Source organism: Salvelinus namaycush, chromosome 31 (assembly GCF_016432855.1).
Source record: "Salvelinus namaycush isolate Seneca chromosome 31, SaNama_1.0, whole genome shotgun sequence".
Lineage (NCBI taxonomy): Eukaryota > Metazoa > Chordata > Actinopteri > Salmoniformes > Salmonidae > Salvelinus > Salvelinus namaycush.
Genome location: NC_052337.1, coordinates 28,369,885 through 28,430,832, shown reverse-complemented (window position 1 = coordinate 28,430,832; position 60,948 = coordinate 28,369,885). Strand labels below are relative to the sequence as shown.

The 60,948-nt window shown below is 42.2% G+C and overlaps 2 protein-coding genes across 4 annotated transcripts; both read right to left on the bottom strand.

Annotated features, from left to right (window-relative positions):
* Positions 1-655: 655 nt before the first annotated feature.
* On the bottom strand, positions 656-41,711 carry LOC120025493 (nucleus accumbens-associated protein 2-like). 3 transcript variants are annotated; one of them, XM_038970057.1, is made up of 7 exons: positions 41,476-41,711; positions 41,072-41,313; positions 9,911-10,841; positions 6,102-6,278; positions 5,170-5,275; positions 4,739-4,836; positions 656-4,078 (listed from the first exon to the last, which is right to left on the bottom strand). In XM_038970057.1, the coding sequence occupies exons 3-7, from the start codon at positions 10,767-10,769 to the stop codon at positions 3,558-3,560; spliced, it is 1,761 nt and encodes a 586-aa protein (XP_038825985.1). In that variant the 5' UTR covers positions 10,770-10,841; positions 41,072-41,313; positions 41,476-41,711; the 3' UTR covers positions 656-3,557. The 3 variants fall into 3 exon arrangements, with proteins under 3 accessions (XP_038825985.1, XP_038825987.1, XP_038825986.1); XM_038970059.1 differs by lacking the exon at positions 41,072-41,313; XM_038970058.1 differs by lacking the exons at positions 41,072-41,313; positions 41,476-41,711 and adding an exon at positions 12,339-12,778.
* Positions 41,712-47,288: 5,577 nt separating this feature from the next.
* Positions 47,289-47,708, bottom strand: LOC120026284 (transmembrane protein 250-like). Its single transcript, XM_038971111.1, has one exon. It carries the CDS (start codon positions 47,706-47,708, stop codon positions 47,289-47,291), a length of 420 nt encoding a protein of 139 aa, XP_038827039.1.
* Between the last annotated feature and the right edge of the window lie 13,240 nt (positions 47,709-60,948).

Sequence of the window (60,948 nt, the reverse complement as noted above, 5' to 3'; positions counted from 1 at the left end):
CTTACAGAAGCACACAGTAAAGGGGTAATTTTCTAAGAAAAAGCAAGTCCCCTCCCACATTCTAACCTCGCCTGCCAATGTATTCTGTGAAAACAAAGCCTATTTATCGTCAGCACTTATTTTACCTTAGCATTCAGAACTGTACATAAAAAACAATACCTGGCTCTCCATTCTGTCATCATGACTCTAATAAAGCTAGTTTAATTATTTGTCGAAGTCCCAAAACAAACAGATGATTAAGCACAATACACTCTTCCCTGCAGTCTCGATTAAGGCACTGATCCCCGCCCCTTCTTCAGAACGGGACACGTATCAACACTTCCCATCACAGGGAAACCCCCTACCTGATGACAGTATTGCACTGGAACGCCATTTCACTTCCCCTTAGAGCCAGTAGTGGTTGCACATGCAAATTGACCAAAGGAGAAAGCAGTTATTACCTATATTACAGGCTTGGTATTCAGACCGTCTATCTGTCCTATCTTATTAATGAGTTGCAACAAGCAGGTTTAATTATAGATGAGATAAAGAACAAGGAACATAATTGGTTTCTTGTTGGGGATGTAGATAGAATAAGTGAATAACCTATCAATAGGCCAACAAACATGGCAAGTTTGACTGTATATTTGGGTATTCACCGACATCGGCAGACATCTTCACAATCCTTCTTTATTGAAATCACACAGCAGCTCCAGTGCACTTAAGACGGAAAGTCAGTCACCCTTTCTTTCAAATAACTTCATGTTATTCCATTCTCCGGCCCACTTTATATGAGCAGATACAACACTGTACAAGCTGCTAGAAAATAATTGTATCTTGTGGCACCAAGATCCTGTACTTTAATGTACAGTACTGTTCCTATGCTCTACCAAGGCTAGAAACCAGCTGAAGCAGTGCTACAGTTTACATTCACCCACACTCTCAAACAACCATTCACTCATCCCCCTTCCTTGCAGGTCACATTTCTCCAACAATACTCTTGTAAACGTATTTTTTCCTCATTTCCTAGCTAGTGCAATTATACATCTGGGCTCCTTATTACAGAAACAGCACCACACTAAAGCTTACCCAAAATAACCATACGACAGGATCATATATATATATTAAACACAACACAATTGGCCCAATCTTGAAAATGGCACATATAGTAAAGCATTGGAAAGAGGAAATGTGATCTTGTTTGTTCTCTCTTGTTTCATTGTTATGTTATCCCAAGCATGCCAGCGTTTTGAAAGTTGGCCCAGTGTAAGCTGAAGTCGAATGACATTGGGGACAAAAATAGATTTGTTTCTGAAACCAGATCAATCTTGTTTTTTAGTAAATATAGATGTTTCCAGAACAATAATATCTAACAAACATGATGTGCTTTCCCATCATGCAATTATAAAACAACAAAAAAAGGCTGTTCATTCAAATTACTGTTTTGGGAGTTGATGAAACCTCATGTTTTTAACCAGGTTTCAGATTAAGTACACATTCATAAACTATAACATATATACAGTGTGGGTGTCTGATAGGCCTATCAATATGTTACCCCAAGCAACCCTTCCATTTAGAATCCCTACTTGTGGCAAAAATGAACAGCTAGAACAGACTAAATATATAAAAATAAAAAGTGCGACAAAACAAGTAAATGCCGCTGTGCAACATTTTGTCTCTCATCTCCCTAACTGTCGTCGTCAGCATGACCGGCCGTCCAAGTCCACTAACCTCAAACCTTCCAAGATAAGGGGGCAAATGTCAGTTACTTCTTTAGAACAGTCATATCTCAGCAGCTCCATAAGTTTACCATCAATCCCTCCCTATAACCTCTTCAAATAAGCCAGCAGAAATGTCTCATATTAGTTTCATTCAATAATTTACAACAACAAAAATTGTCGGAGGATGAAAGGAAGCTGTAGGCTGGGTGCTGTAGTCTTGTTGCCAATCCTTTCTTTCCAGCATGTCTCTAGCATGCCTCCACCCCAGGCCAAGGCCAAACCCAGGTTACACTAATCTGAGTCAAACGTAGGCCAAATGTAGGCCAAACGCATGACTCCGAAGAGAAACACGTATACTAGTCTCTCCTATTAATGATCTATCTTCAGGCAACTGCTGATTGTTTTCTGTATGCAGATTCATAAATGGCTCTGTTTTTGTTGTTGTTGCTGAGTCTCTGTATTCATTTTGCATGCAAGCTTTGTGTTAGTGCATGTTTGTGTCTCTGGCATTGTGATATTGTGTGTTTCTTTGTAAAGGTATGCTAAATGATGCAAACACTGTTAAGCTGGTTGGTCAGTGTCTCAGATGCATCTGTACTGTATCAGATGTTAAAATCACAAGGTGTGTGGGAACAGTGTGTGTATATACGTGAGTTTATCCGCCAAAAGTCACAGGCATTGCATTGACTGGCTAATAGAAGAAATCATCTTGTATAAGGATGATCCATAGACAAAAAAGCCCTTCATATTTCCAGATCACTTGTTCAATCAGTTGGAAAACCACAACCCTTAAGCAACAGGATGAGAGGTTAAAAGTTTCTCTTCTCTGTCACAAAATCACATGCTTGGTTTTTCCCCACATGCAATTGTTCAACTGATTTGTTGCTCTGTATGTTGAGATGATATGATTTCTTCCAAGAATTTGTGTGGCACTTAAAGAAGGAATATGGTCATTTGTATTAAATACACTGATCCATGTTGTTCCTGTAGAGAACTGTATGTTCAGTCTCTCACACAGCCAGTGCAGTGTCTGCTGCGTCAGCGTTACTGAGGTTATTTTCAGAACCCATTCTGCTTTCCTTTGAAAAACGCAATACAGGTTAAATAATAATGTATTAATTATTATTATATCTGTAACCCAAGTATGCCTAGTAGTTTAGGTCTACTGTTTACCCTAGGATTACTATGTTTATGTTTTAACCATTTATTTAAGATAATCACAATGGAGATATGTTTTCAAACTTTTTTGTGTCAAACTTGATGATTTTAAATGCATTATCCACATGTGTGGTTGTATTGTGTTTTAAATGATCAAATACATCTATCTATCTATTCCAAGAAAGATGGCTATAATTTTACAGTCTTATCTGATCCATTCCATAGATGTACAGTAAACTGTTACGTAGCAAGTTCTACTACTATGCAGGAATGATAACACAACAGCGTTACTTTGTTGAGTTTTCTACAATGGGGTCTTGAAGATGAACCAGAACACAAAAAATAATCTGGAGAAATAGTAAAGTAATGTTTTTCCATGTTTAAATGAGAGATTTCTTATATTCGCTAAGTCATTCTGCTTGTTCCCCAGCAATGCCTGTGTCTGTTCAGCATAAAAAATCTTGTACTTCTTGTACTCCCTGCCCTGCTAAAGAATACACTGCAGTGTGTGTGTGTTTGTTCATTGCACAGTACTGTAAGTTCTGCAAGCGTGGCTTCTCGTGCTGAGAGGTTCCCTTTGGAGAGCGTGGAGGAGGACAAGAGATGGAGGAGAAAAGAAATAGCAAGCGATAGACAAAGTGTGGCGGATCGGAGACAGTAGTCAGGGGATGTTCACTGCCCGTTCACTATCAGGCCCTCTCAAAACTCCTCCCCTTCCTGTCCCGGGGCCATGTCACCCCGCTCTCCGGCCTCGCCTCCCGGCATCATCGTTCCCTCCACACCATCCAACCCCATCTCCTCATCCTCCTCCTGCTGCTCATCCCCCCCTGCCTGGGAACCAACGATCTCCGCGTCCACGTCCTCCCCTATAGCCACCCCCGATCCCGGGCTGCCCCTGTCCAACAGGGCGTGAGTCCTGAGCGGGTCCTTGAGTTCCGGGTACAGCCTCTGGTCCAGGGAAAGGCTAGAGGGGGTCAGGGATTTGAAGTCGGTTTCGAAGGGGAGCACCACCCCGGGTCCGGCGGCTCCCAGGGCCAGGCCCAGACCAACGCCAGCGGCCACCCCCACACCGGCCCGGTAGACCTCCATGCCGTCGGGTAGCATGGACTTGATCTTGGGCAGCCAGCGTTTGCGGACGCGCCTGGCATTGGTGCACATGTCGGCGGCAATCACGTTCATCTCACTCTCCTTGAAGTTGGGCGCAAAGTTCTGACAGTAGACTAGAGAGAGAGAGAGATAGAGAGAGGGGGGGGGGGGTTGGAAGACATTCAGGTTTGAAAATCAGTAGCCGTTTTGCCTGTAGCTCAGTCAACAGTACCAGTCAAAAGTTTGTACACACCTACTCATTCAAGGGTTTTTCTTTATTTTTTATTTTTATCTCTTGGCTGGGAGAATGCCAAGAGTGTGCAAAGCTGTCATCAAGGCAACGGGTGGCTACTTTGAAGAATCTAAAATATAGCATATATTTTGATTTGTTTAAAACGTTTTTGGTTACTACATCATTTCCATATGTGTTATTTCATAGTTTTGATGTCCACTATTATTCTACAATTAGAAAATATATATATTTTTTAAACCTTCAATGAGCAGTTGTGCTTAAACTTTTGACTGGAACTGTATATGCATATATGCATGTATATGATTGTTGTTTTATTATAATAAAACAAATATTACACTTAAACAAGTGATGTTAAAATGTACTTGAACTTCCATGAATTCACACCTCTTCAGTCATAATCTCATAAACCATCTACAATAGTGTGACTCTTAAACAATAATCATTCAACAGAGGCTGCCATCCCCATGAACCATTATCCTCCATTCTAAACAAACAGATATTTCACAATGTAAGATCAATATTTGACCAGCGCCAGACTCACGTTTGACAGCATTTAGCACACGGCTGTCCAGAGGTTTCCTACTGGGGTCACTGGTAGAGGAACGGATGCCAGTTCCACAGCTGTTAGCCAGGGTGTTCCTGCAGGCACACAGAGCCAACACCAGAGGGTAGCGGTAACACCAAACCCATAGGATTACATGTCTCAACACGACTGACTGTGCTGCACTCCAAACCATAGATTTATGCTGACTTGAGAATATACATTCATACATATATATTACACTTTGAAAGCAAGGAATGTAAATGTAAGTTGGATATGTGGATGGATTTTGAGTATGAATATGACCCCACATGAAACAGATCATTATAAATCTATACTGATAAGGTTAACATCTTCTGAATCTGAGTCACACCTAAAACATGTATATAATGTCATTATTAATCAATACCTTTAGACTAGCTTTGACTTACCTGTCGAAGAAGGTGGCGAGCAGGCGACGCAGTAGGACTTTGTGTTTGATGCCAGCACACAGGTGACAGTTCATCAGCTGGCCCCGTGTCATGAACACAGATGTACCTTGGGTGGTATGATAGAGAGCTCCCTGAGTGAAATAGGTTTCCCTATCACTACTCCATTACCCTGTGTTTCTATCACTACTCCATTACCCTGTGTTTCTATCACTACTCCATTACCCTGTGTTTCTATCACTACTCCATTACCCTGTGTTTCTATCACTACTCCATTACCCTGTGTTTCTATCACTACTCCATTACCCTGTGTTTCTGTCACTACTCCATTACCCTGTGTTTCTATCACTACTCCATTACCCTGTGTTTCTATCACTACTCCATTACCCTGTGTTTCTATCACTACTCCATTACCCTGTGTTTCTGTCACTACTCCATTACCCTGTGTTTCTATCACTACTCCATTACCCTGTGTTTCTGTCACTACTCCATTACCCTGTGTTTCTATCACTAATCCATTACCCTGTTTCTATCACTACTCCATTACCCTGTTTCTATCACTACTCCATTACCCTGTGTTTCTATCGCTACTTTACAACCCAACTCTGCCAGCCTCTCATTTCTTTCATGAAACATTTATGCTGTAAAAGTACTCTATCACCCTGACAGTGCTATTTCACTCCATCACTTATTTTGTATCCCTTTATTCCCATCACTTATGTGACAACTCTTATGAATACGATTTCCAAAGTATTTATAGCAAATGGAAAATCAACTTGAACTTGAACATTTCATACAGCATTTGATCTAATCTCTACCTCACTAGGTATCCTCCTTTCCATTCCTTTTACCTCAACCCTTTATCCAAAGACCAACAGGGACCTTGCACATTTAACCACTATTCATCAATCTCCCTCTACTCTCCTGCAGCATACCTCCCACCAGCTCCAGTTTCTCCCCCGGGTCTCCTTCAGTGTAGAGCTTGGGGTGGCAGCGGTATCCGATCTGGCTGATGAGGCTGGCGGGCAGGGCCACCAGGTCCCTACGGACCAGCACACAGGAGCGGTTCTCCAGGGACAGGGGCATGGCTGCCATCTCTGGCTTGTCCTGGACTGGAGAGGGACAGGTGAGGAGAGGGTTAAATCTGTAGTGTAGGAATTCATAGGGAAGAGTTATGGATAGAACTATAAACCCTTTCTATAGATAGGGAGGCGTTCACCCTACGTGAAATACAGAGAGACAGAATGACAAAGAGAATGAGAGTCACACACATACACACACTACTATCTAGTCGTGAGGGTGTTTAATAAATTCTAAGTTCCAGATAAGCAATGTGCTGTATCATCATCTTGAGGGACACAGGAGAGAGAGTTACTGGTTTCAAACTTTGGATTCCCTCCCAAAAACTTCCCATTAACCTCAAGATACTGTACATACAAACACTTACACCAGACACATCCACACACACCAGATGTGCTCTCTCACACACACACACACGTTTCTTCTTCTATCCTTGTGGGGACCAAACAATTGATTCCAGTTCAAAATCATATTTTCCCCAACCCCTAACCCTAACCTTAACCCCAACCCTAGTTCTAACCCTAACCCTAACCTTAACCTTAACCCCTAACCCTAACCTTAACCCTAACCTTAACCCCAAATCTAACCCTAACCCCTAACCCTAACCTTAACCCCAACCCTAACCCCTAACCCTAACCTTAACCCCAACCCTAATTCTAACCCTAATTGTAACTCGAACCCTAAACCTAAGCCTAAAATAGCAATTTTCCTTATGGGGGCCAGCAAAATGTCCCCACTTGTCTGGGTTGTACTTCTGGTCCCCACGAGGATAGTAAAAACACACACGCTCATGCGCATGCGCACCCGCATGCACACGCACACACACACACACACACACACACACCACTCTCAAATATCCCACAATGTCACCCTGGGGTGCTCTGACTGATTGCAGATAGAATGCTGAAACTTTAGACTTTGACAAACCTGTCCAATAGCAATGCCTTGAGCAGCAACAAATACGAAGCACTGCAGTAGGGACAGTGAACTGTGTGTGTGCATTAGAGTTGTGATAAAGGAGCTGTTGTTGGTCACGATGTACAGTGAAATGTATAACTTCATACAGCGTTCCCAAATGCCTATATAAAGTCCCATAAGCAGTGGCAACCTGTCATTCAGTGCCTGTTTTGAGCCCCACATTTTTAGCAACACAATTTTTCCATTAATACGTGTCACATATCAGTTTGCAATCAATGTAAAAAAAAAAATCAAATACATTTCATTGAGTTAATATACCCTCCATACAAACATGGTCTTTTTTATGCTTTCTTGAGTAAGGCAGCTCCAAAATGCAGGGGTTTCAGCCTAGCTCAGTGCTTTCTGTGGTGTTGAGGCAGCCAGCGGAAAATACGGAGCGTGGGGTTGGTAATGTTCTCTAGTTGCGCCGTGATTGGCTCAGTGTTCTGTCACTCATGATGACACTGCGTCACTGCCAAATCTAAGGGTAGAGCTCGAAAATTCAAGTCCCTTGGGTGCTGCCATAGAGTTACATTAGAAGTGCCCATCCAAGAAGGCTCAAGATCATTGGCCACAGATAAAATCAAGTTATATATACAGTAGCTTTGTTTGGACTGATCATGTCAACATCATACATTCAAATTCTTAGCTAGCAGTCATCATCATGAATCAAGTCAAATCTACTGGCAAATCCTTTTTTATCCTTGTCATATGAAGAGAAATAATGGAAAGAAATTCTAGATAAAACAATGCTCTTCGGCCATTGGACATAAACATTACACAACCAGTTCTAAATCGCAAATTCAACTATGAAAGCAATCACTGGCCTGCAATTCAGTGGGGTGGGTGTATGGTCCCAATTCTTGGTTTAAGGGTCTCTTTTCCAAGCTTAAAATGATAAACATTCAACATTAGCCATACTGTCAATCCAGCATGATTTCTGCCTCTCTCAAAACAACTGTTTACTCGGAACTGGGAAATCAGACTTAAGTGAGTTCAAGACAACTGGGAACTCGGGAAAAAACGAGCTCCAACTGGGAAAATAAGTTTGGAACGGTCATCCAACTCAGAATTGTAAGTCGGGAACTCAGGCCTCTTTCTAGAGCTACGACCTGAAGATCACTGACATCATCATGATTCTACCTTGTACCCCCCCCAGAGTTCCCAGTTGTCTTGAAAGCACCATAAATCCAGAGAATGCCAGACTTTGATGACAAAGTTTGATGACAAAATTAGTCCACGAAGGACTGCCGCGCCACCTTCCTGTTCCAAGTGAGCCCAGCACAACAAGGTAAGTCCAAAAATGTCTTGTATGCTGCTGCATAAATTATGTAATATGCCAGGGAGATATGTATACTGTAGATAAGAAAGTAATACCAAGTGTATGTTGTGTAGTAAGCTGTCAGTAGCCCATGTGCCTCACCCTAATAATTTGGTCTATTTTCCCTTCTTAATTTTGCCTACTGTTCTGACTTGGTGGTGCACATGTAGCCTATAACCTGTTTTAGAGAAATGTAATCATTGAATATTGTAAGAGCTTTCATTGTCTGCTTATATGCCCCCTTTATTTATTCTACGGTTCTGACTTGGTGTAAAGGGAGAACACTGTAAGAACGGCCCATGTTCTGAATTCTGTAGCTGTACATTCAAAAGTGCTGAACAAATAGTTAAATATTGACTACGTTCGTCCTAACTCGCTCATTAATGTCTTAATCGAAATTACAGATTGCCTCTTATCTGCTTGTTGTCCCCTTATGCCATAGTTTGTACATCTCAATTGTCAGTAGAAACCACATTTGTTTAAGCAAGTCAGCCATATCAGCTATGTTTTTTTTTAAAGGCAGTAAATGTGGCTGAACTGTTTCGCTGCCAAACAAGGCTCAGCTGATAGCCAGGTGAAACAGTGGTAAGGTGTTGGGACTGCTGTTGGGACTCTGCTGTTGGGACAGCTTTATGTAGGCCCTAGCAGTTTGTGGGCACCGTTTGTCACCGTTATAGTGCAATTAATCTATTGTTTAGTGTTGTGTAGTGGCTTTGCTGGCATGCATCCCCCAACATTGTTTTTTGTTTTCCCCACCAAGATTTACATGCTAAAATCACCACTGACTATAAGCATGACATGATGCAATGCTAATGTTAAGCAGGCCTAAATTATGTATATCATTTATGACATGCTATGAGATGCATTATATGAAACCCATTTTATGAAGCCACATGTGACATTATTTATGACACATCCATTCATGATTTTGTAAGAACAATGTATAGGACAGCCTACAAAACTGGCACGCTTGGATATCAAATGTGTTACCTGATACAAGAGTACTAACCTGATCCATTCTCCAGCTCACATGCAACATTTAGTAATACGTTTCTTAAATATTGCCCCCAAAACCATTTTTCTACATGGCTGTTTTTTTCTGTATAATATGCAACATATTCTTTGATTCTTACATTTCAAAATGAAAGGAATATTGCTTCATTTGATTCATGAAGTGAGATATTGCAAGGGAACCTTCGCTTTGACATCAAAGGATATTCTCAAGCTAAGAGGTTATCAGAGAATTGGGCAGCACTTTATGTGATGCAGTCCTGGAAAGTATTTTCTAGAAAACCACAATTTTTAGCATGTAGTTCTAAGGTAAATACCAGGTAAAAGATATACAGTAACAGACAACTGCATTATCAAGCAACAGTTGATACTTACTTCCGTATGGGTTAGCTGAGCGCCCATAGATCTGACTGTAGGCCTCTTCCGTGATCCCGTCATACGGCTCTTCCTCAAACTCCTCATCCTCGTTCTGGTAGGAGGTGGGGCTGTCTGTGGTGGGCAGGCTGGAGGCCCCAGGACTGGACCTCTCTCCCCCGGCCACTGGGTAGGGCTGCATCCCCGGGAAGATGGTGGTCCCGACCGACCCTGTGTAAAACAATGAGCTCCCCCTGGAGAGCCGCCCCCCTAGCTCAGATGAAGAGGACCCTCTCTTATGATGACTCAGGCTGGGCAACCCCAGTGGGGTCGGATCGCATCCCTCCAGTTTGATCTTCCGTGTGGGCAGCACCAGGGAGGGGGACCAGCCCTGCGGCCCCAGGATGGAGGTCCCTGCCCCAGCCAGGGTGTTGTTGCTGGGACTCTGGGGCTCTGAGCCTGGTTGCTGCTCCTCCATAGCGGCCGTTTGGGAGTCGCAGTGGGGCGAGTTGGCCTTGAACATCAGGTCCATGCCCCGCTCCACAATATGCTGGATCTGAAGATACCCGGCGGTGTACATCACCACCAGCTGCTCGCTGGCTGCCATGGTCAGCTTGCCCGTGTAGCAGAAGGATAATATAAGCTGGAAGCAGGCGGGAGTCACCGATGAGGGCAGCTCGAACTGGCTCTTGGATGAGCCGCTGAACAAGTCTCGGAAGTAGAGACTGCTGGCGGCTAGTACAGCCCGGTGGGCCTTAAAGGGCTGGCCTTTAACCAGGATGGAGACATCACAATACTGGCCCAGCAGGCGCTGTTCGTTGAGGGAGCCCAGCACGGTGCTGCCGAAGCTGGGGATCTCCACGTGGAGCAGCTGGGACATGGTGGTGGAGGAAGAGGAGGAGGAAGAGAGGCTTTAAAGAGTCACCACAGACAAGATCAGTGAGAGGGACATCTGTAGAAGGAAAGGGATGGATTAGACAAATTGGAAAAGTTGAGAAGAAAGGAGGATACAGTTCAGTGTGTGAGAGACAGACAGCAAAAAGAGAGGTGAGACAGACAAGTGAAAGTGATGTGTGAAAGAGAGGCTAGAGTGGGCTGGGGTGAGAGAAAGAAAGAGTGAAGTGTGAGAGAGATCAGAAAAAGAAAGGTGAGAGAAGAGTGTGTGAACAAAGAGAGAGAGAAAAGAGGGTGGGAAATAGACAGAAAGAGAAAAAGGCAGAGGAAGCTATTTAAACACATGAACATCAATTCATTTGAATGAGGGCATTGTAAAATACCAATTTTAGTTAAGATGGCTTGATTTCACAGAACTATAAAAAGCTGAAATTCTTAAAATAATACCAAAAAAATCACATTTTCTGTAAAGTATGAAATAATTAAATTATGTCATCATTTGGCAGACCTCGCTGAAAACATAGAAACTGCAGAAATATTGTATAAAAAAATGAATGAATAAATAATGTTCCGTTAATATGCAAAGTAAGAATTCAAAGTAGTAGAATTCAGTGATAAAAGGAAGTCAATATAACCAGTGTAATGATATAATTGACACATATTATTCAGACTCGTAAGTGTGATCCCTTCACTTTGACTGTATAAACTAAACTGTAGCCAGCAAGGAAACACATAACTTCGGAGACACAAATAAATATAACTTTGATAGCTCCCTTTACAATAACAACCAGTTACAGGAATACAAGCTCCCCAGATGTATTTGCATATGCTCCTTCATTCCATGAACCTTATCTTTGTGTTTTGCTTCCCCACTCACTCGCCAGTTTCATTATTGAGCAATGCTGCAGAAAGGTTTCCAGGAATACAAACTGAAAAGTGTCATCCCTCTCTCCTGCCTCCGCAGACACACGCACATCCCTCTCTTCTCTTCTCCTCTTTCTCGCACACACATGGATGGACACACATAGATGGACACACATAGATGGACACACATAGATGGACACACATAGATGGACACACATAGATGGACACACATAGATGGACACACACACACACACACACACACACACACACACACACACACACACACACACACACACACACACACACACACACACACACACACACACACACACACACACACACACACACACACACACACACACACATCCCATCCATCGCAGACAGCTCTGACCTGTACATCCCAATCCTCAGGAGAGTGGACACACCATGAAGCTTTCACGCGCCAGCACCAGAAAAGAAAGCAGGAGGAGAGAGAAAAAAGCACTCTGTTGCTCTCTCTTATTCTCAAAGCCTCACTCTCTGACTTTATCTTGCTCTCTGCCTCACTTAGAGCTCTGAGCTTTTCTCCCTCCCTCGGTTTTCATTCTCTCTCTCAAAGCTTTTCTCCGTCCCTCCGTTTTCTCTCCCTGTCAAAGCTTTTCTCCCTCGCTCTTTTCTCTCTCACTCTCCTTTTACTCTCCCTCTCTCTCACCTTCTCCCTCTCCCAGGGCTGAATTCAACAAGTGCTGCTGCAGCTGGAGAGAGCGCATCAATGATGAAAGGAGTGGGAGGCTCTCTGTGTGCAATCAATGCAGCATCTATACGTATGTCACAGGGAGAGGGAGGGATGGAGCGGGGAAAAAAACAGGGTAGAGTTACAGACAAACAGAGACGGAGACTGGGTGGAGGGGGGTGGGGGGAGTTGAGACAGAGGGAACGTCGCAAAGAAAGGCAATTGCGTTGTAGCAACTTCAGCTCCTATCTGAACCTAAGCAATTGCCAAAAAATAGAAAACGTCATAAAAATAGCAAGTTAATAAAATGAGAGTTGAATGAGAAAAAAGGAAGGAGAGAAAAGGAGTTAATTATATGTCTGAAATGTGCAGTTGAAAGTAGCCCTGTCATTCACCCTGAAATCTCCAGTTTGATGCAAGAACATATTGAGAATGTGACTCATACTTAAACAGCTCATACCACTACTGATTCTGAATGACGGAAAAGATTAAACTTGCTAGCGTTTGTGCAAGTATCACATTGGGAGTGTCTGTTAAAACTCTGTGACTGTCTCTTGGGGGATTTTAAACATGAGTGAGTGAGTTCTCCAAGTGAGATGTCACTGAGTTCACTATGTTAGCTTGTTCAGGTAGACAGCTCCCTCTGTTGTCTGGTTGCATTTTTGGACAGGCACTGAGCAGGTCTGCCGGACTGCTGTTTGTCGGTGGATTAAAGCGGGAAAAAGGACCCCAGACGTCATTGAGTGTGACAGAGGAAAGCCCAGGGAAACGTTAGACAGCAGCTTACTGTACAGAGAGTGTCTCTGCTAAGGACTGTGAAGGAAGCTGTGAACATAAAACAACCATGACACAGATTTTCAGATTGACACACGTAAGAGATAGAGAGACTGAGAGAGGGAGAGATGAAAGGGAAAACTGAGTGAGAGGGATAGAGAGAGGGAAAGAGGGAGAGTGTAGTGTGTGGGCAACATGAAGTGTGTGTGTGTGTGTGCCAATCCTTTTTTCCCTCTTAACATTTGGCATATTATGAAAACTTGTAGATTCACTGGTAATTTACTCACTGCTTAGCAATGTAAACAACACCAGCTAGAATACACAGTGTAGGCGCAATGATGGCACAAATACATGAAATTACAGATAATCGGAAATTAGATAAAAGTATCTTGTTATTCTTGTCATGTGGTATTTCCTCTCTCTCTCGGCCTCTCCCTCCCTCTCTCCCTCTCTCTCTCTCCCTCTCTCTCCCTCTCTCCCTCCCTCCCTCCCTCCAGCCAGACAACAACCCAGCCTGCCAAATGTAATGCAAATAGAGATATCCAAACTGGGCAAACTTCTCACTTCACATCCCCACAGGGAAAGACATCACCCCCTTTCTCTTCCCCCCTTCCTCTCTTCATATCACGGCACTTTCCCTCTGAGCTGCTGTCTTTCTGCCAATTAATGCACACAGGGCTGCAATGCAGTGAGTCCCACGCGCGCCACAGCACAGAGAGAAGTGAAGCATGCTGGGTATAGAGTCTACAGACATGCATGTACGTGCCAGCCTGGGCAGAGAGGGGGAGGGGGATCCAGAAATATGTTGAGTCAGGCAGATGGGAGGACACAGCACTGCGCACAGCACACCAGCTCTGAAACAGCCCACTAAATTTAGACTTTGTACATATCTGATAACAAATATAAAGAAATGAACTCCGTCAACCGGCTGTCTATGTCTGGCTAATCTTGGTTAAATCAACCGGCTGTCTATGTCTGGCTAATCTTGGTTAAATCAACCGGCTGTCTATTTCTGGCTAATCTTGGTTAAATCAACCGGCTGTCTATTTCTGGCTAATCTTGGTTAAATCAACCGGCTGTCTATTTCTGGCTAATCTTGGCTAAATCAACCGGCTGTCTATTTCTGGCTAATCTTGGCTAAATCAACCGGCTGTCTATGTCTGGCTAATCTTGGTTAAATCAACCGGCTGTCTATTTCTGGCTAATCTTGGCTAAATCAACCGGCTGTCTATTTCTGGCTAATTGGTTAAATCAACCGGCTGTCTATGTCTGGCTAATCTTGGTTAAATCAACCGGCTGTCTATGTCTGGCTAATCTTGGTTAAATCAACCGGCTGTCTATTTCTGGCTAATCTTGGTTAAATCAACCGGCTGTCTATGTCTGGCTAATCTTGGTTAAATCAACCGGCTGTCTATTTCTGGCTAATCTTGGTTAAATCAACCGGCTGTCTATGTCTGGCTAATCTTGGTTAAATCAACCGGCTGTCTATGTCTGGCTAATCTCGGTTAAATCAACCGGCTGTCTATTTCTGGCTAATCTTGGTTAAATCAACCGGCTGTCTATGTCTGGCTAATCTTGGTTAAATCAACCGGCTGTCTATTTCTGGTTAATCTTGGTTAAATCAACCGGCTGTCTATGTCTGGCTAATCTTGGTTAAATCAACCGGCTGTCTATTTCTGGCTAATCTTGGTTAAATCAACCGGCTGTCTATGTCTGGCTAATCTTGGTTAAATCAACCGGCTGTCTATTTCTGGTTAATCTTGGTTAAATCAACCGGCTGTCTATGTCTGGCTAATCTCGGTTAAATCAACCGGCTGTCTATTTCTGGCTAATCTTGGTTAAATCAACCGGCTGTCTATTTCTGGCTAATATTGGTTAAATCAACCGGCTGTCTATTTCTGGCTAATCTTGGCTAAATCAACCGGCTGTCTATTTCTGGCTAATCTTGGTTAAATCAACCGGCTGTCTATTTCTGGCTAATCTTGGTTAAATCAACCGGCTGTCTATTTCTGGCTAATCTTGGTTAAATCAACCGGCTGTCTATGTCTGGCTAATCTCGGTTAAATCAACCGGCTGTCTATTTCTGGTTAATCTTGGTTAAATCAACCGGCTGTCTATGTCTGGCTAATCTCGGTTAAATCAACCGGCTGTCTATTTCTGGCTAATCTTGGTTAAATCAACCGGCTGTCTATTTCTGGCTAATATTGGTTAAATCAACCGGCTGTCTATTTCTGGCTAATCTTGGCTAAATCAACCGGCTGTCTATTTCTGGCTAATATTGGTTAAATCAACCGGCTGTCTATTTCTGGCTAATCTTGGCTAAATCAACCGGCTGTCTATTTCTGGCTAATCTTGGTTAAATCAACCGGCTGTCTATTTCTGGCTAATCTTGGTTAAATCAACCGGCTGTCTATTTCTGGCTAATCTTGGTTAAATCAACCGGCTGTCTATTTCTGGCTAATCTTGGCTAAATCAACCGGCTGTCTATTTCTGGCTAATATTGGTTAAATCAACCGGCTGTCTGTCTGGCTAATCTTGGTTAACCCAGAACTAAAATCTCATGTAATTTAGTCAGATTTATGTTTACGTGGTCTGTCCACGAGAGATTAATGTTTGGCTGTCGTGTGCTCTGTGTGTGTCTGTTTGTGTCTGTGAAGTTGAGAGAGGGAGCGGGATAGAGATAAATATATATATATATTTGAATATATATATTTGAGAGAGAGAGAGAAACAAATAGAGTACTTGTGTCAGAGTGTGTGTGTGTGTGTGTGTGTGTTTGTGTGTGAGCAAGTGTGTGTGTGTCCACGCCCGTGCGCTGCTGTACGTCAAAGCCTCATTGACAGCTCCCTCTCTCTTTTTTTTTTACTAGGTGTGTTTTTATAATCATGTCTTTATGTGTCACTGTGAGTTATGAGTGTGTAGGTGTAGTTTATGGAACGGGAGAATTGAATGCTGTTACTGCTCCTACCAACTGTATTGGAATGTGTTAATCAGGGCTGCACTCTGGTTGCTGGTGCTGATTATTTGTAATAGCAGGCTGGAGTATTTTAATATGCAATGCAGGCTTATAGACCAGATGGTATAGGTCAACCCTACTCCCTACTCTCCACACACACAACACTGAAATTATACAAGTTTAGAGAATATGCACAAAGTGACAATATAACACAAAACATGTTTTAAAGCACAGCAGCACTTTTCAATGTTTGTAATGGGAGCTATTGTTTAAACCTGTGATGATTCTATGTCCCTTTGATGAGTCCATTTAAATTCTATACAATATTAAACTGAGGCAATATATGCTAAAAGCTTTCCAGTGCAAAGTCTATAGCCACTGCTATAACGGTGAGGCTATACAATCTCAATATGAACAATCCATCTCTATAAATATTCAGATACTGCAGTTGTTCTCATGTCTAAAGTGTAACAGACAACAGATTCCATCCACGTTGTTGAGACGGCCGACTCCCTGGCAACAGTTCTACCAATCGGGACGGACTGACAGAGCGTCTGCCACGGCTCTCGTTGATGCATTGAGAGAAGAGAGAGAAGAGAGAGAAGAGAGAAAGAGAGAGCGAGAGAGATGTCTGAGTGCTTATAGCTGCTTATAACGCAACATCAGGCTTTGCTTGACTTCTCCCCTGGGATAAGTTGTCTATACAAAGTCAATGTCAGATCATTTTTGTTTGTCGTTGGAATCGGCTTATGAATCACCGGCTTATGTAATATGGATATAGTGATTTATTTGTTGGCGATATGATATTGTCTAGATTTTTTTTCTAATCTGAAGCAGTGCACTTAGACTAAAACTCTGGATGGAAGGTTTTGTCTAACATTGGATGGAAACAGCCAAGTTCCAAGTTTTTTAGCTGTCTCCAAGCTCTCGTTGTAATCACAATGGGAACATATACAGCACAACATACAGTGTAAACGTATAGTGCATAATACATATTTATCATACAATGCATCATCCACATATTTCTTACCTCGTCTGGTGCATATGCTTATTGCAGTAACTAACTACCGTCAATTCCCTCAACCTAAACACTAACATTTCAACCACCCTCCACTTGAGTCCCTCTACACAGGTTTCTGACAGTGTACTCCTGTAGTGGTACCTGTCTCTATCCCTCAGTAGCAGAGATGAGGGGGTAGACTCAGAAGAGGGACTGCCAGTGAGTTCTAGGCAGGCAGACTGGTGTTAGACTAATGGACTCCAAGTGGGCGTAGGAGGTAAACAAACAAACAGTCACAGCAGCTGCGTCAGCCCCACTGACAATGACAGTAGGACATCAGGGCTTTTAGAAATACAACATGAGAAAGAGGGGGAGAGAGAGAGTGAGAGAGGCACAGTGAGGAATGTGACAGATATTAGATGCAAACTGTAGTAGGCTATATGCATATCGAAATTGGAAAGTGAGCGAGAGAGTGAGAAAAATGTATTATATAATAAACACATACAAATTCCAATTGGCTACACTTAAACTCTTTAACACCATCCTCAGCTCTGGCATCTTCCCCAATATTTGGAGCCAAGAACTGATCACCCCAATCCAGAAAAATGGAGACAAATTTGACCCCAATAACTACTGTGGAATCTGCTTCAACAGCAACCTCAAGTAAATCCTCTGCACTATCATTTACAGCAGACTCCTATATTTCCTCAGTGAAAACAACATCCTGAGCAAATGACAAATTGGCTTTTAACCAAATTACCATATGACAGACCACGTATTCACCCTGTACACCATACCTGACAAACAAATAAACCAAACCCAAAATTATTCTCATGCTTTGTTGATTTCAAAAAAGCTTTTGACTCAATTTGGCATGAGGGTCTGCTATATTAATTGATGGAAAGTGGAGTTGGGGGCAAAACATACGACATTATAAAATCCATGTACACAAACAAGAAGTGTTTCTGTTAAAATTGGTAAAAAACACACAGATTTCATTCCCCAGGGGTGAGACAGGGATGCAGCTTGAGCCCCACCCTTTTCAACATATATATCAATACAGCAGCACCTAGCTCGTCTGCACAGATTCTGTTAGACCTGGCCCCTGACAGTGAATCTCATTAAGACAAAAAAAAATATGTTCCAAAAAAAGGTCCATTTGCCAGGACCACAAATACAAATTCCATCTAGATACCGTTGCCCTAGAGCACACAAAAAACGATATCTACCTCTGCCTTTCACAAAGCTGTGAACGATCTGAGTGACAAGGTCAGAAGGGCCTTCTACGCCATCAAAAGAAACATACATTTCAACATCTCATTTAGGATCTGGCTAAAAATACTTGAATCAGTTATATAACCCATTGCCCTCTACGGTTCTGAGGTCTGGGGTCCACTCACCAACTAAGAATTCACAAAATGGAACAAACACCAAATTGAGAGACTGCATGCAGAATTCTGCAAAAACACCCTCCATGTACAACGTAAAACACCAAATAATGCATGCAGAGCAGAATTAGGACGATACCCACAAATAATCTAAATGCAGAAAAGAGCTGTTTACATGCTACAACCTCCTAAAAGGAAGCGATTCCCAAACCTTCAATAAAAAAGCCATCACCTACAGAGAGATTAACCCACAGAAAAGTCGGCACAGCAATCTGGTCCTGGAGCTCTGTTCACAAACACAAACAGGACAGCAACACAATTAGACCCAACCAAATCATGAGAAAACAGAACAATTATTACTTGACACATAGGAAAGAAATAACAAAAAACAAAGCAAACTGGAATACTATTTGGCCCTTAACAGAGAGTAACCAGTACTTATCTGTCTATTTATTTTCCCTTTTGTACTTCAACTATTTGCAAATTTTTACAACACTGTACATAGCCAGTAATCTAACATTTGAAATGTCTCTATTCTTTTGAAACTTTACTGTTGTGTATAATGTTTAAAGTTAATTTCTGATTAATAAATTTATTTAACTTTTGTTAATTATCTATTCCACTTGCTTTGGCAATGTAAACATGTTCCCATGCCAATAAATCCCTTTGAATAAAGCCCTTTTAGCGAGAGAGAGCGAGAAAGAGCGAGAGAGAGAGAGAAAAGGCATTAGAGTGTGGGCTATGCCACTGCTTATAACTAGCTATAAGTTAAGTATAACTATAAGAAATCTGAGACATGTCAAATAAATTATATCCAGCTATGCATTTTGTTTGCTTACTTGCTAGCTAAGTGGCTAGATGTCAAAATCAAGCTTCTTGGTTACAGCACAGACATTAAATCCCCTTCCGGTAATACTGTATACCTCGGTATGAAATGGTATGACGGTATGAAAATCTGGATACCTCCCAACCCTAGTGTGTGTGCATGTGTGTGTTGTGTGTGTGTGTGTGTGGAGTCACTGTGATATAAGTGTGCACTTAATACTTGTGTGTGTGTTAGAGAAAGATGCAAGTCAGCATTTCACAATACCGTTTACACCCTGTATTCTGTGCATGTGACCAATAAACTACCATCTAGAAGGCGGAGACAGTAGAGATGCATCAAAGCTGGGACCGAGAGACTGAAAAACAGCTTCTATCTCCAGGCCATCAGACTGTTAAATAATCACCACTAGCCGTCCTCCTGTACCCTGCCCTGAACCACTGGTACTCTACCCTGCACCTTAGAGACTGCTATGTACATAGTCGTTGGAACATTGGTCACTTTAATAATGTTTACATACTGTTTTATTCACTTTATATGTATATACTGTATTCTAGTCATGGCTCATCCTATATAACTACTGCTGTACACACCTTTTCTATTCACATACTCTCAGAGAATTGAATGTTAATTTCTCTACCATAAACCGCCTCCAATGTCGTTTTAAAGAATTTGGCAGTACGTTCAACTGGCGTCATAACCGCAGACCACATGTAACCACGCCAGCCCAGGACCGCCACATCCAGCTTCTTCACCTGCGGGATCGTCTGAGACCAGCCACCCGCACAGTTGATGAAACTGTGGGTTTGCACAATTAAATAACTTCTGCACAAACCGTCTCAGGGAAGCTCATCTGTGTGCTTGTTGTCCTCACCAATGTCTTGACCTGAGTAACAGACTTCAGTGGGCAAATGCTCACCTTCGATGGCCACTGGCATGCTGGAGAAGTGTGTTCTTCATGGATGAATACCGGTTTCAACTGTACCGGGCAGATGGCAGGCAGCGTGTATGGCGTCGTGTGGGCGAGCGGTTTGCTGATATTAACGTTGTGAACAGAGTGTCCCATGGTGGCGGTGGGTTATGGTATGAGCAGGCATAAGCTACGGACAACAAATACAATTGCATTTTATCGATGTCAATTTGAATGCACAATGATACCGTGACGAGATCCTGAGGCCCATTGTCATGCCATTCATCCACCGCCATCACCTCATGTTTCAGCATGATAATGCACAGCCCCATTTCGCAAGGATCTGTACTCAATTCCTGGAAGCTGAAAATGTTCCAGTTTTTCCATGGCCTGCATACTCACCAGACATGTCACTCATTGAGCATGTTTGGGATGCTCTGTATTGACGTGTCCGACAGCATGCTCCAGTTCCCGCCAATATCCAACAACATTGCACAGCCATTGACGAGGAGTGGGACAACATTCCACAGGTCACAATCAACAGCCTAATCAACTCTATGAGAAGGAGATGTGTCACGCTGCATGAGGCAAATGGTGGTCACAACAGATACTGACTGGTTTTCTGATCCAAGGCTCTACCTTTTTTTAAAGTTATCTGTGACCAACATATGCATATTTGTTTTTCCCAGTCACGGGAAATCCATATATTAGGGCCTAAATTATTGATTTAAATTGACTGATATCCTTATATTAACTGTAAGTTTCATATTGCGTTTATAGTTTTGTTCACTGTAGTAGTGGGTCGGAGCAATTGCCTCCAGAACAGCCTGAATTTTTGGGGGTATGGCATTCAATCGTTGCTCAATTGGTATCATGGGGCCTAAAATTCCTCACACCAGTACACCCCCGCCACTAGCCTGTACCATTGACACCAGGCAGGATGGGTCCATAGACTCATACTGCTTATGCCAAATCCTGACTCTGCCATCAGCATGACCCAACAGGAACCGGGATTTGCCAGACCAGGCAATGTCTTTCCACTCCTCAAGTGTTGGTGGTCATGCCCACTGGAGCTGCTTCTTCTTGTTTTTAGCTGCTAGGAATGGAACCCGATGTGGTCGTCTGCTGCAATAGCCCATCCGTGACAAGGATCAACGAGTTGTGTGTTCAGAGATGCCATTTTGCACACCACTGTTGTTTGTGGCCCACCTGTTAGCTTGCACGATTCTTGCCGTTCTCCTTCCACCTCTCTCATCAACAAGCAGTTTTCACCCACAGGACTGCCGCTGACTGGATGTTTTTTGTTTGTTGCGTCATTTTTGGTAAATCCCAGGAGACCGACCGTTCCTGAGATACTGGAACCGGCGCGCCTAGCAGTGACGATCATACCATGCTCAAAATAGCTTAGCTCACTTGTTTTGCCCATTGTAACGTTCAATCGAACAGTAACTGAATGTCTTGATGCCTGTCTGCCTGATTTACAGTGGGGCAAAAAAGTATTTAGTCAGCCACCAATTGTGCAAGTTCTCCCACTTAAAAAGATGAGAGAGGCCTGTAATTTTCATCATAGGTACACTTCAACTATGACAGACAAAATGAGAAAAAAAAATCCAGAAAATCACATTCTAGGATTTTTTATGAATTTATTTGCAAATTATGGTGGAAAATAAGTATTTGGTCACCTACAAACAAGCAAAATTTCTGGCTCTCACAGACCTGTAACTTCTTCTTTAAGAGGCTCCTCTGTCCTCCACTCGTTACCTGTATTAATGGCACCTGTTTGAACTTGTTATCAGTATAAAAGACACCTGTCCACAACCTCAAACAGTCACACTCCAAACTCCACTATGGCCAAGACCAAAGAGCTGTCAAAGGACACCAGAAACAAAATTGTAGACCTGCACCAGGCTGGGAAGACTGAATCTGCAATAGGTAAGCAGCTTGGTTTGAAGAAATCAACTGTGGGAGCAATTATTAGGAAATGGAAGACATACAAGACCACTGATAATCTCCCTTGATCTGGGGCTCCACGCAAGATCTCACCCCGTGGGGTCAAAATGATCACAAGAACGGTGAGCAAAAATCCCAGAACCACACGGGGGGACCAAGTGAATGACCTGCAGAGAGCTGGGACCAAAATAACAAAGCCTACCATCAGTAACACACTACGCCGCCAGGGACTCAAATCCTGCAGTGCCAGACGTGTCCCCCTGCTTAAGCCAGTACATGTCCAGGCCCGTCTGAAGTTTGCTAGAGAGCATTTGGATGATCCAGAAGAAGATTGGGAGAATGTCATATGGTCAGATGAAACCAAAATAGAACTTTTTGATAAAAACTCAACTCGTCGTGTTTGGAGGACAAAGAATGCTGAGTTGCATCCAAAGAACACCATACCTACTGTGAAGCATGGGGGTGGAAACATCATGCTTTGGGGCTGTTTTTCTGCAAAGGGACCAGGACGACTGATCCGTGTGAAGGAAAGAATGAATGGGGTCATGTATCGTGAGATTTTGAGTGAAAACCTCCTTCCATCAGCAAGGGCATTGAAGATGAAACGTGGCTGGGTCTTTCAGCATGACAATGATCCCAAACACACCGCCCGGGCAACGAAGGAGTGGCTTCGTAAGAAGCATTTCAAGGTCCTTGAGTGGCCTAGCCAGTCTCCAGATCTCAACCCCATAGAAAATCTTTGGAGGGAGTTGAAAGTCCGTGTTGCCCAGCAACAGCCCCAAAACATCACTGCTCTAGAGGAGATCTGCATGGAGGAATGGGCCAAAATACCAGCAACAGTGTGTGAAAACCTTGTGAAGACTTACAGAAAACGTTTGACCTCTGTCATTGCCAACAAAGGGTATATAACAAAGTATTGAGATAAACTTTTGTTATTGACCAAATACTTATTTTCCACCATAATTTGCAAATAAATTAATTAAAAATCCTACAATGTGATTTTCTGGATTTTTTAAAATCATTTTGTCTGTCATAGTTGAGGGGTACCTGTGATGAAAATGACAGGTCTCTCTCATCTTTTTAAGTGGGAGAACTTGCACAATTGGTGGCTGACTAAATACCTTTTTGCCCCACTGTATATAGCAAGCCACGGCCACCTGATTCACTGTCTGTTGTAGTGATCAATTTTCATGAATGGGGTGGTGTACCTAATAAAATGACCACTGAGTGTATATATATTTACATTCTGGACACTGACATTGCTTGTTCTGATATTTCTAAATGTATTCATTTAATTTCTTAATGCGATAACATCAGCAAAATATGTGTATACGACCAATAAAAATGAATGGAACTAGTCAATCCTAATAACAGCTACAGTAAGATGACAGTCACATAGAGTATATGTCATATACCCTGTGAGAATCCGGTGTAACAATCAACACAACAGATATGTACATGATTCTTTGGCCAAATACACAGGGCATTCATTGAGAGACCTTCAAAGGAAGTATCTGTATTATAAGATCCATATTCATACATCATCAAAGATGGCTTATGTATTCTTAGGGTTCAATTCAATCCGTATCGTGGAATATCCGTGTTCTAGCTTGATTTAAATTTAAAGGCAATGTTCCCGCGTTCGAGGAGACTGCATTCATGGTAAACGCTGCATACAGTATGTCGGCTCAATTGTAAATGACCATTAAAATGTAATACGGAACTTCTGCGATATGGATTGAAACCAGCTCTTAGTGATCATAAAACTGCAGTAACAATACGATGTAGCAACAGTATCCCCTAATATCAATCTAGCCAGGGACACAAAGTCTGCTGTAAGCATTGGATCAATCACAGCAATCAAAGGAGTAGTGCTGTAACACGGCTCCCTTAACTGCTTGCTCTCCTGGCTCGTCCTCTAGAAATATTCCATGCAAATGTGTCATTGTCATTTACATGCATACTGCCAATGGTGTGACCTTGTGATTCAGGACAGTAGGGTCATCAACAGACCCAGGCAGGCAGAATGTCACTGTCTCGTACAGGGATGTAGTTTCCGCTCAGTCTGAGGTAATGGGGGGGGGGGGGGGGGGGGGGGGTGTATGCATGTGTGTGTGTGTGTGTGCGTGAGTGTATGTGTGTGAGAGAGGTGGTGAGAAAGTCTAGCATGTGCATGAGAGTGAGTGTGTGTGAGTTTGAAAGAGAGAGGGAGAGAGAGTGTTAGTTTGTGCTTGAGAGTGAGTGTGTGTGAGTTTGAAAGAGCGAGGGAGAGAGAGTGTTGGCTTGTGCTTGAGAATGAGTGTGTGTGCATTTGAAAGAGAGAGAGACTGTTGGCTTGTGCTTGAGAGTGAGTGTGTGTGAGCTTGAAAGAGAGAGGGGGAGAGAGAGTGTTGGCTTGTGTGTGTAATATATGACACACAGAGAGCGACAAGTGTAGACGTGTGTGTGTGTGTGTGTGTGTGTGTGTGTGTGTGTGTGTGTGTGTGTGTGTGTGTGTGTGTGTGTGTGTGTGTGTGTGTGTGTGTGTGTGCGCATGCGTGTGTGGAGGACAGAGCTCGGTACACTATCCTCTGCAGTGTTCCTGTGCCATTGAGTCACCTGTTTTTAAGAGCGGACCTCCCTGATTCTATATGAGTCAGAAGAAGAGAGGGGAGAGAGAAAGGGAAAGAGTGAGAAACGAGATTTGAAACACAGAGCTACAGTACATGGTATGTGCAGGGAAAGTGAGAGAGAGAGAGAGAGAGAGAGAGAGAGAGAGAGAGAGAGAGAGAGAGAGAGAGAGAGGGAGGCACAGTGAGGAATGTGAAAGTCAGAGAAACTGTAGTAGGCTATATGCATATCAAAATTGGAAAATAAAACAGTAAAAGAAATACTAGTCAGTGAATTATATCATGTGACGCATGTCTGACATCAGTGGGGCAACATGGCTGCTGAAGCACCGAGTGAAAGGAGGACATATCATTCAGCATCACCGGTCACTGTCAGTGCACTCCCGTCACACCAAAACTTACACAACACCCTCAGTATACTTCTGAACTGGGGCACAGAGAAACGGTTACAGGGAAACGACTATATTGAATTCCACATCCAGCAAGGTCTATCATATAACCTACAGAACTTCCATGATAAGGAGTTGGCACACTTCTGCTGTACTTTGCTGTGGGTCTGTCCATCTAAAAATAGTTTTATTGCTTCCACTTGCTTTCCACAGACACACACATACACACACAAGCACGCCGCTTTCCACGAGCACATAGATCGATATGTAGGCACTATTGCGTATTTTCCAGAACATGTGTGGCCATTATACATTTCAGAGGGGCCAGCAAGAATATCGCACTCTACATGTGCTCTGGGTCATTAGACACCATTAGACATGCACCTGTCTGGGGAGTGGACATGACTGTTTATTTCTGTACTAGTGCTTTAGCCTAATATTTACTGTTGCTGTGGTTACGCCTATTGGAACTTTTCCAGAACATGTGTGTTCATTTCTGAGGAGTTAGCAGGATGACATTTCTGATTGTTTTTCTACCATTGCTATAGCCTAATGTTTACGGTTGCTATGGTTATGTCTATGACCTACATTCATGCACCTGTCTTAGGAGAACATGGATCTAATGTTTCCATGCCCTAATATAAACCAAACTAAAATAAACCAAACTAAAATTAGTGCAAGGCAAAAAGGATAACGGTGGCCAAATGCCAGAGGGGATGAATCATAAAGAGGAGTTACTATGTGTGTGACGTAAGGATATAACCTGTATAAAGAGTGTGTGCCAAGACTGGAAAGGGAGTTGTTTTCATGAAACAGCTCGGCTTTTATTATATTGTAATAAAAGTCTATTTGAACTCACAGGCTCCGGTATTTGAGAAATATTATTGACTGAATATTTCCACGACAGCACACAAGCGCATGCACACACGCACACACGTACACATACACACAGAATTTCACGTCAGCGGACTACCAGACTTGGCTAGGTACTGTAGCAGTTACACCCCTCCATACTCCACATATACGTGTACTCAAATTACATGTCCCCTTAAATAACCTGTATTACTGGACACCCCTGGCCAGTCCAATCATAGGAGGTGTCTTTTCCTATAGACTTGGAGAAGGTTGCCTAAACACTATGCAAATAAACAGCATAGACAAACAATGAACTGGACATGTTTTTACATTAGATTTCCTTATATTTACATGGGATCGACCTCGAGTGAGCTTAGTTAAGGTAAGGAGGGAGATTCACGGGTTTTGCGTAATTTGGCCAGATGCTTGATGCTTATGCAGTCTGTCCAAGAGAGATTAGTCTCCATGTTACACGGTAGGATTCATATAAAGAGAATTGATTGTGGCAGCACTTTTAAATCTCTCAAAAAGTGTAGAATCACTGTTTTACTCAAATACAATGTAGCAGTAGCATATTGTAGTAATAAATACACTGAACAAAAATATAAAACACAACATGCAACAATTTTGAAGATTGACTTCCTTCAATGAACTCAGTACAGTCAATTGAAATAAATAAATTAGGCCCTAATCTATAGATTTCACATGACTAGGAATACAGATATGCATCTGTTGGTCACAGATACTTTCAAATAAAAGGTAGGGGCGTGGATCAGATAACCAGTCAGTATCTGGTGTGACCACCATTTGTCTCATGCAGCGCGACATCTCCTTCACATAGAGTTGATCAGGCTGTTGATTGTGGCCTGTGGAATGTTGTCCAACTCCTCTTCAATGGCTGTGCGAAGTTGCAGGATATTGGCGGGAACTGGAACATGATGTTGTACACGTCGATCCAGAGTATCCAAAACATGCTCAATGGGTCTGGTGAGTATGCAGGCCATGGAAGAACTGGGACATTTTCAGCTTCCAGGAATTGTGTACAGATCCTTGCGACATGGGGCCGTGCATTATCATGCTGAAATGTGAGGTGATGGCAGCGGATGAATGGCACAACAATAGGCCTCAGGATCTCATCACAGTATCTCTGTGCATTAAAATTGCCATCGATAAAATGCAATTGTGTTTGTTGTCTGTAGCTTATGCCTGCCTATACCATAACTCCATCGCCACCATGAGGCATTCCGTTCACAATATTGACATTAGCAAACAGTTCGCCCACACAATGCCATACATGCTGTCTGCCATCTGCCCGATACAGTTGAAACCGGGATTCATCCGTGAAGAGCACACTTCTCCAGGATGCCAGTGGCCATCGAAGGTGAGCATTTGCCCACTGAAGTCTGTTACGACGCCGAACTGCAGTCAGGTCAAAGGTGAGAACGACAAGCACGCAGATGAGCTTCCCTGAGATGGTTTCTGACAGTTTGTGCAGAAATTATTCGGTTGCTCAAACCTACAGTTTCATCAGCTGTCTGGGTGGCTGGTCTCAGACGATCCCGCAGGTGAAGAAGCCGGATGTGGAGGTCCTGGGCTGGCTTGGATACACGTGGACTGCGATTGTGAGGCCGGTTGGACGTAATGCCAAATTCTCTAAAATGACTTTGGAAGCGGCTTATGGTAGAGAAATTAACATTAAATTCGCTGGCAACAGCTCAGGTGGACATTCCTGCAGTCAGCATGCCAATTGCGCCCTCTCTCAAAACTTGAGACATCTGTGGCATTGTGTTGTGGGACAATACTACACATTTTAGAGTGGCCTTTTATTGTCTCCAGCACAAGGTGCACCTGTGTAATGATCATGCTGTTTAATCAGCTTTTTGATATGCCATACCTGTCAGGTGGATGGATTATGTAAGCAAAGGACAAACGCTCACTAACAGGGATGTAAACAAAATTGTGCACCAAATTTTAGCTAAACAAGTTTTTTGTGCATCTGGAAAATTATCTTTTATTTCAGCTCATGAAACATGGGACCAACACTTTACATGTTCCGTTTATATTTTTGTTCAGTGTATACTACTTCTAAAGTGTTACTGCACATTTCATTTATATTTCTATAACATGTTTCCTATCCTAATGACGCTACACACAAACTGTAAAAAGCCAACCAATTGCTTAATCAGTGTTATTGTCACGTTCCTGACCTGTTTTCTGTTGTTTGGTATGTGTTTAATTGGTCAGGGCGTGAGTTTTGGGTGGGTAGTCTATGTTATGTGTTTTCTAGGTTGGGTTAATGGGTTGCCTGGTATGGCTCTCAATTAGAGGCAGGTGTTTGGCGTTTCCTCTGATTGAGAGTCATATTAAGGTAGGTTGTTTCACATTGTTTGTTGTGGGTGGTTGTCTCCTGTGTCTGTGTTATGTTACGCCACATGGGACTGTTTCGGTTTTGTACGTTCGTTCTTTTATGTAGTCAGTTTTCCTGTTCATGCGTTCTTCGTGTTTCATGTGAGTTCGTCGTTCAGGTCTGTCTACGTCGTTTATTGTTTTGTAACTATTCAAGTGTTCGTTCGTGTTTTCTGTTTTGTTAATTAAAAATCATGTCATTTCACAACGCTGCGTTTTGGTCGAATCCCTGCTCCTCCTCTTCGGATGAAGAGGAGGAGGAAAGCCGTTACAGAACCACCCACCAAACCCAGATCAAGCAGCGGGTTAACGGACAGCAACGACAGCAGCAGTGGGTCAAGGAGGATTGGACATGGGAAGAGATTCTGGACGGAGAAGGACCCTGGGCAGAGCCAGAGGAGTGTCGCTGTCCCAAGGCGGAGCTGGAGGCATCTAAAGCGGAGAGGCGACGATATGAGGAGGCAGCACGGAAGCAAGGCTGGAAGCCCGCAAGTACAACCCAAAAATTTCTTGGGGGGGGGGGGGGGGGGGGGGGGGGGGCTAAAGGGTAGTGTGGCGAAGTCAGGTAGGAGACCTGCGCCAACTTCCCGGGCTTACCGTGGAGAGCGAGAGTACGGGCAGACACCGTGTTACGCAGTAGAGCGCATGGTGTCTCCTGTACGTGTTCATAGCCCGGTGCGGGTTATTCCACCTCCCCGCACTAGCCGGGCTAGAGTGAGCATTGAGCCAAGTGCCATGAAGCCGGCTCAACATATCTGGCCTCCAGTACGTCTCCTCGGGCCGGTGTACATGGCACCAGCCTTACGCATGGTGTCCCCGGTTCGCCTACATAGCCCGGTGCGGGTTATTCCACCTCCCCGCACTGGTCAGGCGACGGGGAGCATACAACCAGGTAAGGTTGGGCAGGTTCAGTGCTCAAGGGAGCCAGTACGCCTACACGGTCCGGTATATCCGGCGCCACCTTCCCGTCCCAGCTCAGTACCACCAGTGCCTGCACCACGCACCAAGCCTCATGTGCGTCCTCAGAGCCCTGTACGCACTGTTCCTCCTCCACGCACTCTCCCTGTGGTGCGTGTCTCAAGCTCAGTGCCTCCAGTTTCGGCACCACGCATCAAGCCTCCTGTGCGTCTCCAGAGCCCTGTACGCACTGTTCCTTCTCCCCGCACTCGCCCTGAGGTGCGTGCCGTCAACCCGGTACCTCCAGTTCCGGTACCACGCACCAGGCCTATAGTGCGCATCGAGAGTCCAGTGTGCCCTGTTCCTGCTCCCCGCACTAGCCTTGAGGTGCGTGTCTCCAGTCCGGTACCACCAGTTCCGGCACCACGCACCAGGCCTACTGTGCGCCTCAGCAGGCCGTCTGAGCCATCCGTCTGCCCAGCGCCGTCTGAGCCATCCGTCTGTCCAGCGCCGTCTGAGCCATCCGTCTGTCCAGCGCCGTCTGAGCCATCCGTCTGTCCAGCGCCTTCTGAGCCATCCGTCTGCCCAGCGCCTTCTGAGCCATCCGTCTGCCCAGCGCCTTCTGAGCCATCCGTCTGCCCAGCGCCTTCTGAGCCATCCGTCTGCCACGAGCCATTAGAGCCGCCCGTCTGTCCCGAGCCATTAGAGCCGTCCGTCTGTCCCGAGCCATTAGAGCCGTCCGTCAGTCAGGAGCTGCCAGAGCCGTCCGTCAGTCAGGAGCTGCCAGAGCCGCCAGCCAGTCAGGAGCTGCCAGAGCCGCCATACAGTCATGAGCCGCCATACAGTCATGAGCCGCCATACAGTCATGAGCCGCCCTACAGTCATGAGCCGCCCTCCAGTCATGAGCCGCCCTCCAGTCATGAGCCGCCCTCCAGTCATGAGCCGCCCTCCAGTCATGAGCTGCCCTCCAGTCATGAGCTGCCCTCCAGTCATGAGCTGCCCTCCAGTCATGAGCTGCCCTCCAGTCATGAGCTGCCCTCCAGTCATGAGCTGCCACTCAGTCCGGAGCTGCCACTCAGTCCGGAGCTGCCATTAGTACAGAGTTGTCCCTCTGTCCTAAGCTACCTCTCTGTCTGGAGCTACCTCTCTGTCCTGAGCTACCTCTCTGTCCTGAGCTACCTCTCTGTCCTGAGCTACCTCTCTGTCCTGAGCTACCTCTCTGTCCTGAGCTGTCTCCTCTATGTAGGAGGGGCCTTAATGAAGGTTCCTGGACCATGGTCGGGGGCGAGGGTCGCCACTCAAAGGACGCGAAGGAGAGGGACAAAGACAGTGGTGGAGTGGTGTCCTCGTCCACCGCCGGAGCCGCCACCGCGGACAGATGCCCACCCAGACCCTCCCCTTGAGTTGTAGGGGTGCGCCCGGAGTTCGCACCTTGAGGGGGGGGTTCTGTCACGTTCCTGACCTGTTTTCTGTTTGGTATGTGTTTAATTGGTCAGGGCGTGAGTTTTGGGTGGGTAGTCTATGTTATGTGTTTTCTAGGTTGGGTTAATGGGTTGCCTGGTATGGCTCTCAATTAGAGGCAGGTGTTTGGCGTTTCCTCTGATTGAGAGTCATATTAAGGTAGGTTGTTTCACATTGTTTGTTGTGGGTGGTTGTCTCCTGTGTCTGTGTTATGTTACGCCACATGGGACTGTTTCGGTTTTGTACGTTCGTTCTTTTATGTAGTCAGTTTTCCTGTTCATGCGTTCTTCGTGTTTCATGTGAGTTCGTCGTTCAGGTCTGTCTACGTCGTTTATTGTTTTGTAACTATTCAAGTGTTCGTTCGTGTTTTCTGTTTTGTTAATTAAAAATCATGTCATTTCACAACGCTGCGTTTTGGTCGAATCCCTGCTCCTCCTCTTCGGATGAAGAGGAGGAGGAAAGCCGTTACAGTTATTCTGTGAGTTGACAGGACTTATGAATTTGAACTAATGTGTTAAAGTTTGTTAACTCAACAAACTCTGCTCGAAGTGAGCTGAATTTGAACAAGCTTGTTGAGTAAAATTACAAATTCATTCTGAAAACCACACCCATCCTTATCATATTTCCCAGCATGCTCTATTACAGGTTGATTTTCAGAAGTGTTTATTTCAATACATGTGTTTTTGCATGTATATTCATTAGTTGATTAATCTTATGCTACACAAAAATAAATAATAATCATTTTTCGAAACTAATCCAGCACAGTTAACAGTCAAGACATCATTTTTAAAAATCCAGCAACACAATGACCATGACAGGATCATTCGGAGCATCAGATAATGCTATGCTAATTTGCAGTGGTATAAGGGGGCTGTGTAGCAGAGACTGTGGCCGACTCAGATTCCAGGCTTTTCCACTGCCTTGCACTAGCAGTCCACCAAGCTCTCTGGCACAGATTGAACATACAGAGTACATACAGGGCAGGACTCCAGAGAGAGGGTTACTGGTGCTAACTCCTGCTGAGGTCTGACTTCTCACAGAGGTTTGATTTAGGTTAAGCATTCGCTCTTCAGAGAAATGCGTTTGTTACAATGTCATAATAATATCATGACTGTGAGGGTCCAACTGCAAAAATAACTTCTACATATAAAGGCTTTATACACTATCATACTTGAAGTCTTCATAAGAACGACATAGATGGTTCACAAATCATCTATAAGGTTATATCATACTTTACAAAGGGTGTATGACGGGTGACATAAGAGTGACATAACCCACTAATGTGACATAACCCACTATATCAATTCCTCCCAAAAGCTGTGCTTTAAAATAAATGCTAATTAAGCAGGGCTCAAAACTGCGACCAAAACACTCGCATTTGCGACCGTTGGACTTGGCAGTGCGACACTAATTTGTTAGTGATCGTGAGGGTGCCAGTGAACAAAATGTAGCTGGTCACGTTATTTTTTTGTTCACAATTACATTTTTTTATTATCATGATTTAACAGTAATGTGCAATTGACCAAAAATAAACCATATGAAAGTATCTGCCTGCCCCTATTTCGCTGTCGGACTACTGTGCACATGGAGAAGAGAAAGATGCATCCTAGTAAGCACAAGTTTATGACTGTTGCTCAAAATGCAATTGCGGGAAAAATACAGTTTTCAAAGCAACTACGGTTGTCCTAGTTACAGAAAGTTACAGCTTTCTGTGAGTATATCATTTATTTTGCACCTGTATTGACAAATAAATATTGAGTTGATGGCATCACTTTACGACCAGAGTAGGCTATGGATATGGTTTTGTTGAACCTGCGGAGCGCGCCATTTGCGGTGAATAGCCCTACATCAAGTAGCCTATATAGGCCTAGGCTTGGAAATGTTTTGTAGGACATTACATTTACTGAAAGATTAATCAATTAGCCTACATGGCTATCTAGCAACATGATCATATTTAGAGTTAGCAATCTAGTGTTTTGCGTTCCCACTTCCTCAGGTGGTGAATAATATAGCCTAGTGCCCTAGGTCAATATGCAAAGATATAAAGAGAAAGCATGCATGACTCCAATGCATTTACAAACTGCCAGTGAGAAAAAAAGTTAACGTTGAACCCTTTGTAAATCTATCCAAATCAATGTAAGAACAAAAGGGCATGCTATTTTAAAAGATGACTAGTCATTATTTGCCTGGTTCTGTATAGAATGCAGGTACATTATGCGACCCAGGTCAGGCCAGGCCACTATCGTTGCGCAGTGGCGAATAATTGGTGCGACCAAATCATGTGCTGGGGCCATCAACTGAAAAAGTTAGTCTAGAGCCCTGTTAAAATGCAATTGCTGATATTACATGTGAGATTACACATGACATTATGTGCCCTATAAACTTGGTGCTTACCTCGTGCTCTGGCCTGGAGCAGGGCAGGTGTAACAGTCATGTGAGGCCTACAGTGTGCTTTATGCTAAACTAAGGCTATAACAGCTAACAGTAAACTGGCCAAGTAAAATAAAGGCCTAGACCAGGGGTCCCCAATTACATTCAGCCGTGGGCCGATTACTCCTTGAGCGAATGGTCGGGGGGCCGGAATATAGTTCTAAATATTTGTACACTAAAAAATGACTGCAAGAATCCCAAACAGATAATAGTTTTTGACAAAAACAGAATAATTTCAAACCTTGATTACATTGGGATACGATCACATATGCCTCTCTATTTATGCGTGGGAATACTTGGGAACAGATTGGGTCATCCCTCCCCTAACCCTAACCCTAACCCCTACCCTAACCATAACCCTTACTTAACCTTATTAACCACTTAACCATTTTTGTTCATTTTCAAAATTAAATTGTTATCTTTTTGTATTGTTATGATTGCATGGGGACTACTGGAGTGAATGGGCTGCTTATTCTTCAACATTATTTGATGCTGTGTGTGACTGCTGTCGCCTTTCTGTCAGCCGTGTCTAAGTGTTTGACCAAAACTGGCTCTTCTTCAGCGCCACGGAGTGGACAGGTATTATGATCGCTGTCCTTTCAGCCCCATGAGCCTGACACCTTTGATGTGTCACTTGTTGTCGCTATTCTTAGGCTACCATAGGTTGTTTAAAAAGTGTGGTTTCTGTTTTGCTGGTCGCATTATTTTATGCTGTGTGTCAAATGTTTTATCGGTGCCAGTTCTGTCTCTGTGTGATTCATTCATAATGTAATCAAAAAGCATTGCTCTTCCTCCATTAGGAATAGAATGGTCCAACTACAGTGGATAAAATGTTGGCCACATTAACTGATGTTATCTTTTCTGTTCTTTTCTAAATTTCTTTGTTTGACACAACATATTGGAAAATGTCTGGTCCCTCTGAAGGGGGTCCTATAGTCACAGTTCCCCACTGGCGTATACTATATAAAGCATTTATAAGTTGTACTTCGTTTTAAGGGGGACTAAGATACTGTGCGGAGTGAATAACATGATAATTGAGATATCTTAGCATGCAATTGAGCCATCAGAAAAAGACGAGGTCAATTAAAATGCTGTCAAGACCACACAACCTCAAGACCCATTTGGTGATCGCTGGAGAGATGACTCCCATTGTATTGTGTTCCGCCTTAGAACAAATTAATTTACATTTCACCTCAAGGTCTATGGACAGATAGGCTACACAAAAGTAATACCATTGACAGAGTGCTTCTGTATAGCCAAGTCTTATAGGTAATGTAGGGAACACTTAATTTCGAAGGTCTGCTATACGTTTTATACATATTACTATAGTTTGTTCAAAACCTATGTAAATTAATTTACTATGACAAGTCCTCATATTAAATGATTAATATGTAGTGTATTGTATGTATTCACAAATTCTAATGATACTGTACATGAACAATGATTACACAACTATTCATGGTCTACAAACTATTTACTGATGGTTTTATAAGTGGTTTACAAGTAAACCTTTAGGAGAAGTGCAAATAGATTCTACTGATTTCTTTTCAGCCAAACCAAGACAAATCTACTCTTGAGTTTTAGTATACATTGTAAAGGGAAACTGGACTCGTGATGCTATCAAAATGTCATTAGAATTCCATAATCATCCCACCCCCCAGTACTTCTCTTCATTTGCTGTAATGTCTATGTGCTGTCATTCATAGTGAAACACTTGGAACAGTAAAAGGCACACATGCTCTCTGCCGCTCTCTCATTCTCCTCCTCTAACACACGCGCACACAGACGCACACACAAACTGGCGTGACATCCATGCCATGTGATCTTGCCAGGCGTTATGCCAAAGGCCAACCATGTCACTTACCAGAAATCTCACACAGAGAGAAAGAGAGAGTAAGAGAGAGAGTGTGTGTAAGAGTGAAAGAGAGAAGGAGAGAGAGAAAGGGAGGGAGGGAGAGAAAATAGCTTTTAGTTTTGCAAGAGCTACTTGTCAAACCTCTCCACATGGAACACTGAAAAAGCATATGAAGCATTATGACATTTCTCTGTTATCGTCAATGTTCTTGAGGCAGTAGGTTCCAAGTAAAAAGGAGCACATTAGTTAGTTCTTATGTTAAATTAATATGGAGAGCATGTTTACTGCCCATTGTCTCAGTTCTTGGAAGACTTCCTCTAAAGCACAGAATGAGCCAAAGCAATCAAATCAGTTACCTTTCAAGAATCTTAATAGCCCTCTCTCTCTCTCTCGCTTTCAGTGAATGTGTAGGTTAATAGTTTGTCAGTTTGTATGTGTGTGTGAGAGGGTTGTGTGTGTGTTTGTGTGTGTGTGTGTGTGCATGAGTTTATGTATATTGTACAGTAGGTGAACAGTTAAGAAAACACACTTATCTTCTCTACTTTTCTTTTCAACCTTCCTGGTACAAGGAATTACACTGCTAGGGCTTTCTGAGGAAAACTGAAGAAAAACATATATAAATATTAAGCACACCTTCCTAATATTGAGATGTACACCCTTTTGCCTTCGGAACAGCTTCGATTTGTCGGGGCATGGACTCTACAAGGTGTTGAAAGCGTTCCACAGGGATGCTGGCCCGTGTTGACTCCAATACTTCTCACAGTTGTGTCAAGTTGGCTGGATCTCCTTCGGGTGGTGGACCATTGATGTTACATACAGGAAATTGTTGAGTGTGAAAAACCTAGCAGTGTTGCAGTTCTTGACACAAATTGGTGCGCCTGGCACCTACTACCATACCCCGTTCAAAGGCACCTAAATCTTTAGTCTTGCCCATTCACCATCTGAATGGCACACAATCCATGTCTCAGTTGTCTCAAGGCTTAAAAATCCTTCTTTAACCTGTCTCCTCCCCTTCATCTACACTGATTGAAGTGGATTTAACATGTGACATCAACAAGGGATCACTGCTTTCACCTGGATTCACCTGGTTAGTCTATGTCATAGAAAGACAACGTGTTCCTAATGTTTTATACACTCTTCTGTTTACCACCCCTACCTTGTCACAACGCAACTGATTGGCTCATTAAGGAAAGAAATTCCACAAATGTACTTTTTACAAGTCACACCTGTTAATTCAAATTCATTCCAGGTGACTACCTCGTGAAGCTGGTTGAGAGAATGCTAAGAGTGTGCAAAGCTTATTTTTACTATTTTCTATACTGTAGAATAATAGTGAGGATATCAAAACTATGAAATATGACAGCTTTGCACATTCTTGGCATTCTCTCAACCAGCTTCATGAGGTAGTCACCTGGAATGCATTTCAATTAACAGGTGTGCCTTGTTAAAAGTTAATTTGTGGAATTTATTTCCTTCTTAATGTGTTTGAGTCAATCAGTTGCATTGTGACAAGGTAGGGGTGGTAAACAGAAGATAGCCCTATTTGGTAAAAGACCAAGTCCATATTATGGCAAGAACAGCTCATGAAGGTCAGTCAATCTGGAAAGTTTAAACAAGTGCAGTCACAAAAACCATCAAGCACTATGATGAAACTGGCTCTTATGAGGACCGCCACAGGAAAGAAATACCCAGAGTTACCTCTGCTGCAGTGGATAAGTTCATTAGAGTTAACTGCACCTCAGAAATTGAATCCCAAATGAATGCTTCACAGAGCTCAAGTAACAGACATCTCAACATCAACTGTTCAGAGGAGATTGTGTGAATCAGGCCTTCGTGGTTGAATTGCTGCAAAGAAAACACTACTAAAGGACACCAATAAGAAGTAAAGACTTACTTCTTAGGGAAAGAAACACGAGCAATGGATATTAGACCGGTGGAAATCTTTCCTTTGGTCTGATGAGTCCAAATTTTGACCGCCGTGTCTTTGTGAGATCCAGAGTAGGTGAATGGATGATCTCTGCATGTCTGGTTCCCACCGTGAAGCATGGAGGAGGTGTGATGGTGCTTTGCTGGTGACACTATCTGTGATTTATTTAGAATTCAAGGCACACTTAAACAGCATGGCTACCACAGTATTCTGCAGTGATACACCATATCCCATCTGGTTTGTGATTAGTCGGACCATCATTTGTTTTTCAACAAGACAATGGCCCAAAACACACCTCCAGGCTGTGTAAGGGTTATTTGACCAACAAGGAGAGTAATGGAGTGCTGCATCAGATGACCTGGCCTCCACAATCAGCCGACCTCAACCCAATTGAGATGGTTTGGGATGAGTTGGACCACAGAGTGAAGGAAAAGCAGCCAACAAGTGCTCAGCATATGTGGGAACTCCTTCAAGACTGTTGTAAAAGCATTCCAGGTGACGCTGGTTGAGAGAATGCCAAGTGTGCAAAGCTGTCATCAAGGCAAAGGGTGGCTACTTTGAAGACTTTTTAAAAACACTTTTGTGGTTACTACATTATTCCATATGTGTTATTTCATAGTTTTGATGTCTTCACTATTATTCTACAATGTAGAAAATAGTCAAAATAAAGAAAAACCATGAATGAGTAGGTGTGTCCAAACCTTTGACTGGTACTGTATATATCTGACAAACAATCCACTGTTGACCAAACAAGAACCAATGCCATGCTACACCATCTACAGTTTAATTTAATCTTCCATCCAATATGCCAACATTAGTTCATATAATGCAACATACAACTTCGCTAGTTAGGCTCTATTGGTAGGGCAACCCATACTGTAGCTAAGGCCAGACACAATCTGAGAAGGCAGAATGTCCTTAAGCCCTTTAGAAATTACTTGAAATGAACAATATAATCAACATATCAAATCAAACACTGCTACTCCAAATGTACTGTATTGGTAATAGAATAACTACAAATTAATTGACTAGATATTCTCAGAATTCTTGAAAGATGGTGAACAACATCTCTACAGATTCTGTCTCACCATACCAGATAAACATCTATCAAACTTTATTTTCAGTCCATTTCACACAATAATCCCAAGACACATATTATACGGGGAAAAAGTGGGGAAAATGGAAATAAAAAAAGTTTTGAAAACATACCAATAACTAAACACACACACGTCAAACAGAATCAGGCAGCACAGTATGACAGAACCCACTTCACATCTAAATGACAGGAACTGTGTACTGGACTCAGTTGACCTCATGATGGGATCTGTGACAACACTGCTGGCCCAGAGCAACCGTACATACATACAGTAAAGATGATGAGGAAATAATGTATGTCTGCCCTGTATCACGTACCATGCACACTGCCATCCCATTGCCTCATCATCATCTTTAGATGGCCTCACAGAAAGAAGCCAGATGAACACTGGGAAGGGCCTTTTTACACAGAGCATTTGTAGTGTAGTCACTCCCTCCCTCCCTCTCGTCAAGTGCACTAGTTAAACCAAGGAGCCAAAGAGACAGAAATCAAGGCGTTCTTTTTCAGCTAGCACTGTAAACAAAGAATTAGAATCTCATCTCAAATATTGGTTGTCAAATTAATAACATTTACTCCCACATACTATAAGTGAAATATTTTCTCGCACTCCAAGCACCAAGACATAACTATAAGGTTGAATATTCACAGTACAGTAGCTACAGTAGAACAAAAATATGTACTGGTAGATCAACATAGTGGGTGGGTCCTACAACGCTGGATAATAAACACAGAGGTGGAAGGTGACAGTAAACCTAAACATTTCCTTTACAGTTGATCGCCCCTATGATAAAGAGTCCATACTGTTCAGCCAAGCGTCTGATGAAGGGTAAAGCCAGTTGAGTGAACCCTACAACCTCTCTCTCTCCCTCTTTCTCTACCCTTTCTCCCCATGTACGTGTCTCTAACTGTGTGTCTCTCTCTCGCTCTCTCTCTTCTCACCGCCCCCCTTTGCCCCCTGTGGAATGTTTCGTAGTGTGGAGCCTATGGAGGAAGGGCATCCCAGGACACAGCATACACAAATACAGCTGTTGGGCGCCATCACAGCGTTTGGCAGCCATCCAACTCAAAGATGGGTGACGGTAAAGGCCTCGGGTTGAGAAAAAAAAGAACACTCTTTCCATGTATGTTGTTGTTAAACATTAAAGATAAGAACTTGGCAGTACACCTCGTGGCCCTCACTGACTTCCCAGCAATAAAGCAAAGAACTATGAAAGAGGTGTCATCGTGAGGAGTCTATAGACAGGCAGGCACGTACAGACCTACACACAAACATACACTGAGCCTTTAGGTTTAGATTGAGATCATAAGCAGAGTGTTGGGAGTCTCTCTGTCTGTATATCTTTCTCTTGTTTGGTATGACAGCTGAGATGGATTTCATAGTGTTGAGAGCTGTGTGTGAAAGGCAAACCTGTATGCTTGGAGTGCTGGATGTCAGCCATGTTAGTTAAAGCTACACACACACACACAAGAAGCAAATGAGGCCAACCTCTAACCCGACACCGCCCATTCCACCTCATATTGATGAAAACAACTGCCGAGACCCTAACATCTTGGAAAGATAAAATAGAGGGGCCATCTTGCAATGTACTGGTCTAAGGGTTATGATTAATATCTAAACTAGAAACACTAAACAACAGAAAGTGTGTGTGTGTGTGCGTGCGTGCGTATGTGTGTGTGTGTGTGTGTGTGAGAGAGAGAGAGAAAGACAGCAAGAGAGAGAGAGAGAGAGAGAGAGAGAGAGAGAGAGAGAGAGAGAGAGAGAAAGCAAGAGAGAGTAAGAGAGCAGGAAATGAAGAAATTGCCACGAGCTACATGCAAGGCCCAAACAATACAGTAGGCATTGTGTGTAGTCACATGTCAGGGGTTTCATGGGATGCAGACAGTAACACAGAAGTCAGACCTCAGGTCATGGAGAAGCACTGATCCAGTATGTTACTGTCAGAGTAAATGGTTGTAAATCAGGGACTCTGTCAAAATTCTGTAATTTTTAGCCAACAAACAGCAAGGATGTAGCCTATTGATTCCATCGAATCAATAATGGACTATATAAACTGTACTATGCATTTATTCACAAACAACATAATTTATAAGTATCCTATGGAGACACGTGAATAAGGCAGGCACATTCAAACGAGTACAGACCCATAATACAGTATTAGACAGAATTACAAGAAAACATCTTGGATACATTTATAAGCACTTCTCTAAACTGAAACCTTTATAGTCTACTCCTAATGCTTTGACAGGTATAGATTGATTTTCTGTACACTATGACTTAACATGTTAAGTTAGCACTGAGGACATAAAAGTACTAATATAGATAAGGTGGTTGAAGTCTATATTAATAGCACACAATATGCCGGTCTGATTGCAGTGAGTTACTGTAGCCTCTCTCATTTGGATACCATAACTTTAAGATCCACAGCTATGAATAGGCTACATGGTATGCAACATATGTGTGGGTCTATGGTTAGGCGGCTACATGTGTGGTATAATGCCTATAGCCTACAGGGGTGCGTTTTTGGTTGAACTTGATAATGACGCAATGACCGATATCATTTCACTTTCGCCACTCATCCTGTTTGAAACATTGCAGGATATCTGGTTGACTAATAAAAAGTGTTACATTTCATACAGTTAATTGGCTAAGTATCATAACATTTCAAAACATCTGCTCAAATTCCTCTAGTCTACTTGAGGGTTATGTTTTTCGGAAATTCAGTTGCATTAAATCAACATCATGGTTCTAACAAAACCTCAAAATCTACGAAATTGTTATTCTACAAAACTATTAAAGTGAAATATCTGTTTAGCCTATGTCAATGTCGCTATGTCATCCGATAATTAATGTAGGCTATCAAGCGATGGATATGAAAGATGGGTAGGTTAACTCTACATTACGAGGAAATAAAACATGGCAAACACATATGCGTTAAATAAACACTATAGGCGTGTATATCAAACCAAGATGAAGGCGAATGTTTACCCGGTATGTCGGTCCTCCATAAAAGGGTACAGTCAGTAGTCGGCACAGCGTTATTTCTTCAGATGTAAAGTTTGCAGGGTCCGTGGCCGTTTGTAGCACAGGCAGGCCCCGAGTTCACCTCGTTTGCTAGCTCCAAGGACTGTATCGCTCGCTCTCCTATCTTGAACGATCGCCCCCCATCTCTCTCTTTCTTTGCGTGCCTCTAGTCCTTGTACATGGTGTGAATTCCGATCACATGGACGCTATATGAATTGTGCGCAGACTGACATCATTATACATGTGATATACTTTCATTAAACAGCCTAGGCGTCTAGAGGCTACTGTATAGTCTTTCAGATGTTACTGTACTTTATTGTAAATACAATAAACAGTTGCCATACTGGGCATGTGGTAGGCTTACTCACCGTTTAGTTGACACCTTTACATGAACTCGATACACTCTGATGAGTCTTAAATGCGTATTTCCAAACCAAATTGTATTCATATGACAGAATTCAGGACAAAGGAAGCAGCTATACTTGACCAAGTGAATTGTTTTACTCTATGAAGGGTGCGCTCTGGAGTGCATTTACATGCACGGTTAACTCACGTGGCCTATGCGACGACTGTTGCATGACGTGCATGTGTGTAGCTCATAACTTTGGGGACCAACTGCGGGCTACATAACATGACCTCAAGTCAACTGTCCCCTAACTACTGTATCCGTTTTACTGTAGTGAATCCATATACCACCCCCTAATGTCTGAAAACAAAATTGATTTACATTCACTGACATGCCTCAGTCTATCCATGACTACAGTATATACTGTATTTCCATAAAATCTGATATATTTAATGTTTGTAAGCCATGCCCTTAAGCCTTAACTAACTGTGCTTTTCGAAACCAAAAGCAGTTGATCTTAACTATGTCTGATTGATAATTAAAATGAGGCAGTAAATAGTCCCACAAATCATTAAACATATTTGAATGTGTGCATATCAACACTGAGGGTGCAGTGTATACTATGCCCACTGGTTATATACAGTCATTGGTAATGGTTCAAATGTCACTGTCATTATTACTGTATACATTTTAGAATGTATCCTAATGTACAATATATCCTTATACAAGTCAATATTGTAAAATAACTATTACAACACAATAGGGAAATGTGTCTATACACTACCAGTCAAAGGTTTTAGAACACCTACTCATTCAATGGTTTTTCTTAATTTTTACTACTTTCTACATTGTAGAATAATAGTGAGTACATCAATACTATGAAATAACACTTATGGAATCAAAGTGGCCACCCTTTAACAAGAGTATGCAAAGGGGTCATGAACTTATCCTCTGCAGCAAAGGTAACTCTGGGTATTCCTTTCCTGTGGCGGTCCTCATGAGAGCCAGTTTCATCATAGCGCTTGATGGTTTTTGCGACTGCACTTGAAGAAACTTCAAAAGTTCTTGAAATTTTCCAGATCGACTGACCTTCATGTCTTAAAGTAATGATGGACTGTCATTTCTCTTTGCTTATTTGAGCTGTTCCTGCCATAAAATGGGCTTGGTCTTTTACCAAATAGGGCTATCTTCTGTATACCAACCCTATCTTGTCACAACACAACTGATTGGCTCAAATGCATTATGAAGGAAAGAAATTCCACAAATGAACTTAACAAGGCACACCTGTTAATTGAAATGCATTCCTGGTGACTACCTCATGAAGCTGGTTGAGAAAATGCCAAGAGTGTGCAAAGCTGTCGTCAAGGCAAAGGGTTGCTACTTTTAAGAATCTCAAATATAAAATATAGTTAGATTTGTTTTAACACTTTTTTTTATTCCATGTGTATTTCATAGTTTTGATGTCTTCACTATTATTCTACAATGTAGAAAAGAGTAAAAATAAAGAAAAACCCTTGAATGAGTTGGTGTGGAGCTGGGTTCATCCAAAGTGTTGGGCATGTCCCAAATCATTCAAATGGTTTTCTTAACTCATTTCCTTAATATTGAGCGCTGATCTGAAACAGACTGACTAGAGAAAGCAGTACAGTGGAAACTCAGCTCTCTTACCGTTTAAGTACTGAAACAGAAGCTGTGACTATAACTAGTGCTCCGTTTGTAACCAAGTGGGAAGTGGGAATTTACAACATACTACTGGAGAAATATCCACTTGAATGGCCTCTAACTGGTAATTACTAGTGGGAAACTCGTCCATCATCCTGAGCTCACACCTCTGACGTCACTTACCTCGGAAATTACCTGGATAACAGAATATTCTGCAGTTAAATGCAACAAAAACATTGCTTTTTATAAATTATCTGTTAATATGGTTTTGAACACTATAATTCGTTTACAAGCATGATAACTGCACTTTTAGTTTATGGTTTACACAGCTTGTTGGCCATTAGCCAATCGGCGTTTCTGAACAAGTTCAAAGCATGTGAATGCATCCAACTGGTATTTAGGACTTCACAACTGGTTGATTCACACCTCCCACTTGGTTACGAATGCAGCATTGGGCACGGACCTTCTCCTGGACAGGCCCTAGGGTTGCAGGAAAGGGAACAAGGAAAAGACAATAATTAAGGAGAAATTAAGCAGGATCTTGGTACTTAAAATGAACAATGAGACACAGTTATGGTCACTGATAGATACACGTTATGAATAGGTTTTCATTCAATCATTTCAGCCTGTCCTTATCAGATCAGTCCTAGTGTAGGAAAGAAGATGAGGAAAGGAGGCTATATAAGGCCATTGGGACACAGCCATGGCCATTGTTATGGTTGGCAGAGACCGAAGGTGTCTGGCTGTGATTGGCTACTGTGTTCTCAGGGAGGCAGAACAGAGCGCTGTCTCTGTGAGAGGGATTCTGGGACCATGTGAGGAACTATATTTTGATATTATGAGCACTTCACCCAAAGCCACTCACAATAACTAACTTGCATTACAGACTCGATGACACAGCCCCAGCAACAGGCCATGTCCATGGCAGATATTATTAGCATCAATAAGACAATATGTACACAGACTTATCCATATATTTTACAGCACGATACATTAGCTTTTTTTCTTCCTCAACAGAGTATGTATAAAATAATAATGTTAGCTACAAAAATAATGTCTGTCACCTGGGGAGTCAATTTAAACACATATACTGAATATATCCTTTATTTTTAGAATTCAACATTGTCACTTGTTTTCCTCCAGTCATACAAGACAGCATGTTTTTTTCCTTCTAGGGTGTTGAGGGGCATACTATCCCTCATGCGCCAAACTAAAGTAAGGCTTATTATTACAGAAGTCTTAGTGATATGGTATATATGGTATATACGCACCCACATTTTGCAGGCAAATAGCACCAAGGCGTGTCACTCAGGGATTCTTGAAAGTCAGGACAATCCTTGCCGGCAGGGAAACTTTATTTTTTATAGTTTTATAGTTTATAAAGGGGAATTTAAAATAAAATATTTTCAATATTACACATTTCCATATCGGCTCTGTAACTGGAAATTCCCTTGTCCGGAGCAAAGGATCCCAAATTGAAACTCTCCAAAAAAAAAAAAGCCAATAATTAATGTTAACTGAAAAATGATCTTATGTAGTTTCTTGCAATAGCCCTTTGAGATTAAAGAGTATTTCTCGCAAAAACTGTAATTCCTAAAAAATGTGTCCGGCGATGTTGTGAACTCCGTCACGTTTAAAATCCTAAATGAATCAGGAATGAGCTCCATCATAAGGACCCTATATTCATGTCCATATTACATGTAGTGCAACACTCATGGTCTGTAAAGTTATCTACTTTTGATAGATTTAAACAAACATTGAAATCACCATGGTGACAAGTTCACAACCATAAACTCCATCTGCCTGATAGGATGTTAATTTTGGAACAAATATATATATATTTTTATATTTACTAGGCAAGTCAGTTAAGAACAAATTCTGCTTTACAATGACGGCCTACACCGGCCAAACTTGGATGACACTAGGCCAATTGTGCGCCGCCCAATACAATCCCAATCACGTCCGGTTGTTATACAGCCTGGATACATTAGATTAAAGTAGATTTTAGAGTCATAAAGCAACTCTGGAAGAACAATTTTGCTACTTTGTATAGCACTTTAATGAAGACGAAAAAATAGTTTTTTGTCAACTCCGTAAAACATCAACTCGGTCAGATTTTTGTCTAACATCAACTCCGTCAGAGTGCTGAAAGATCTGATAGAATGTTTATATTACTATTGGGGGTTTTCAAAGAAAACATTTTTGTACATTTTACAAATGTTTGTATTGAAGCAAAAATGTCTGTTTTGAGTATTTGTTGTCAACTCCGTCAGTGGCTTGTCAACTCCGTCAGTGGCTTGTCAACTCCGTCAATGATGGCCAGTCCTTTTAAAATCGATTTGTGTTAATATTCGGAAAAAATATTTTAAACCACTGTTCTGCAACACATGCTTCAACTATTGACACATTTGCTGTGCTAGACCTAAGGGATAATGTTTGCTTTATAAACATTGTTTTATGTTTTAAATCAGGAAAAACATGCCAAAATGCTAACGAAATTAGCCCTGAAGAATTATATAGCGCTATAAAACAAAACAAAAAGAAGTTTGGAGATTAGATTATTCAAATATGTAATAATACCAGTGTTAGAATGAAACAAGCAAAGCCTTTAAACACTTGTTGGACAATACATGTAAAAATGAAATGCCTTTTATGGTGTCTGACGGAGTTTACATAAATCCAGTTAGTTACATAAAAAAAAAAAAAAATACAGAATTAGGTTGTTTCTTTACATGGTTTGATAGCTAATACTAATATACACTACATGACCAAAAGTATGTGGATACCTGCTCAATGAAAATCTAATTCCAAAATCATGGGCATTCATATGGAGTGGTTTCCCCTTTGCTGCTATAACAGCCTCCACTCTTCTGGGAAGGCTTTCCACTAGAAGTTGGAACACTGCTGGGGACTTGCTTTCAGTCAGACACAAGAGCATTATGAGGCCGGGCACTGATGTTGGGCGATTGGGCATGGCTCGCAGTCTGCGTCCCAATTCATCCCAAAGGTGTTTTATAGGGTTGAGGTCAGGGCTCTGTGCAGGCCAGTCAAGTTCTTTCACACCAATCTCGACAAACCTTTTCTGTATGAACCTTGCTTTGTGCATGGGGGCACTGTCATGCTGAAACAGGAAAGAGCCTTCCCCAAACTGTTGCCACAAAGTTGGAAGCACAGAATAGTCTAGAATGTCATTGTATGCTGTAGTGTTAAGAAGTCTCTTCACTAGAACTAACGTGTCTAGCCCAAACCATGAAAAATAGCCCCAGAACATCATTCCTCCTGCAACAAACTTTACAGTTGGCACGATTGGGGCAGGTAGCGTTCTCCTGGCATCCGCCAAACCCAGATTCGTCCGTTGGACTACCAGATGGTGAAGCGGGATTCATCACTCCAGAGAACGCATTTCCACTCTTCCAGAGTCCAATGGCGGCGAGCTTTACACCACTCCAGCCGACGCTTGTCATTGCACATGGTGGTCTTAGGCTTGTGTGTGGCTGCTCGGCAATGGAAACCCATTTCATGAAGCTCCCAACTAACAGTTTTTGTGCTGAAGTTGCTTCCAGAGGCAGTTTGGAACTCGGTAGCGGGTGTTTCAACCGAGTACAGATGATTTTTTACGCGCTTCAGCGATCCCGTTCTGTGAGCTTGTGTAGCCTACCATTTCGTGGCTAAGTCCTAGACGTTTCCACTTCACAATAACAGCACTTACAGTTGACCGGGGCAGCTCTAGCACGGCAGAAATTTTACGAATTGACTTGTTGGAAATGTGGCATCCTATGATGGTGCCACGTTGAAAGTAACTGGGCTCTTCAGTAAGGCCATTCTACTGCCAATGTTTGTGTATGGAGATTGCATGGCTGTGTGCTTGGTTTTATACAACTGTCAGCAAAGGGTGATCCTGAAATAGCCAAATCCACTAATTTGAAGGGCTGTTCACATACTTTTCTGTGTGTGTATGTGTGTGTGTTTGTGAAAAAAAGTATGATTGTCTGGTCTTTCAAGAATCCCTACACTATATCATCTGTCCACCTTTTATTCCTGGACATCCTTATGCCTTCATCACAACTGCTGCTGTGTGTAATTGTTTTGGTACAAAATGGCTGCTGTGAGTCACTCAGGTGGATTTCTGACTTTGGCATAAAACATTGATCCATGGTCTGTTGTCACCAGACGCTACATGTCAACAAACACCAAGAAGCACCAGCCCAGGCCTCCCACCAGGAACATTGTGACCTGCATACTGTAGATGAACAGGTTGTTGAGCACCCCAAAGTCAAAGCGCCGGTGTCCTAGCAACAGCAGGATCACGGACAGCTTGTACTGCAGCCGCAGGAAAACGCGGGCGCTCACGTACTGCAGGCAGAAGAGAGCAGACAGCGACACCCAGAGGAGGGAGGTCAGAAGGCTGCAGCCGAAGTAGAGCAGGAAGCGCAGGAAGCCGTACATGCAGCGCGAGCGCAGGTACAGGTCAAAGTTGTTGTACTTGCTGCGCACAAGCTGGGTGGTGCGCGCCGGCCCGCAGGCCGAGTGCATGCAGGTGGTGTGGGGGCCATGGAAGCTGCGCACTCGCCGAGGGATAGGGATCACAGGCATGAGTGGGTGAATTGAGGTCTAGGTTTCTGCGGGGAGTCCCAGCAACAGGCCTCGTCCTCTGCTTCAGGGGTGGTGAAGGTTAGCATCATTGGCTGGCTTTTAGCGCTTAGCATGGGACCACAGGCATGGAATGTAGGTCTCTGATTAGGCCTGTTTGGTGTATGTTGCTACATGCATCCAAAAGGCAACAGGGCTCTGTAAAGAGGGAACAACATATTTACAAATACACATGGACAAGGAGCTCTCCATCTCTCTCTCACACACACACACACACACACACACACACACACACACACACACACACACACACACACACACACACACACACACACACACACCTCTATTATGGATGTAACCTAGACTTGGTCACTAGGCCTAATGTGCTCAAATTGTACACACCGTTCGTTGAGAAAATGGACATTGAGTTTTCTTGAAAGATGTCGTGAACACTGGATTCGATGCTGCATGACTTTCTCAAACGTCTTCCTATTCACCACAATGGTAGTGGTGCGCTCTGAAACGACTGATGCAAGTCAACATGTTATAGCTCGTTGCACAAAGATATATACCAAAGTAACAAACTGAGTAGTTGCAGCAATTCCCTCGGATACATCGTTCCATTGATATAAATGGCTATACTTGCTAATGTAACTCAACAGCGGCGGTAGAGTGTTGCTCTGACAACCGGTGAATACGTCCTGTCGTAAAATATTTGTCATTCTTCTCAAGACAAAATCAGAAATTTAAAGGAGAAGAGCTCTAATTATTTGGGATTTTACTGTAGCCAATAGAGTACCACAGTATGTGTCATAATACCTAGCAGTCAAATAGGAAATGGTTCCAATCGTTTTTCCCGTAGGGAATTTAAGAAACACATAAAATATGCTCTGTGTTTCGTGTACGCTTACCCTGGTGTGACCTTTTGATAACCGTGTAAATCTCTCTAGGACAAGGTGACTTTTATCAATATATTTAACTGCAAAAAATGAAATGTTAATTAGCTACTAATGGGGCTATCATAAAGAACTGCAAATACCATGGTGATCTGGACAAGACTGACAAATCGAGGCAATGGTAAGTATCTCTGGATGAACTATCTAATGTTAGCTAAATGTAGTAATGAATAACTTGGGAACATTTCTTTAAATTTACAAATTAGTTAGCAACAGCAAGCTAAATTGCCATAAATGTTTAATGCTTTTTGACCTGTCCCCAAATGAATATAGTTGGTTCAGAGTTTGTTTTGATGTTTCAACCTACATGTCCTGATCGCGTCTGGTCTGGGTGAACAAAATCAACATGCGTGTGATGGCACACGCGGTCGCACGCACGCAAGTCGTCTGGTCAGCATGCAAGCCTACACGAAACACAGCACTTATTTTAAGTGTTTCTAAAATCCGCTATGGGAAAAAATGTATGGTGTAAAAACGGTTGGAACCATTTCTCTGTTTGACCGCTATGTTTTATGGGTATTATGACACCTCCACTGTGGGTCTCTATTAAAAATGTTCTTGGTTCTCTTACCTGTATTTGCAACGAATTCTACAACACCAAACAACTGTAAATTATGAACAGGGAAAAAAACATTGTGATGAATAAACATGTTATTGTGAGAAATGGGCACGCCAGGCTACCTCCCCAAAGTTACATTTGTTTTAAACTTGACAGGCTAATCATTTTCATGAATGTGTGAAAAAGAAAAAAATCAAGCCAAACTGTAATATGATTTTGAAATTAGTATTTGAGAGAGATTGGAGGTAAAATACATGGCCACCTCATGTGATAGCCTCACAGACAAAGATTACCCCCAATCTGTCATTGGAATAGTGGGAGACAGCGAACTGATAGTGTCACTCAAACATAAAAGGCCTAAACTCTAGGTTTGGTCATAGCCAGCCCATTGCAGTCATTCCTAAAACATGTAGGCCTAGTAAGTGTGTTTTGAAACCTTAAAATGTATCAAATTGATACCTAAATATGTTTCATAAATGATAGCCTACTTCAAGGCTGTCAAACACATTCCATGTAGGGCCTAGTGTATGCTGGTTTTTCCTTTTAATTAAGACCTAGACCACCAGGTGAGAAGAGTTTCTTACTAATTAGTGACCTTAATTCATAAATCAAGTAGAATGGAGGAGCTAAAACCTGCAGACACTTGGCCCTCCATGGAATGAATTTGACACATATGGCCTACTTTAAAGTTTATCTAAAAAATAACTTATGGCTTACGATCAGTAACCATAAGTTCTACATAGCCATAAGATCCTCAAAGACAATACAGTATTTCAATGCACTGAGACACATTTAGGAAGCATTGCAGCTTCTGACGTCACTAGGTCCTGGAGGGGGGCACGTGTCACCCCGGTAAACTTGCTCTAACCTCTCTATAACTTTTCCAGCAGATCAAGCAACCTTCATTGGGCAGATTTACGAGGTGGTCGAATGATTACATCCTGGCCATTTGTCAACCAGCCAGACGGCCAGGGGAGAGACAAGGCAGCCGCAGATAAATCATAAACAGAAGCGTTTTTAAAGAGTTTATTACAGTCGTTAATGGTGCGCCGGATCACTTTGTGCAGGATTTAAAGGTATATTATGCAAAATCAGAAACACTAACCTTATAATACTTGATCAAACATGCATAAAGCTGTCGCCAGGGCTGAATAAATTCTCCCAATTAACTTGCTTCCAGATTGTGATTGCTTTTACTAATTAAATCAACAGTGTAATAATTTGAGTGTGGCTGATCTGATGTCTGATTTGGGAAAACAGATATAAGGACTTCTGCTGAGACCTCTAGTGAGGATGATTAAAAACAGGAAGGCATCTATTCCATCCATAACAAAATGCTTTATTTCTCTACATGTCCCATTGTCGCCCAATTGAGCTGCTTTGTAGGGAGGTCTCTACTAATCATATTAGGTTATCACCACATTGTCACGTGGTCACATCACAACGAACCTTCTCACAGCTTATTTGCAACGTTGTGACAATGTCATGCAGCCTATTAGTAACAAAACCATGTCAACTGTACAAATGAAGAGAAGTGCCATGAAAGATTGTAAGAAAGAGACCTAGAGCCTCAGATTTGTAGGCTAGGCCTAATGGATGGCACTGGCGACTAGAAGGTGTCTGTAGCCCAGCTCAGTTGGTAGAGCATAATGCTTGCAACGTCAATATAGTGTGGGTTCAATTCCTGGGACCACCCATATGTACACACATGACTGTAAGTCACTTTGGATAAAAGCGGCTGCTTTTATATAATATATTTTAATATATTAAATTGGTGGTGGAGTGGAAGGAGGGAGTCGCGGCACCAGGAATCCAAGTTTAGTTAATTTTTTTCTTGTAGGACTCCAAAGAGAAAAAGGCAAAAGTCTTGCAGGAACTTTAGTAAATGAATAAAGTATTTGCACAAAAAGAAAATCTAAGTAAACGGCTGGTTTAAATAATGACAATTATAACCTTGCAGTAGGCCTACAATAAGCCTGCATTCACTTGGACACATTCACATGCTTTGAACTTGTTCAGAAATGCTGATTGGTTAATGGCAAACAAGCTGCATCAGCCATAAACTAAAAGTACAGTTATCATGCTCGCAAACAAATTATAGTGTTCAAAAACCATATTAATAAATAGCTTTTTATAGATAATGTTTTGTTGTTGCATTTAACTGACGAAAATACTGTTATCCTTTAGTAGGTGACGTAAGAGGTCAGCATGTGGAAGAAATCTGAGCTCAGGGATGATAGACAAATTGCCCACTAGTTCGAGGGGCGTTCAAGTGGATTTTTCCCAGCCGTATGTGGTAAATACCACCTTCTCACTTGGTTATGAACACAGGGGAACACTGGCCTGTTGGCTCTGTAGTCAAACTACTTCAACAATAATCAGATTCTGAATCTGTCTTCTTCTATGGTATTATGGCGGTCCGCAAGAAAGCGTTAATAATAATTTCTAACATTTCTATAGGGTTTTTCATAGAATCTCAAAGCGTTTCAAGGGCAAAAAAACTAACAAACAAGCAATATATCATGACAGGTCAACCAATAGATGCCAAATCTTTTAAAGCTGCATCCTCAGAAGATAGAGAGGGTCATTGCTTGAGTTTGTCATCTTCACTAGGAACACTCTGTCTCAGCACTGCTGTATTCCTCTCTCTCCCATTCCTCTCACGCGTCAGGCAACTCCTCAAATTATGTTTTTAGGAGATTAGGAATTGGCAGACAGGTGAAACAAAAAAGCTGGTACTGTGTCCAGATTCATTTTTCAAACAAAAACATTAGCCAGCTAGCTAGCTAGCCAATCCAAAAAGTGTTAACCTGTCTGTCAATCTGTTAGAGGTGCATGCCACCACCTACTGTACGGGTGGTAAACTATAGAAAAAAATATCCATTGTAGGAAAAAAGGGGGAAAGACCAACATAATACAAAAGACAAAAATAGACATGTAAAAAAATGAATCCCACTCCTTCAGTCACATTCCAATGTAAGTCACATCCCTACACAGGCTCAGGGGCCTGTGATGCCAGAACATCCTTTGATAGGATTTCTTGCAATGCCTTGGCTGTAAACTCACTGAGTCCCAAAAAGCGTTCTGCTGCACTCACAATAATTAATATTTTCTCAGATTTCTTCTTTGTTTGTGCTGTGCAGTTTATGATCATTGCAATTAATGCTACAAAGTCCATATTTTTCACATGTAACATATCAGGTTCCCTTGATTGCCGAGCAACATTCCCTGGTGCAGTCTTAATTACCATTGCGTCTTCAACGCCACTCGCTCCTTCCACTCTTCTCACCGCCTCCAGGTAGGAGACACGCTGGACATCCCTTATTTTTGCTACCTCGGCCTTCTTCATCCTAACAGGGCAATCCAGGTGCTCAGGTGCATGTTCGCCACCACAGTTGCAGCATATAACTTCAGCTGGCATACAATATTCTTCCTGTCTGCATACACTTGATACATGCCCAAATCCTTTGCATTTATAACACTGGAGGGGCTTGTGCACAAAAGCTCTTACAGTGTCTCATAAAGCCTAGCTTTAAATGAGAAAGGAGAGACTCGTCAAAAAACAACAATATGGATGAAGTGGATTTCCTTACTCAATCCACCATACAGGTCAGTTGACTTGCACCAATCACTTCACCTACTTCGTCAGGTATATAATCTGCATCCACATCATGCGCAACCCCAGAAATAACCCTCTTGACAGGCACCCTGCTTCGGAAATCCATACACAACATTACATCAAATATTATTGGGCTCCCGAGTGGCGCAGTGGTCTAAGGCACTGCATCTCAGCGCTAGAGGCGTCACTATAGACCCTGGTTTGATTCCAGGCTGTATCACAACTGCCCGTGATTGGGAGTCCCATAGGGCGGCGCACAATTGGCCCAGCGTCGTCCGTGTTAGGGTTTGGCCAGGGTAGGTCGTCATTGTAAATAAGAATTTGTTCTTAACTGACTTGCCTAGTTAAATAAAGGTAAAATTAAATATACATTAAAAAAATGATTCTTCTGTTCCGCAGACACATCAAAAGATCTGAATATGACCAGCTCTTGTGACTCTCACTGACGCCACCTCACTCCTCGTGACTTCAAATGGAACCCCCGGGTAACATTGATCCAAAACCCTTACTCCGACTATAATCTAATCTAGGGATTTCTTAGTTTCATCACAACTTTACTTATTTTGTTTCCTTTCTTTTTCATGACTGTAGCTGGCTCATTCTCACTCTCTGTACTCTCATCTTCAACCGACCCACAATCAGTTTCAAACAGAACATCCATTTTCTGCCATCTTCCCTCTCCACTTCTCGTCTACTTCTGCCACAAAGAATCTGTGTCCATGCCAGATAGTTGCTTAAGTATCCCTGCCGATACCTGGAAGTTACCAAAGCAGTGGTGGAAAAAGTACCTAATTGTTATACTTGAATAAAAATAAAGATACCTTAATAGAAAATGACTGAAGTAAAATACTACTTGAGTAAAAGTGTAAAAGTATTTGGTTTCAAATATGCTTAAGTATCAAAAGTAAAAGTATAAATAATTTCACATTTCTTATATTCAATAAATCAGACCAATTTTTTTTACGGATAGCTAAGGGCACACTCCAACACAATAATTTACAAACTAAGCATTTGTGTTTAGTGAGTCCGCCAGATCAGAGGCAGTAGGGATAAACAGGGATGTTCTATTGATAAGTGTGTGAATTGGACCATTTTCCTGTCCTGCTAAATGTAGGGATTATTTGTAAGGAAATGTAATGTAAGGAGTACTTCTGTGTGTCAGAGAAAATGTATGGAGTAAAAAGTACATTATTTTATTTCAGAATGTAGTGGAGTAAAAGTAAAAATTGTCAAAAATATAAATAGTAAACTAAAGTACAGATACCCCAAAAATACCATTCCGTCTCCAAGGACAGAGTAGCAGCTGCGCAGAAGAAATATGCTAAATTAGCTGCGCCCCTACAGTTCCCTTTATTCACCACTCTGTCCTGGAGAGAAAAACTTAGATGACAAGATGCAAGTTAATGGTAGCCTAATGTTAGAAAAAATAAATGAATGTATTACAAACAGGAATAAATATCAAGAGTTGCTAACTGTTTAATGAACTAAACTTCTACAAATAAGCAAAATAAACAATGCCGCAGGCGCTAACCCGTTGCTACAGCTACCGATAATTTGGACAGCTGTGGGTTTCTCCACAAAGTATGAAAGTAAAGAAGAGAACAACTATTTTTTAGGTCTACATTTCTAGTAGGCTACTTTTATCTGATGCATCAGGGGTGTATTTACTAAGAACCAAACGGAAGCCAACAGAAGCAAACAGAACGAAACGGGGAGGGATCTACCTGAATTTGTCCAATAAAAACAAATGTTTGCAACTATTTGCTATGGTCTTGATCTAAACGAATACACCCCAGATTTAGGCCTAAGAGAGCGACAAAGGCATGCTGTAAAATTAATGTGACTGCTCTTCTATTGAAACTATATGTAAGCAACATTGGGTCTGGACATTTATAGTCCTAACAGCTAGGCATTGTCTCATCGAAAAGCTATGGCCAACTAGGTTCATACAGATAATTTAGCAAGTGTTGTGGTCACATGTTGGCATGTACACATTCTATGAAGATAATCTTATGTGGAGAGTATAGATAGAGTAATGGAATAGTTCACCCCCATACACCACCTACAAACTTTATAGCCTGAAGGCCTGCTGCATTTGTTTAGTCTGACATTGCCCTGTAGCTGTACCTACAGTATACCAGTTTAGCCTGCCTGAATGCCCTTAACATGTTCATTCTAAGGCCTTGTGTGATACAACTACATCGTGGGTTGTGTATTGTGCAGTATGGGTTGTTGATTTTCTGCTCTTTTCCCCATAGGAGGAGCACACACCTGGAAAAAGAGAAATAACACCCTGTCTGTGTGTACTTTCACCACTAGAGAGAGCTATTTGTCCAGGTTTTCTGTCCACTGATCTCTTTCAGTGAGTAGAATGTGACGTTGATGTGCAGTGAGAGACTTATGGTGAGCTCCACTTTCTTATTTTTATACGAATGGACATTATAACTCACTGCTTCTATGTGTAGCATATTTCACATTTTGCTTTCTGGTCTGTTTTTGGAATAACATAACTTATTTAATTAGCCTACAATTAAAACATTCCCATCCATGCACACACTAACTTACAGACACACACTAATTCACGTACAAACGAATGCACCCACACATACTTGGGTCAATGGTAAAGAGTTCTTCTAAGGTCATGGCAGCAAACTGCCTTCGTTCATGTTAGAGGGCAAATTTGAACAATGTCCAGTTTATACAGTAGTAACAACATCTCCTTTGATAATTGATCAGATTCAGCAACCATTAGAGTTTCTACCTCTTTAAGGCAAACAGTACTAAAATGGTGCCAAGAGTTGATGTCCTCTCCTTCTACAGCAACTTCATTTAGCTGTGGAAGTCCAGTGGCCACACTGTTATCAAGAAAAAGGACTTCCATAAACCAGTGTTGGTGATTTGGGTTTCCCAAGCTCCTCATACGGAGGTGTTCTGATCCTAGACATTAATTATCGAATTATTAGAGCGTCACATTTTGTTCCCTGTTCTCTGCTGGCTACTGCCTCTTTCCAAAGTTATAGGCCTACACATACTGTATGCGTTTTCTTTGGGATTGAAGTTGTTCACATTCACAACACTCCGATTTCAACCCCGAATCACATACAAATACGTTTATATTTATATTGCTGATATCTTTACTTTTCCTGATGCGAAGTTTGCAGTTGTGTGAAAGGCCTGAGAATATGGCCTTGTACGTTGAGCACTGTTGGCCTAAATCTGCAGCAAAATCCCAGCGGAATTTCCCAATACATCGCTGTCCAGCCCCAGAGTGACCACATGCATAAGATTAAAGGGTTAAGATGTCAGAATCCTCTTAGAAAGCCCAAATACACTTGGGGTAAATCAATTAATTAATTAACTAAGTAGAGGTCAAAGCCAATAGTTGAGGAAAGACAAATTAAATCAATTAGGATGGCCTAATTAGAAGAGAGACTTTAATTAGAGGAAGTTTAATTAAAAGTGTGTTTGGGGATGTGGTGCTATGAGCTAGTTGCTCCCTCTAGATGCATCTCCCTCTAAAGAACCATGAGGCCATCTACTGTTCTGTGTATAGGTGTATTGGCTGTCTCCTTAGAAACCTGGGTGTGGTCTTAAGTGGAATTTGTATTTGTGTTTTCAGTTTTTGTCAAATTGTTTTGAGTTTTGTGTTGAGTTTGCTTTGTTAGTTTGTTATAGTGTAAAGATGTGAAGAGAGTGTGTGTGTCTCAGGGGTTGGAACTGAAATATTTTTTTCTAAACAGAACCACTATTTGTTTAGAAAATAAAGTTCTGACCAGTTCGAACTAAAAAAAAAAGTACTGGTTTATATCGTTCCTTTCTGTTCCTTTTTGAACCTGTGAAATCAGCCATTTTCTTCCATTTAGCTCATTCAATGACTTCAAATCAGTGTGGATAGAACAAGCTACACTACACAAAAATAAAAACAATTTCTAACATTTTACTGAGTTACAGTTCATATAAACAAATCAGTCAATTTAAATAAATAAAATCTTTAGGCCCTAATCTATGGATTTCACATGACTGGGAATAAAAATATGTATCTGTTGGTCACAGATACCTTAAAAAAAAGGTAGGGGCGTGGATCAGATAACCAGTCAGTATCTGGTGTGACCACCATTTGTCTCATGCAGCACGACACATCTAATTTGCATAGAGTTGATCAGGCTGTTGATTGTGGCCTGTGGAATGTTGTCCCTCTCCTCTTCCATGGCTGTGCGAAGTTGCTGGATATTGGAGGGAACTGGAACATGCTATTGTACATGTCGATCCAGAGCATCCCAAACATGCTCAATGGGTGACGTCTGGTGAGTATGTAGGCCGTGGAAGAACTGGGACATTTTCAGCTTCCAGGAATTGTGTACAGATCCTTGCGAAATGGGGCCGTGCATTATCATGCTGAAACATGAGGTGATGGCGGTGGATGAATGGCATGACAATGGGCCTCAGGATCTCGTCACGGTATCATTGTGCATTCAAATTGACATCGATAAAATGCAATTGTGTTTGTTATCCGTAGCTTATGCCTGCCCATACCATAATCCCACTGCCACTATGGGGCGCTCTGTTCACAATATTGACATCAGCAAATCTCTCGCCCACATGACGCCATCTGCCCGGTACAGTTGAAACCGGGATTAATCCGTGAAGAGCACAATTCTCCAGCATGCCAGTGGCCATCGAAGGTGAGCATTTGCCCACTGAAGTTGGTTATGACGACAAACTGTAGTCAGGTCAATGGTGAGGAAATCGAGCATGCAGATGAGCTTCCCTGTGATGGTTTCTGACAGTTTGTGCAAAGATTCTTTGGTTGTACAAACCCACAGTTTCATCAGCTGTCCGGGTGGCTGGTCTCAGTAGATCCCGCCAGATGTGGAGGTCCTTGGTTGACTTGGTTACACGTGGTCTGCGGTTGTGAGGCCGGTTGGACGTACCGACAAATTCTCTAAAATGAGAATTGAGGCGGCTTATGGTAGAAATATGAACATTAAATTCTCTGGCAATAGTGGTCCTGCAGTCAGCATGCCAATTGCACGCTCCCTCACAACTTAAGACATCTGTGGCATTGTGTTGTGTGACAAAACTGCACATTTTAGAGTAGCCTTTTGTCTCCAGCACAAAGTGCACCTGTGTAATGATCATGCCGTGTAAATCAGCTTCTTGACATGCTACTCCTGTCAGGTTGATGGATTATCTTGGCAACGGAGAAATTCTCACTAACATGGTTGTAAACAAACATTTTTGAGAAATAAGCTTTTTGTGCGTATGGAACATTTCTGGGATCTTTTATTTCAGCTCATGAGCCATTGGACCAACACATTAGATGTTGCATTTATATTTTTGGTCAGTATAGTTGTTCACATGTGTGATGGACAGACAAGTATAGCCTATGGCGCAAGATGTGACTGAAATGTTGTATTTGGGGAGAGAGCAAAAGAAGGTTGGAGATGAGGCTTGAAGCACTGGGTATCTTGTTATGACATGCATTTTCTGAATTAGGTCCACAGAATTAATTATACCTTGGAGGAGTGGCTTCTATGGAGGAACTTTGAATGTCCTTTGAGCTAGCTAGCTAACAAGCTTGTGTGTGCAGAGTGGCACCAGAATAAAAAACACGTCTTACCGTTTTGTAGTTAATAAATCCATCGTGAGGGCTTTGCAGAGTGATGTGTGTGTGTGTGTGTGTGTGTGTGTGTGTGGGGAACAATTAGTTGGGCAAAAAAACAAATGAATTTACCATTTTTTTTAACAAAAAAAACGTAATTTCCCTTTGAAAGATTTAATGTTGCCTCCTTTCCTCTACTATCCCACAATCTTGGCTGGTGGTTGTCCATGGAATTAGGAGCTGGGAATAGGTTAAAAACACACTGATCTTTTTTTGTTGTTGCAGGAATTTGAATTGCTCTTCCGTGTGTAGCTCTGCCTACCCCATGACATATTGGATTTTTTGGGGACACAATCAGGAATATCTTGATATTATAGAGCACTGAGTCCTAAATCCAGCATGCCTGTCCCTCACCAATTATTACGCTCTCTCTCACTCTCTCTTTCACTCACTCAATCACTCACTCAATCACTCACACACTCACAACACCATCTGTTGTCATTAAAACCTGCATGGCACTACTGGAAATAAGACTCTCTGTTCTCATCTCCAGATGTTATTCATTGCTATTATATCAGCCAATCTTTTTAAATGCTGCATGTTTTTTTTTAGCATATAATGGAGCTGTGTAGCTTAAATGAAAAATGTACACTATGTGAAATTGTTTTCATGTGTGATCAAATTCAAATTTTGGCAATTTTCAGAACAGTGTTATAGCACCAAAAAAGTTATGCAATAAGTAATATGTGTTTAGGGGTAAATACATTATTCATGATTGAATTAATTCCTTTTTCCTGCAAATATCCCGTGTAATTGATTAATGAGAAATAATACATTGTAGGCCTACTTGCTTTATTTTCGACCCACGTTTCATTTGAGTAGAAAACAAGATAGATGTCAAGATGTTAAAAGAAAATCTATCTTTTCTTTGTTTTTTTGGACAAGAACAGCCTTGGTTTGGGGCGAACGGGTGCAGAGACACAACCCCTCCCTCCTCTCCTCTCTGACTCCTCTCTCCATTTCTGTCCCCTTGGATCAACCAGATTGGGCCTGGTGTTAATCCCTGGCATAAGGGGGCTTGGCTAGATTAGAAGCTGATGTGGTAACATCTGTATGGCGGCTGGATTAGCAGGGAGAGGGCCTGGGGGGAGCAGGGGTGTGTCTGTGTGGATGTTGGGGCTATGATGTGACAGGAAGGGGGGGCTTGAGCCCAAGCTATCCTGGATTTCCTAGGATGTCAATTATATTGGGGATGTCTATATCGTCAGGAATTACAGCCTGGATCTATTTCTGTATTCATTCAACAACCTGCTTGGCAGTTCACATGGTCAAAGTGTGTGTGTTTGTGTGTTTGTGTGTGTGTGTGTGTGTGTGTGTGTGTGTGTGTGTGTGTAGATAGGGGGTGGGGGGCAGCTGGATATGTTTGACATTTGACCCTGTTGAGCTTGACATGTCAATATTTGTTATAATACTTTCAGTATTGTAATGCAATAATCAATAAATATATTTATGCATATTTAAAATGGGGGTGCAATGTATTGTATTTTGCAGGTTCGGTTTTTGTATGAAAATAGTAATGAAAGTGGTATGAAAGTGACAGAGTAAATGACTGCCCTTGCATGCAATTTTATTAAAATTCATAAATCTTTATTTGGGCTTTTAAATAATCATAGTTTTACTATATTGAATCTGAAGAAAAACAAAATGACACAAAACATATTTCTAAGCTACGATGGATCCCTGTGAGTCTTTGTTTATTAAGAGAAAGATCTCTGTACAGTCTATGGATTGTTATTGAGGTGTACCTTCAGAATGTCATTGTTAATTATTTTTAAAAACTTTTTTACCTTAATTTCACCTGGTATGGTAACCTGTATTCACCTACATTAGTAGGTAACGGAGAACATAAAAAAAAATATTGTTCTTCAAAATATTAGTTCAAAAGATGATCAATGTGTAGCACATCCAGACTTCTTGTTTGCTTAATCCAGTCCCACAATAATAGTCTGGACATAATCACTAGCCCCCACTCTCAGAACACAATCCAATTTACATACAAAATACACCATTTGAAGTAGGACCATTTGCTAAGAACACAATATCCACAATTGATTAATTAGAAACTGCTGGTTTATACTGAGACCACACCGCAGGCGCTAGTGTAGCATTTAGCACATATTCATATTTTCTAGATAATATACAGAGTCATTCATATCTCAGGATGATTTAGAAGCCAGGGGGGACATGGGGATTAGACTTTGGCTGCCGTTGTAGGTTTGCATCCACAGACCTGATTTACGTCGCGGAGCAGATGGCAGAGAAATTGCTCTGTTTGGAAAAGATGTGCAATTTATTGCTGTTGACATAGTCTGTATAGCCGGAGAAGGCTCTCTTGGCATGCAGCAACACAGACACACAGTTGGTGGAGAGAGAGAAAGGTTTTTTGTTTTGGTGCGTGTGATGATGAGTAAAGCCAGCTTTGGGACCATTAGGTGGATGTCAGCGAA

Bases quoted from the DNA above. Each gene is read 5' to 3' on its own strand.
- LOC120025493 (XM_038970057.1), bottom strand. From the start codon at position 10,769: ATGTCCCAGCTGCTCCACGTGGAGATCCCCAGCTTCGGCAGCACCGTG. The intron at 5,276-6,101 runs GTATGCTGCAGG...ATACCACCCAAG, and splicing joins GAAACTGGAGCTGGTGGGAG to GTACATCTGTGTTCATGACA. The intron at 4,079-4,738 runs GTGAGTCTGGCG...CTCTCTCTCTAG, and splicing joins TGTGCTAAATGCTGTCAAAC to TCTACTGTCAGAACTTTGCG.
- LOC120026284 (XM_038971111.1), bottom strand. From the start codon at position 47,708: ATGCCTGTGATCCCTATCCCTCGGCGAGTGCGCAGCTTCCATGGCCCC.